Source organism: Vigna umbellata, chromosome 9 (assembly GCF_029865625.1).
Source record: "Vigna umbellata cultivar VRB3 chromosome 9, Vumbellata_1.0, whole genome shotgun sequence".
NCBI lineage: Eukaryota > Viridiplantae > Streptophyta > Magnoliopsida > Fabales > Fabaceae > Vigna > Vigna umbellata.
This window is the reverse complement of record NC_142173.1, coordinates 43,986,786-44,058,874: the sequence shown is the minus strand read 5'-3', so window position 1 is coordinate 44,058,874 and position 72,089 is coordinate 43,986,786. Positions and strand designations below refer to the sequence as shown.

Below are 72,089 nucleotides of genomic sequence, written 5' to 3'. Positions count from 1 at the left end.
GCAAGACTTTTCTGACATGGTTAAGATGTTCTTGAAGGCTTTGACTATAGATTAGGATATCATCAAAGTAGACCACTACAAACCTCCCTATGCATTCTCTAAGAACATGGTTCATTAACCTCATGAATGTACTTGGAGCATTGGTCAAGCCAAAGGGCATGACTAACCATTCATACAAACCAAACTTGGTCTTAAAAGCAGTTTTCCATTCATCTCCCTCTTGAATTCTTATTTGATGATATCCGCTTTTGAGATCAATTTTGGTAAAAATGTTTGCTCCATGTAATTCATCCAACATGTCATCTAATCTAGGAATGGGGTGCCTATATTTGACAGTTATATTGTTGATGGCCCTACAATCTGTACACATCCTCCAAGATCCATCCTTCTTAGGAACCAATAACATAGGCACAGCACAAGGACTTAAACTCTTTTGGATCCACCCTTTATTCAATAATTCATTGACTTGTTTCTCTATTTCTTTTGTTTCCGTGGGATTGGTCCTATAGGCTGGCCTATTAGGAAGGCTGGCCCCAGGTACTAAATCTATTTGATGTTCTATTCCTCTCAAAGGTGGTAATCCACTTGGTACCTCTTTAGGAAATACATCATCAAATTCTTTTAAAAGTTTCTGCAACCCCTTTGGTAGAGAACCAAGTTCATGATTTATTGAAACAAGTGCCTCTTTGCAATAGAGAAGAAAATGAGGTTGTCCAAGAAAAAGATTTTTAGAAATGTTCAAAGTTTGAGGTTGGACAACTTCCTTATTTGAGGCATGGTTTAGGGTTTTCTCCTTTCCTTCTTTCCTACTTTTCTTTTCTCCATCCAACTTCTTTTTAAGAATTATTTGATCCTCTCTTACTTGTGAAGGTGTAAGAGGACACAAGATAATTTTCTTTCCCTTGTGTTGAATGGTGATTTTATTGGTGACTCCATCATGTAAAGCTTGCTTATCATATTGCCAAGGTCTTCCAAGTAATATGTGCCCAGCTTCCATTGGTACTATATCACAAACAATTTGATCTTCATATTTGCCAATGGAAATGGGTACTCTTACTTGTTCTTTAACTACTATTCCATCATCCTCTTTGATCCATTGAAGTTTGTAAGGTTTAGGATGAGGAGTAATGGTTAAGCCAAGCTTCTCTACCATTCTAGAACTACAACAGTTACAACAAGAACCACTATCCACAATCATTGAACATGTCTTTTCCAAAACTTTGCATCTTGTGTGAAATAGGTTCTCTCTTTGTGACTATTCTAATTCTACATGTTTACTTTCCAGGAGTCTCCTTACCATAAGTAAGTCACCATCACAAGGTAAAGCTTCTTCTTCTTCAGAAGTGGATCTTTCAGACTCCCTATATGGAGAACCCTCACTTTCACTCTCATGCTCAAGGATGTAAGTTGACCTTCTATTGCGGCACTCAGATGCATGGTGCCCTTTTTCCCCACATCTAAAGCACTTTGTCTCCTTACTCTTATGATCTCTTGAATGTTCTTTGACTTTTTCTTTTCCTCTCTCTCTCTCTAACTTCTTCATATCTTGGCTTGGTTAGACTACCCTCCCTCTTATACTCTTTCTTATGGTTAGAACTATGAGGGTAATCTTTCTTGGTGAAGCTTTTCCTCTTGAGTTGTTGCTCTACCCTCACACAAAGTTGGACTAATTCATTGAGATCATTGTAGGGTATAAGTTCAACCCTATCTCTTATGTCATAGTTGAGTCCACTTTGGAACCTAGCAATTGTTATCCTTGGTTCCTCTCTTATTCCAGCTCTCAACATAAGCAACTCCATTTTCTGCCTATACTCTTCAACACTCATGTTTCTTTGTTGGAGTTTGTGGAGCTTATCCATTAATTCCCTATCATAATAGGCTGGTACATGTCTTCTTCTCAAGGCGGTTCTCAACTCATTCCAATATCTGATGGGAGGTAGGTGTCTTAGCCTATAATCCTTGACCAAGGCTGTCCACCAAATTAAGGCATAGCCTTGAAAGCTTAGAGAAGCCATGGTGACTCTCCTTTCATCATCTATTTGGTGGCACTCAAACATTTGTTCAACTTTCATTTCCCATTCTAGGTACTCTTCCACATCATCCTTTCCATGAAAGGAAGGAAGATCAATTTTGGGCTCTCTTGGATGGTGCTCTCTAACTCTATGATGTCTTCTAGGAGGCCTTTGGTAGTGGTCATCATTGTGGTGACTACTATATTGCTCAAGCTCATATGAGAAGATAATGATTCTTCTCTTCTCCTATGGGAAGATCTCTCTTTCTTTTTGTCTTGATTAGTCAAAAGTTGACTAATCATGTCTTTGAGCTCACTAATCTCTCTATCCTTTTGTTCAAATTTTTGCTCAAATTCCTCCCTTAAAGAACTCTCACTATGGGGTTTCAAACTTCCTTGCACACTTGATTGACTCATTCTTGTCAAAGGATAAGGTTTTCACAAAGTTTTCAAAATATTTGACAAGTAATGAGTGAAAAGATTTTCACAAGCTTTCTTTGTTTTTGGTGAAAAATTTCTAAAGAGATTCTAGAGGCAAAAGATGTTTCTAAGTAGCTCCCAGGAAGAAGAGGTGAGTCACAAATGGATAAGCTTAGAAACCAAGTTCTTCCTTAGCCAGAGTTTCCTTAGAGTTATCTTTTACCTTAGTTTCTAAGTAGAAATTCTTCAAATTCTTTTCAAATGTTATGAAATGAACCTAAAACCAAAGAAAGGTTGACTAAATGCTATGCAATCCTATATACCACGGAGACTTAAAAAAAAACAAACAAAAAGATTAAGCAAGAAATTAAAGAAAGCAATAAAGATGCAAGAATGTAAATGTTAGACGGCCCTAAGTGAAAGTGCAAGTGACACTTGGAGCCCCTTGACACACTTCCACACTAAGAAAACGAAATTGGACTATTACAATGTTCAATTGTGAACTTGGAATTGCTTCAAGAGCATTTTTCCAAGTCACTTGGCTCAAAAACAGCAAAGAAAAAAAATACAATTTCAAACAGCAAATTCCGTGATATTTGGTGTAAATAAACTTGAAATGAGGCCTAGAAGTAATGTGAGCTTTGTCTTCTTGCTGCTGCAGAAAGCTACTCAAAATGAAGGTGTGAGTTGCTCTTTTTCCAGGTTTGAAATGCTGCTGTAACAGAGTTTTTCAGCTGTTGGACAGTGGTGTTTGGGCTGCTGTTGAGTCTTCCTTCTTGCTCCACTTCCAATTCTCAAACTACTTCCTAAAAGGCTACCAAAGTAGGAGTAGGTCTCTGGTGCTGGATGCCCCAAACAGCTTGCACACACACTCCAAAACTCATTAGAAATCACACCAAACAGATTAAATATCTGCACCAAATTTCTGCACACTGCACCAGTATAGGCTGCTATATTGAACACTTTAAATGCGAAAAAATAGACACAAACAATTGGACAACACACAAATGAAAGTAGGTACACAAGATGAACTTATCAAAGGCACTAGAATGGATGAAGAAAGCAAGAAAAACACAAGCACAGCTCAGAAATTATTCCAAATGCAAACTGTTTGATAATTTTCAGAAGTGTTTCATAAAATGCCCCAATGAATTTCTGATTTTGTGTTTTTGATTTTTCAGGGCCTGTAATATGGATTGGTTGGTTCTAACAGCTTTTTAACACTTGATACTTCTTCTTTTGATCATGTATTTTCATTTTTAAACATTGAACCAGCTTTTCCACAATCCAGCAATGAATTTTACACTAAAATTACCAAAACAGTGGCTGGAAAAATGAAACTGCACTAGAAAAATGAACTAAAATGGTGGTTTTGGAACCCAAAATGAGTAGCAGTGTTTCAGCAGCTTGGATGAATGTTCAAACAACTTTTATTCATGATATTAAACATGTTTAAACTCTTAAACAGCTGAATTAATGCTTACTACTCAAATTCACTGGTCCACTTCCAATTTTAACTCAAAATTGATGGTTTAAGTATCCAATCTGCATATAACTTCAATTTTGACCAAATGAACAGTATTAGCAACTTTTAATCATCCATTTAGACTTGTTCAAACTGTCCAAACACACAGAAATAGCAGGATTCTAAAATCACCCTTGCTATGGCCAAATTATGCAGCAAAAACCATCAATGAACCAACCAAATTTAGCTTTTCATGGAATCAAAAACTGGACAGCAAAGGCAATGACTCTAAGAAGTGTATAAACACAGATCTAAGCTAGATTTAATATGCTTAGTGATAACAGTTGAAAAACTGTTATTTTCATGATTAAAATTGACACTAAAAGCAACCTTTACACTTAGAAACTAGCTTGAAATCATGCTTTTCTTCATATTTTTAGAAATAAGAGAGCTGGACAGGTTTACGCTTGATTTCAGTGTTTTTGTGCAGGTTTTAAGGTGAATTTGGTGAAAGAAGTGAAGAAGGAGAGAGATGAAATCAGAAAAGACAATAAAAAGTGCAAAAGGAGAAGCCGAAGTCACCGCTCAGCGGCAGTTTACCGCTGAGCGGCACTCAGGAGTTGCGGGAGGTCCGCTGAGGGGCAAAATGGCCGCTGAGGGGAGCAAACAAGTCACGCACTCACCGCTGAGCGGTAGTTTACCGCTGAGCGGCACTCTGGAAGTCACGGGAGATCCGCTGAGGGGCAAAATGGCCGTTGAGGGGAGAAAACAAGTCACGCACTCACCGCTGAGCGGCACTTTAATGGGCTTGGACTTGACTTTTTGTAATTTACGAATGATACATAAGCTTTAGGGTTTCCTAGGGTTAGGTATCTCTGGCTGGAACGAGGCAAACACTCTCTCTACCACCCCTTGGAAGGAGGATCTTGGATGCTAAGGCTTCCTCTTCACCTTTTGAGGGTTTATTCTTTCATTCTTTCATTGTAATTCATCTAGGTTCACCATGAATATGGTGAACTAAACTCTTTATGTTTGTTGGGGAATCAATGTAATCTTGTGAAACTCTCATATATGGAATCTGTTTTTACATCTTTTAATTAAGACTTATGCTTTCTTTCATCATTAGTTAGGGTTTTTCCTCTTTGCTTAATGCTTGCATTGTTTAACTCATTCGATGCATGATTATTGGTTTTGTCGATACGGGCACGTACGGGGAAGTCTAGATCCGGGGAATCTCTCCCAATTTTATATTGGTTGTCGTTAAGCTCCTGCACTTATGAACTGATCATTAGGAATGCTAGGAATTGTATGAACTCGTGATTAGGGAGAAGCCTTCTAGAAAGGTACATTAGAGAGTGGCATTAACAATGGTGATTTGATTGTTGAATTCCTAAAATATATGAGAGTGGATAAGATGAAATTGACCCCCAACAACATATCCATACATAAATTTCATTGAAAGTGTTTATCTTTTGCTTTTTGCCATTGATCACAATTCATGCATACATGTTTATTTTCTGTCTTGCATTTTAAACCCCAATTAATTCGTTTGTAAGTCTTAGTTAATTAAGAAATCACATAACTAAACTAGGCCGTGAGTCCTTTGGGAAGAACGTTACTTGGTCTTACCAAGTTTTATTACTTGAACGATTCGGTCATACTTGCCGATTGAAAACAAGTTTGTGACATCATAATTTGGTGTTCATAAATTTGTCCATCAGCACACCAAAACAAGCACTAAAATGCAATATGCATAGTGTGGTTGCTCAAAATCCTTAACCATTCACCATTTCAGCTTGAACTTCTAGCTTTTCACCGTGCTAATATACTTGATTTGGTCTAATCTGAGTTTGGTCATGCTAAGTGATGGACAAATTTATGAACACCAAATTATGATGTCACAAACTTGTTTTCAATCGGCAAGTATGACCGAATCGTTCAAGTAATAAAACTTGGTAAGACCAAGTATCGTTCTTCCCAAAGGACTCACGGCCTAGTTTAGTTATGTGATTTCTTAATTAACTAAGACTTACAAACGAATTAATTGGGGTTTAAAATGCAAGACAGAAAATAAACATGTATGCATGAATTGTGATCAATGGCAAAAAGCAAAAGATAAACACTTTCAATGAAATTTATGTATGGATATGTTGTTGGGGTTCAATTTCATCTTATCCACTCTCATTTATTTTAGGAATTCAACGATCAAATCACCATTGTTAATGCCACTCTCTAATGTACCTTTCCAGAAGGCTTCTCCCTAATCACGAGTTCATACAATTCCTAGCATTCCTAATGATTAGTTCATAAGTTCAGGAGCTTAACGACAACAAATATAAAATTGGGAGAAATTCCCCGGATCTAGACTTCCCCGTACGTTCCCGTATCGACAAAACCAATAATCATGCATCGAATGAGTTAAACCATGCAAGCATTAAACAAAGAGGAAAAACCCTAACTAATGATGAAAGAAAGCATAAGTCTTAAATAAAAGATGTAAACACAGATTCCATATATGAGAGTTTCACAAGACTACATTGATTCCCCAACAAACATAAAGAGGTTAGTTCACCATATTCATGGTGAACCTAGATGAATTACAATGAAAGAATGAAAGAATAAACCCTAAAAAGGTGAAGCGGAAGCCTCAGCATCCAAGATCCTCCTTCAAAGGGGTGGTAGAGAGAGTGTTTGCCTCGTTCCAGCCAGAGATACCTAACCCTAGGAAACCCTAAAGCTTATGTATCATTCGTAAATTACAAAAAGTCAAGTCCAAGCCCATTAAAATGCCGCTCAGCGGTAAACTACCGCTCAGCGGTGACTGCGTGTCTTGTTTTCTCCCCTCAGCGGCCATTTTGCCCCTCAGCGGATCTCCCGTGACTTCCAGAGTACCGCTCAGCGGTAAACTGCCGCTCAGCGGTGAGTGCGTGACTTGTTTTCTCCCCTCAGCGGCCATTTTGCCCCTCAGCGGACCTCACGTGAACTCTTGAGTGCCGCTGAGTGGTGACTTCGGCTTCTCCTTTTGCACTTTTTGTTGTCTTTTCTGATTTCATCTCTCTCCTTCTTCACTTCTTTCACCAAATTCACCTTAAAACCTGCACAAAAACAATGAAATCAAGCATAAACCTGTCCAGCTCTCTTATTTCCAAAAATATAAAGAAAAGCATGATTTCAAGCTAGTTTCTAAGTGTAAAGGTTGCTTGTAGTGTCAATTTTAATCATGAAAATAACAGTTTTTCAACTGTTATCACAACCCCAAACTTAAAACTTTGCTTGTCCTCAAGCAAATAAGATGTAACTCTATTCTTCAACCAATTCATATGATGATTCACTTCATTCAAAAATCTTCTTTTCAAGATAAGCAAAAACTTCACTCAAACTTATGACCAAGAGTTCAATCAAGATGTGCACATGCTTTAGTGTTCACAAAGTCATTCAAATTCCAACAAATGCTATTTTCATGAATGATCAATCAATTAAACATGGATGTTCATGTGTTCATGTGATATTTCCTCACTCAGTCAAGTGTTTCACTCACACTCAAGTGTATACGAGATGATCACTCATTCACTCTACTATCACCATGTTACATGAATTAGCTTTGCCTTTCATTTTACCACAATCAAAAATATTCACAAGCATGCATCATCACAAGGACTTTTCTATGGCTTATAATGTGGCTGGGCTAACAAGAAAATTGGTTTTTCTGGATCACAAAATCCTTGAGTTAAGAGAATCATAATAACACAATCATCTTATTCATTCCCAACTTTCTTTTGCCTTTGCATTGAGCTTTACTTCTTCTTTTTTTTTTTTCTTTTTCTTTGCATATTCTTACTTTTTAGCTCTTAGCTCAATGCTTTTCATGTTTTCCCAACAACCCCAAACTTGAACATTTAACAATACCACACAAGATCTTCTACTTAACTCAAGGTAAAGATTTTCAACTAAGGGTTTTCAGTGTATATTCAATGCTAAGGGTTCAAAAGGATTGAACACAAAGTGTTCTCTTTTAGTGGGCTAACTTTTACAAATTTGGCCAAGAAAAAGGTTTCCAAAACGGCCTTGATCATATGATGCAAAACAAGCAATTGATTCAATCATAGAAAACCTGGGCAAAACCATTCATGCTTTCAAAGTAATAGCATTCAACAATAACAACTCTGGAGCTCAAAACCTCACATATAAGCTCATTCACATTTGACATACACATCCTGCTTAATTTCACAATCACAATCATGATATCATGCATTTGTTCACAAAACTTGTGAATCACCTGTATAAGCATTTTAATGTGCACATCATCTCAACATCAGTTAATCATAAGCATCATTCAGAATTACTTATCACAATCATCACAGTTAATAGCAAACCATCACAAGAAACCAGGTTTCAAATAGAGTACATCAAACCCTGATCTAAAAACAGAAAATAAATAAGTTCAGAAAACTTAAACCACAAAGCATAAGCACATGATAGCATTCATCAGTAAATGTTATCTCAGCTCCTCATCAATCTGAGCTGTCCTCTGTATCTTTCTCTTCCTCCTCATCTTCATCATCTTCAAAGGCATCATCCTCATCAGCTTCATCTTCTTCCATATCTCTAGCTGAAGCTTCAGCTACTCCAGCTCCTCCTCCATGCACTGGCTCCTCTGGCCAAGCTACCACATTATGGAATTCATCCATAGTCCACCTGTGGGCTGGAGGTGTATCATACATCCCCACAATCATTTCAGCAGTGGCCACCTGCCCTCTGTGAATGGACTGCAACTGAGCCCCTATAAGAGACATATACATGTCCCTCATCTGGAATGGCTCTGCTTCATGTGTCTCAGCAGATGTCTGGCTCTGTGCTGGCCCTCTCTCTCTACGAGCACGGCGTGGTGGAACTGGCTGAGCTTCATTATCACCTCCACAGTACTGTCTATAGTAGGCCTCATCAATAGCTTTTCTTGGCCTCTCAAAAGGTGGAGCAGAAGTGTCCACCCCAGCTATCTTGCAAAGGTGCGTGATCAAAGAAGGATGTCCTAGTGGTGCTTTGTTGTTTGAAGTATTAGCGCACACACTAATCTCATCAGCTATCACCTGCCCAATATTAACATTCAAGTTTCTGATAGCACAGTAGATGAAGAATGCCCTGCTGAGAGTAATATCTGACACATGTGAACATGGCTGAATGTTGGCATGAGAAAACGCCATCCAATACTTTGCAAGAGGAGTCAAATCCGTCCTCCTAATGTTAACCACTGATCCAGATCGATTCCTTTGGAAGTGTCCTCCAGGTATACACAGTACTCTCTCCACATCCTCATAATCAGCACCTTCCTCCATGCAAAGAGCAAACTGGCACTGCTCACCAGCCCATACAGTGTCCAGAAAATTATTAATTGAATCAGGATCATACCTGATAGCATGGCCTCTAACATAGCCCAAATAATTCTCAGCTGGATAATCACCAATCTTCTTTGCATTGGTGTAAAATTCCTTAACCACAGCTATATTGGCAGGTGCAGGATAAGTGGCTAGCTTTCCCCAATCATTCCCTAACACTTGCTCTCCAAATTGAGGAGCAAAGTTAGGTATCATTCCAACCTTTCTTTCCATCAGAAGTCTCCTGTCCTGAACCACTTTAAAGTGCTTCTCATGTTTCCTAGAGAGGAACCTACTAGAGTGGGGTTGCTCTGGTTCCTTTTCCTTTCTCTTGTTTGCCATGGTTTTCAATCTTTTTCCGGATGAGGATGCCATTCCTACATTCAAAACACAAAACCAAACCACAGAACATGATGTTAATCATTAGTAAAACACAGAACACAACTCCTTTCGAAGCTAAACCACCGCTGAGGGCCAGAATTTCCCCTCAGCGCCACCAGTACCACATTCCAAATCACACAAAACCAGAAAAATCAAATCTGGCAGAGTGCCGCTCAGCGGCAATTTACCCCTCAGCGGTAACTCTGCAAATTTTTGAAAAACCTGTTTTAAAGCTTTCCTAACTCCACCCAAATGCAATTTTCAGTTTTCCAGTTCATAATCATGCAGTTTAATCGGTTCAAACATCCAATATATCATCAAATCATGCCAAGAAATCAAAACCCCTAAATCTTCATGCCTTGACAATCATATTCAAAATCAAAAACCCTAGAATGAACAAAATGCATTTACTTACTTGGGTGGAGATACTAGATGCAATGAGAATGCTTCCAAGCTAGAATGCTCTCTCCCAACCCCAAACTTTGATGGCACACTAGTGAAAAAGTGAGTGGAAGAGAAATTTTCTTAAGAGGGAAGAGTGAAAAGATGTGGAAAACCTTGGAGAAGGTATGTGGGAGTGTTTGTGCAAAGAAAAGTCTGAAAGTGTGAGAAAATGCGCAGCTTAGGGTTTAAAAATACCCTAATGGGCTCGGGTCCCGCTAAGGGGAACTAAAACCCCATTCTGCGAGAGTACCGCTCAGCGGTAAGTTACCGCTCAGCGGCACTTTCGTGAAGTGCTCTTCTCCTTCTTTTCTTAACCTACGTGCCTCCTAGACATGCCCCTCACTGGCTCCCTGCAATTCAATGTTCAAAATGCTTATGCAAACCCTAACTAAAACAAACAAACAGAAATATTCAATCAACTGGGTTGCCTCTCAGGTAGCGCTTGTTTAACGTCACGAGCCTGACCCAAAATCCACCAACACCCATCAGTAGGTGTTACAGCCATTTGTATCCTTCAGTAGATACTTAACCACCTAGCACCCTTCAGTAGATGCTATATCCAACAAAATAAATACAGAAATAATGTTCAAAAATTACAAATTACAAAACCAAATCAAAAATTTTTAAATTCACTAGGTTGTCTCCCAGCAAGCGCTCTTTTAATGTCAATAGCTTGACCCAATAAAGTTCAAGTTCCATCTTCTTTGTAATTGATGTTGTTATTCCACCAATTCCTCAGCTGTTTCCTTTGAACTATTTTGGTTCTTCTAGAACATGGAGACTCTATCTCTATCATCTCCTTCTCTTTAAAGCCCTTCACAACCCACAACTTGTTCTTGATTCTAACAGGTGTGCCAAGTTGGAGTCTTCTTTTCTTCTAGTCTCTAGGAATTTCTTCTCCTCTTCCAATCTCTTCTACCTTGGGTACCTGAAACAACAAACAATGGTTACCTGAAACCTCAAGATTTTCATCTTTACGGCTAGTCATGGGTGCATCTCGAAATGCAGCTTTATAACTAGCTTCTTCCTCCTTTGCTTGCATCTCATCTTTGAAAACATCTACCACCACCCTCTCCTCTCTATCCTGGAGCACCACTATACCTTCATTTACATCTATGATAGCCCTGGCCGTTTTCATAAACGGTCTTCCAAGTATGATAGGTATCTTTTCAGTCTCCATCTTCATCACCACAAAGTCTGCCAAGAACTGAAGTTTGCCAACACAAACTATAATGTCCTCTACAATCCCACATGGTTCCTTTGAAGATCCATCGGCCATTACTATTTTAATCTTTGCATGTTTCATTTTAACATTGCCGATTTGCTCCAGTAAAGAATAAGGTATCAAGTTAACACTTGAACCTAAATCAAGGAGAGCTTTCTTTACCTTTTTCTTCCCTATAGTACAAGGGATAGAAAAACTACCTGGATCTGGCGCTTTAGGAGGGAATGACTCTTTCTTAACAGTTATACACTCTTTTGCCTCATCATCTCTACGTCTCTTCTTTGTAGAAATTTCTTCATCAGATTTTGTGTAAACTGCAATTTTCTGTAAAATCTGTTCCCAAGGTGCTTTATTATCCACCATTCTGAATAATTCTGTGAAATCCATTTGTTTCTCTTGATTTATTGGAAAAGGAAAATTGTTTTTGCTCTCTGTTTCTCCTTCTTCTAACTCAATTATCTCTTCATTCACACTCTTTACCACTTTGCACTCTTCTCTAGGGTTAACCTCAATATTAGCCCCAAAATTTCTATTTGGCCTTTCTTCCAATTGCTTGGTAATCTGACCCATTTGAATCTCCAAATTCTTTATAGCAGCTTCAGTGCTCTTTTGAGAAGATTCGGTTTTCTGTATGAATTGCTGAAGAGTTTCTTCCAACCTTGTTGATTTTTCATTAAGCATAGATAACTGTTGCCAAAAGGTTGGTTGCTGCTGCTTATTATATTGATTTGCTTGCCCAGTTTGTCCTTGACCAATGCTTGGATGTGGTTTCCACCCTTGATTGTAATTCCCTTGACGGTATGGAAATTGATTAGCCATGAAATTAACATCCTCCAAAGCCTCTACTAGAAAAGCACATTGACCATTGATATGATCACCTCCACATAATTCGCACAACTGAGTTTGCACCTGTGCAGCAGTTTTCAACTCTTTAGGTAATTGTGCAAGAGTTTTAGTCAGAGTCTCCAGCTGTTGAGTTAGAATTTTATTTTGAGCTAGCAAGGCATCATGTGTCTGTAATTGGAGAACCCCTTTTTGTTGCATAGGAACTCCTCTTTCGCTGTTGAGCTCATTATCACTAGTAGCCATGTTGTCAATAATTTCTATAGCTTCCTCTGGAGTTTTCCATTTAATATTTCCTCCTGCTGAGGCATCAAGCATCATCTTGGTTTGTGAACCAAGCCCTCCAAGGAAAGTTAAGACTACTTCCTGTTCTTCAAAGCCATGCGTGGGTGTTTTTCTTAGCAGACTTTTGTATCTATCCCATGCATGCCCCAGTGATTCTTCCATGCCCTGCTTAAATGAAGATATCTCTTGCTTGCCTTTTGTCACTTTTTATTGTGGAAAGTACTTGTTCAAAAACTTTGTTACCACTGCTTCCCACTCTGTGAAACTTCCTTCTGGAAAAGAGTTCAACCAAAGCTTAGCATTGCCTCCCAATGAGAAAGGAAACAAACTAAGTTTGATTGCTTCGTCTGGCACCCCTTTGATTTTCACTGTGTTGCAAATTTCATTAAATGTAGTCAGGTGCTCATATGGGCTTTCATGAGATAACCCATTGAATTGATTACTCTTCACCAGTTGGATCAATGCTGGTTTGACCTCCATATTGGCTGCATTGACCCTAGGTCTCGCTATGCTGTTAAAATGTTGAGGTCCAGCTACATTGGTGTAATCAGCAAGAGTTCTTCTGATATGATTATTCTCCATATTTTCTGTGCTATTGTCAAAACCTTGTGGTGATGGTTGCAACAGAGTTTCCGTAGGAGGGAAAAGTTCTCTAGATGTTCTGATTCTTCTCCTCCGTCTACTGTCTTCTAATCCTTCAAGCAACGGTTCTGTGGTTTTCTTGCTCCTAGTTCGAATTGCCTCCTGCATACACAAGAACACAAAACCCTAGAAGATTTGGTTAGCACAAAAAGATATAAAAGAAAATATAAGATTCAGAAAATAAAGACAGAAAACAGAAAAAATAAAATAAAATAAAAATTCGAAATTTAAAAAAAATAAAAAATAAAAAAAATAAGTCAAAGATAATTAATAATCACACAAATTAACCAGTTAAACCACGAGTCCCCGGCAACGCGCCAAAAACTTGATGGACAAATTTATGAACACCAAATTATGATGTCACAAACTTGTTTTCAATCGGCAAGTATGACCGAATCGTTCAAGTAATAAATCTTGGTAAGACCAAGTATCGTTCTTCCCAAAGGACTCACGGCCTAGTTTAGTTATGTGATTTCTTAATTAACTAAGACTTACAAACGAATTAATTGGGGTTTAAAATGCAAGACAGAAAATAAACATGTATGCATGAATTGTGATCAATGGCAAAAAGCAAAAGATAAACACTTTCAATGAAATTTATGTATGGATATGTTGTTGGGGTTCAATTTCATCTTATCCACTCTCATATATTTTAGGAATTCAACGATCAAATCACCATTGTTAATGCCACTCTCTAATGTACCTTTCCAGAAGGCTTCTCCCTAATCACGAGTTCATACAATTCCTAGCATTCCTAATGATTAGTTCAAAAGTTCAGGAGCTTAACGACAACCAATATAAAATTGGGAGAAATTCCCCGGATCTAGACTTCCCTGTACGTTCCCGTATCGACAAAACCAATAATCATGCATCGAATGAGTTAAACCATGCAAGCATTAAACAAAGAGGAAAAACCCTAACTAATGATGAAAGAAAGCATAAGTCTTAAATAAAAGATGTAAACACAGATTCCATATATGAGAGTTTCACAAGACTACATTGATTCCCCAACAAACATAAAGAGGTTAGTTCACCATATTCATGGTGAACCTAGATGAATTACAATGAAAGAATGAAAGAATAAACCCTAAAAAGGTGAAGCGGAAGCCTCAGCATCCAAGATCCTCCTTCAAAGGGGTGGTAGAGAGAGTGTTTGCCTCGTTCCAGCCAGAGATACCTAACCCTAGGAAACCCTAAAGCTTATGTATCATTCGTAAATTACAAAAAGTCAAGTCCAAGCCCATTAAAATGCCGCTCAGCGGCAAACTACCGCTCAGCGGTGACTGCGTGTCTTGTTTTCTCCCCTCAGCGGCCATTTTGCCCCTCAGCGGATCTCCCGTGACTTCCAGAGTACCGCTCAGCGGTAAACTGCCGCTCAGCGGTGAGTGCGTGACTTGTTTTCTCCCCTCAGCGGCCATTTTGCCCCTCAGCGGACCTCACGTGAACTCCTGAGTGCCGCTCAGCGGTAAACTGCCGCTGAGCGGTGACTTCGGCTTCTCCTTTTGCACTTTTTGTTGTCTTTTCTGATTTCATCTCTCTCCTTCTTCACTTCTTTCACCAAATTCACCTTAAAACCTGCACAAAAACACTGAAATCAAGCATAAACCTGTCCAGCTCTCTTATTTCCAAAAATATAAAGAAAAGCATGATTTCAAGCTAGTTTCTAAGTGTAAAGGTTGCTTGTAGTGTCAATTTTAATCATGAAAATAACAGTTTTTCAACTGTTATCTATACCTTAAGACACATTCAACAACATTACACAATGTTGTACCACGCTCCAGAATCAAAAGAAAACCACTGAAACAGTTTTAGAATTTTAGCACCAGATTTAAATTCTGTATCAGAATTCACAATGGAAAACAAAACAGAATTGCATTTTGATGCTTCAGCTTGTATAACCCAGGCTAGATCAAGTCCTCGTTGCCTTATTTGGTATATATACAGCTTGTTTAGCACTTGCAAATATATTAAAACGAAATAATTCAGTAGAAAAGAAAACTGAACAGAGACAAAAAAATACTGCAACAGTAAATTGCACAAGACTTAAAACAATACAGAATTGAAATGTAAAGCTGGAAATGACCCAAACAAGAAGGTTTCACCGATTAAAATGAAAGGACAATATAAGCACACAAAGGAAACTAAAATTGAATGACTAGAAAAGCAATACAGAATTGAAAACAACAGCAAAACAGAAACAGAAACAGCACAAACTAGACTAAAAACAGAAACAGAAATAGCACAAATTGGACTGAAATTAAACAGCAGAATGGAAAGGCACTTAGCTATGGTTTGCGTGGACAACCAGAGCTCTAGATACCACTTGATGGACGCTTGCTATGGGTGAGACGCATTGAACCAGAAAGCCAAACAGCAAGTGTTCCAGTGAGCAATGAAGGCAGCGGAATTCTGAAATAGATGCAGAGAATGGTATGGTTTCAGTGAAGAATGGAATGGGTTAGAACCTCTCAGCTCAGAGGGCCTTCTACTTTGGAAGGAAGCTAGAGGTAAGGAGAAAGAAAGTGAAGAATTGGGTTGACTCAAGAGCAAAGATAAGTTGGAATTTCATTTCTGCAGCAATTAGACTAAGCTCAAAAGTGTCTACAAAAGGAAGAGGTCTTCTATTTATAGGAAGATAAGAGCCTCAAATCTGAAATGAAATTCAATCCAAAAGCAAATGAAAAAGGCGCCAATTTGCTTCAGCTACAAACATGGCTCATTCCAACTCAGCAACACACGTGAAACAACACCAATTCTGAATTCTTATTCCAACTCAGCAGCACACGTGAAAGCTGGGCTAGCTAGGTTATGAGCTTTTTTTTTGATAGCTTTGGCAGCAAGCTTCTCCCTCCAAGTCTCTCTTTTCATGTGCTCAAAGGCTATGTTGGCAGCTGCTCCCTCCAATTTTATTAATCCTACAAAGCAAAGAAAGAAAATGTGCTTTTAATTTTGGAAAGAAGAATTAATGTAAATTACCTTCCATAGAAGCAAAATGGTAGGTGATCCTTCTTCCTCTTGAATCTTCTTTGCCATGGCTCTAGTAAGAGGTCCAATGTGTGTCTTAGATGGTCTTCCATCACAATCTTAGATGGAAACTAGTTAGAAAGTAAGTGGAAGGGAGATTTTCTCAAGAGGAATGAAGGGAAAAATGTAGAGAACCTTTGGAAAAGTGTTTAGGAGTGTATGTGCAGAGAAGAATCTGAAAATAGAGGCCAAGGCGTGAATTCGAGTATAAAATTACCCTAATGGGCTCGGGTTCCGCTAAGGAGCAACCTAAGCCTATTCTGCGACACTACCGCTCATCGGTACTTTCGTGTTGTGCTTTTCTTCTTTCTAGCTTAACCTAGGTGCCTTCTACTCATGCTCCTCACTTGCTCCCTACAATTAAGTTCTCAGATCACTCATGCATCCAATTCCCTATCATGCAACTAAAGCAGAACAAACAACAAAAATACAATCAATCAACTCGGTTGCCTCCCAGGTAGCGCTTGTTTAACGTCACGAGCCTGACCTAAACATCCACCAACACCCATCAGTAGGTGTCAAACCTAGTATCTTTCAGTAGATACTTAACCACCTAGCATCCTTCAGTAGATGCTATACCCAGAAATTTACAGAAGTAATGTCCTAGTTTATAAAAAATTACAAAACCAAAATAAAATCAAAAGAAAAATTGTCCTCAAATCACTGGAATGCCTTCCAGCAAGCGCTCTTTTAACGTCACTAGCTTGACCCAATAGGGCTCATGTTCCTTCTTCATGGTTGATGTTCATATCATACCAACTCATCAACTGCTTCCAGTCCACTTTTCTGACTCTTCTGGAATGTGGAGGCTCTATCTCTATCACCTCATTTTCTTTGTAGTCTTTCACAACCCACAACTTGTTTTTTGAATTTCACAGATTTACCAAGTTGGAGTCATTCTTGCATCCAGCCATCATGGACCTTTCTTCCTTTCCCAATCTTTTCTTCTTCCTGTACCTGAAACAAAAAATAATGTTTACCTTTAACATTTGGCTTTTCATCCTCAGGGCTAGTCATGAGTACATCTTGATATGTAGCTTTATGATTAGCTTCTTCCTCCTGCATCTGCCTCTCTTCTTTGAAGACATCTACAACAACTCTTTCTTCTCGGTCTTGGAACACCACTATGCCTTCACCCACATCAATGATGGCTTTGGCCGTTTTCGTAAATGGTCTTCCGAGAATAATAGGTATCCTCTCATCCTCCATCTCCATCACCACAAAGTCCACCAAGAACTGTAGTTTGCCTACACAAACTATAACATCCTCTGCTATACCATAGGGATTCTTTGAGGATCCATCTACCATATATAAATTCATCTTTATAGGCTTCACATCAAGGTCACCAATCTGCTCAAGTAAGGAATAAGGCATCAAGTTAACACTTGATCCTAAATCAAGTAAAGCCTTCTTTATCCTTTTCTTCCCTATTGCACATGGAATGGAGAAACCTCCTGGATCTTTTGCTTTTGGAGGGAATGACTTCTTTTCAACAGTTTTATACTCCTTTGTCTCATCATCTCTACGTCTTTTCTTTGTAGAGACTTCTTCCTCAGGCTTTGTATAAACTGCAATGTGTTGTAATATCTCCTTCCAAGGTACAGCATTACCCAACATCTTGAATATTTCTGTAAAATCAAATTGTTTCTCATGATCTGTTGGAAAAGGAATAATTTCTTCACTCTTTATCTCTCTTATCTCTTCTTTCTTTTTGCTCTCTTCTTTTTCTTTTTCTCTTTTTTTCCTCTCTTCTTTTTCTTTCTCTCTTTCTAACTCAATGATGACAAATTTATGAACACCGAAAAACGGCGCCAAAAACTTGTTTAACCCTCGGCAAGTGTGACCGAATCGTATCAAGTAATAAACTCGGTAAGACCAAGTATCGTTCTCCCAAAGCACTCACGGCCTAGTTAGTTATATGATTTGTTGATTATTTAAGACTTGCGAATAAATTCTTGAGGTTTCAAATGCAAAAGACAATAAGTAAACATGTATGCATGAGTTTTGATCAATGGAAAAGAGGAACACAAACACTTGAGCGAATTAGATGGATGAATATGTTGTTGGGGTAATGATGGACGAGCGTCCAAGGAGATGATGAGTATGCGTGTCGCGAGCTCCTTTGAAGCTTCCTCTAGAGATGAACGCAGCGAAAAATGACAAAAACTCGAAGAATAACACGAAATAGAGGGTTAAACTCGATAGAAACCCTAGAAATGGAAGGAAACCCAATATGAACCAATTAATCAGTTTAAAATGAAGATTGAACGGTGAAAAAGGTTTGGAACGGATCAAGAGTGATTTTAATCGACTAAAATCAGAGAAAATGATGAAGGATAAAGGAAACCCTAGCGGAGGCCATAGATCGAAGAACTATTCGGTGAAGATGAGGTTCTATGGCCGAAAAGGATGAAGCGAGGGAGAAGAAGAGGTAGAATATGGCTTACAATCGGTGAAAATGGCGGAAAACGACAGATCTGAGGTGTGAGGATGGTTGGAGACGAGGAAGAACTCTTGCGGAAGAAGAAGCTCTTTCTGATTCGTGAGAGAATAATGAATGAGATGTGAGTCGTGCGCGATGCAATGAAGACATGGTTGATGTGTTGGAGCAGAGATGTAACAAGCAGTAGACGCGTGCACGAGAGTGGCAGTGGAGAGTCAGCGTGGAGGATGAGTGAGAAGCACAATGGTTAATGTGGAGAAATGAGAGAATGAGGAAGGTGCTTGGAAGGTGGCTAGAGGGAGTCTCTAGACTCTCTAGCCTCTGACTTTCAAGAGAGAATAGTTTCTGATTCAGAAAACTCAATTGTCATTAATCTCAAAAGTGCCAATACAAGAGAGGAGCTGGGTATTTATAGTAACCCATGCTCCTTACAAGCTAAAATACGTGCACAATAAAATGTGAAAACTACAAAAAAAGAACATTGAGAAAACACATCAGGCAGGATTCCATCATACCCTCCCTCTTAAAAAAAAGATTTGTCCTCAAATCTGGCAATCGCCTTATGAAGAAACTCCACACAATCTTTGGGAGCATGGCCATCTTGGAGTGGCCTTATTCTTTTATATTCACTTTTTCTTCCTCCTGGATCGAACACAAATCTGCAATAAACATCAAATATATTTTCAATTAATATCAATCCAAGAAAGAATTTTTCTATAAAAACAAGGAAATAAGGACTTCTAATATTTTGTTTTATCACATTTGGAAATTCTAGAAGTCCAAATTCACTTTTGTTTTGAGTTATTTCTTTCCTAAAAGATAAGAATAATTCAAGATTTGAATTGTCATATTTTGAAAAAGTTTGCATAGAATATGAGATGACAATTTGTTTGAAAGAGAAGTTAAAAATTGAAAAATAATCAATTATTGGAAAAGAAGTAAAGATTTGGAAACCTTCCCTTTTAGGTTCCATGGTCTTTGAAAGAATAGGATTTGTCATCTGTAACAATTTCTCCTTTTCTTTCTTCTCTCTTTCTTGCCTTTCTCTCTTTTCTTCTTCTTTTCTCTCTTTTTATTTTCTCTCTTTTTATTTTCTCTCTTCTTCTTTTCTTTTATCTTCTTCTCTTTCTTCCTTTTCTTCTTCTCTTCTTCTTCTCTCTTCTTCTCTTCTTAACTCCTCTCTTCTTCTATCTTCTCTTTTCTCGTTTTCTTCTCTCTCTATCTTCTCTTCTTCTTTCCTTTCTTCCTTTTCTTTTCTCTCAATCTCTCTTTCTCTTTTCTTATCCTTGATCTCTTTAAGTCTTGCCCCAAATTCTAGTTCTCTACGAAGAAACCCATGATCATTTAAACTCTCAAAAAATAATTTTCCATCATCAATGCAATCCCTAATTAGTTCCAGGTTTCTTTTAATACTTGAAGGCACAAACTTTCTTCTTATGCAAGCTTTTAAATCATGCCAATCACGTATGGAAGAATTTCTACCTTTCCTAACATGATATTGTCTTTCATCCCACCACTCACTTGCATGTTCTTCTAAGTTAGAGAGATATATGCTAAGGACATAATATTCACTCTTTCCATAAAACCAAGGATTTATTTTATCAATTTCTTTTTCCCAAGCTAGGTATATTAATGCACCTATGTCTTTACCAAAGGATGGAAGATGCCTAGCTTGTTTAAACATTTCATCAACATTATCTAACCTAGAAGACCTATATGAACTATAAGACATCTTTGTTTTTAAGAGTTTTCTTAATTTAAAGGGTTAAAAACTTTCACTTAGACAAGTCCCAAGTAAGAGAGGTGAGCTAAAGAGTTGCTTAAGTACCAAGTCTTGCCTTGCCAGAAATGTCTTAGGCTACTAACTAATTACCCCTTAAACTAAAATCACCTTTAAAATCAAAGGACACGACTCAAAAAAACAAACACATTCAAGGACTAGACTCCTAATTACGGACTTTAATGTGGTAAGGCTTAGAGTTTAATCTCTTTTAGCCTATCCATCCCTAAAATGTGAACATATCAAAAATTCAAACAATCAAAACAATATTTAAAGCCTACTCCTATGGTGAGGCTTGTAGCTTTGGCTAATCAAGACACACTCACCTGTCTAGCTGTGCTAAAATTAAAGCAAGTAAAGTTGCCAAGAGTTTGAAAGAGCACCAAGGACCCTTCCAAAGCACTTGGACTTTATAAAAGGCCTTTTTACAAAACAAGCTAAAGCTAACAGTAGGCTAACACAAGCCTATTACAAACAATTTAAACAAATCAAATACAAAGAAAACAACTATGCTAGGCTGCTACGGTCCTGGTTCACTTCATTCAGCTTTGTTGCTCAACTTTGGTTACTTCTAGAATCAATTTGTCTTGAATTTTCCAGGCCAGTTCAATCCTACAAAAGTAAATGCACGGAGCTGCAATCAAAATTTCCTTAGCTAGAACAAATTGCACAATGAAAACACATAACAGTAAGAACTTCCCTTTTATTCTCTGGCCTTCACGTGTGCACTTGTTGATCCTGGCAGCTAATAGAATTGCTTTTGCTCTCAAATTGCAAGACGCTGCACTAGCTATATATATTTCTCATCAGCTGAAATCTGCACAGACAGTTCATTCCAAAATCAATAGATCATAAATTGCAAGCAACTACAACCCATAACAAGAGCAGTTCAATCACAACAAAAGTAAGTGAAGGTAGAAGAAACTCCCTTCAAAACTGCACATCAAGATGCAAATGCTACTTGTCTCACGGATTTAGCTCACAATTTATAATATGCTACAGTACAAGCAGTATGGCCTTTCCCAAACTATTCGAAAGACTGCTTCTAACTGTGTGTAATTCCAACTAAACTCCCAACACATCAACTCTGCACACTAAAAATTCACACCAAATTCCAGCAAGGTACAAATGGAAAATGGATATTAAACCAGATTAATCAAGAAACATTAAAGATAATGCAATCGGCTCAGACTTAATTCTCTAACAACACAAAATATAACTGTTTAAGACTTCCCAAACACAATGACTATGATTCAGCAAACAATTTATAAGCCAAAATGAATGCAATGTTAGTTTAAGCAAATCACAACTGCTCCAATCTAATTGATCCAATTTCTTTTCCTGCACAATGCACAATCACAAAAAAGTTATATTAGCAATGAATTCTCTATTTCAAAGTGCCAAGGAATTAGGCCAAGTCAGCCTTACAAAGCTCACAACACTCAGGCTTCTCCTTTGAAATTTAAAGCACATAAATGAAAATGTTTGGAAAGGAGATTCTCCCTTGGCAGTTCAAAGCTGGAGAATCTTTCAGACCACCACCACCTAAGATGCTACCAAGCACACAAACCTTCTTTCAAATTCCAGAAATTAGAGTGTAACAACTTCTCAAACAAGAATGGCTAGGCTAAGGCAAAGTGATGGACAATACAAGATAGCCACCAATAATGTAAGCACCAGATAATGAAACTGACAGCACAACAGAGAAACTGACTCAAGATCAACTTTAGACCAGATTACAAAAGCAAACAAAAACTTCAATTAGGAACAAGGCTAGTTAATAAAGGTACGCACAGCAAATAGATCCTAAGGAATAGAACTAGAAACAGATTAGTAAAGCAAGAAAAGGAACTTAAGTTGAACCAATACTAAACATATTTGATTTATAAATTGGCATACCAAACTGTTTGACATTGTGCCTCAGAGAAACTTGTTTTATTTTTCATATTTGATGTTCTAAATTAGAGGCAACTATTGTGAATTGCACTAAGTCCTTCAGCTCTTTTTTTTTTAACTTGTAACACTAGGATTAATCCTTAATTGCTTCAAATGTTATTGACTTACAGCTCTTACTACAATCCACAATAGACTAAGATCAATGCAGTTTACAAATCAGCACTTTACTTGCATCAGATTAACGGTTCAACTTAATAAAAAAAACACACATAATTGGTTTCATTGATAACTTTTGACTCTACCATCAAATTTCACTCTTAACCAAAACTATAGAAATTGAACTTGAATAAAAAAACATCAAACACAAATGACTCTTGAATATGATTGAACTAGAAGCTTAGCAATGAACTAATACCAACCAGAACAGACACACACTCAAAACATTAACACAGACTTCAAAGAAAAACTAGTTCGGTGTAGTTGGCCAAATCACAAATCTTTTGATTAATCAATGTGCAACCGAGCTAGGCTGAGCCTTTCATTGCTCACTTGGTATGCACGTGTTACTGATTAGGCAGAAACCAAACAAAGCTATCATTAAACATTAATAGATTCAAAAAACATGAGATTCATTATCTCTACCACTGAAATCTGCCACCAAGCTCATTAATCCAATGTCATAGCTTACATATGGTGAGTAGAACTTACTCAGTTCAGGCAACTCAAATGAATCACAAAACATAAGCAACAACTAGTTAAGCTCGAATTCAAATGACAATTAAAACAAACCACAAGACTAGAACATGACAGAATAAGATTCAGAAAATAAAAGACTCAAACAAATTGGATTCACCGAATAAAATGAAAATAAAACTCAAAGTAATGACTCAAGGCACAGAACAAGTCAGAACACTCAAGACAATGAAGGAAAATGATGAACAACTTAGAAATGAAAAGAAACAGCACAAAATGCTCAAAATCAAAATCAAACCGAGACAAAACAAGATGAATAAACACAAGAAAAGTTGAAACAATGCAAGAACATAATAAAACTTGAAACAAATAACGTGATATTAATCGAAACAACACGGAAATGGAAGAACAAACTCAGAATCAAGATAGAATAAAAACAAAAAACAAGAAACAAAGACAGAGACTCGAATCAAACTGAAACAAGAATTGAAACAGAGATACTTACCTTTGATGCGTGAATCGTGGACAAAACCGAAGCTCTGGTGCCAACTGATGAACGAGCGTCCAAGGAGATGACGAGTGTGTGTGTCGCGAGCTCCTTCGAAGCTTCCTCTAGAGATGAACGCAGCGGAAAATGACAAAAACTCGAAGAATAACAAGAAACAAAGGGTTAAACTCGATAGAAACCCTAGAAATGGAAGGAAACCCAATATGAACCGATTAATCGGTTTAAAATGAAGATTGAACGGTGAAAAAGGTTTGGAACGGATCAAGAGTGATTTTAATCGACTAAAATCAGAGACAATGATGAAGGATAAAGGAAACCCTAGCGGAGGCCATAGATTGAAGAACTGTTCGGTGAAGATGAGGTTCTAGGGCAGAAAAGGATGAAGCGAGGGAGAAGACGAGGTAGAATGTGGCTTACAATCGGTGAAAATGGCGGAAAACGACATACCTGAGGTTGGAGGATGGTTGGAGACGAGGAAGAGCTCTTGCGGAAGAAGAAGTTCTTTCTGATTCGTGAGAGAATAATGAATGAGATGCGAGTCGTGCGCAATGCAATGAAGACGTGGTTGATGTGTTGGAGCGGAGATGTAACAAGGAGCTGACGAGTGCACGAGAGTGACAGTGGAGAGTCAGCGTGGAGGATGAGTGAGAAGCACAATGGTTAATGTGGAGAAATGAGACAATGAGGAAGGTGCTTGGAAGGTGGATAGAGGGAGTCTCTAGACTCTCTAGCCTCTGACTTTCAAGAGAGAATAGTTTCTGATTCAGAAAACTCAATTCTCATTAATCTTTAAAGTGCCAATACAAGAGAGGAGTTGGGTATTTATAGTAACCCATGCTCCTTACAAGCTAAAATACGTGCACAATAAAATGTGAAAACTACAAAAAAAGAACACTGAGAAAACACATCAGGCAGGATTCCATCAGGTAATCAATTTCATCTTATCCACTCTCATATACTTTTAGGAATTCATCATTTTTTTCATCAATGTTAATGCCACTCTCTAAATCACCTTGCAAGAAAGCCTATCCTTAATTACGAGTTCATACAATTCCTAGCATCCCTAATAATTAATTCTGAAGCACAGAGGCTTAAAGGCAACCAACCCTCATATCCCTATGTCTAGGCAATATGCTATTAGGAGAATTTCCCCGGATCCAGATTTCCCCATACGTTCCCATATCGACAAAATCAATAATCATGACATCGAATGAGTTAAACAATGCATGATTTGAGCAAAGAGGAAAAACCCTAACTAATGATGAAAGAAAGCATGTATCTCAAATAAGATATTTAAACACAAATTCCATATATGAGAGCTTCAAAAGATTACATTGATTCCCCAACAACAATAGAAAGTTTAGTTCACCATATTCATGGTGAAACTCGATGAACAATAATGAAAGAATGAAAAATAGAACCCTAGAAAGATGAGTAGGTAGCCTAAGCATCCAAGATCTTCCTCCAAGGGGTGGAAAAGTGAGTGTTTGCTTCGTCTCCAGCCAAAGATACCAACCCTAGGAAGTCCTAAAGCTTATATACTATTCGAAATATTACAGAAAAGTGGGCTTAAGTGATGAGTTGATATTTTCTTGACTTCACCTAGTTTATTGTACTAGATTTAATTAGGGAATTATGCTTAAATGTCCAGTATTTCCCCATTTTTGCTAATTGTGCATAATTTGACCAGAAATTCTTATTTTAATTAATTTGAATTATCTGAGACTAATTGTTTGCATTATTAATTGTAGAGAAATTGTTGGATAATATTTTGGGACTTAAAGAGAAATTTCACATCAATTATATCTTAAGCTAAAAAAAAGAGATGTGAATTTCTGGGAGGACATCACGGCCAAACAAAATTATTTTTTGGGAGTCCAGCAGCACACACAAAATGGTCAGGGCCTAGGAGCATTGTTCACATTTGTTTTTATTGCTGGAAAAGACAGACACTTGGCTGCAAAGGGTAATTAATATTTGAAGGAGCTACACGCTGCAGTGTGAAAATTTTGGAGGGAGCAGCACTTCATCTTTGTTGGGCTTTTAGAGAGTCACGACCCGACCCAAAAGAAAAATGAGTTGTTGCTAGTTAAGGAGAGGAGTCACCTTGCTTCAAAAAGAAAGTCCAGCTTGCACACCAAAGGAAGCAACATCTGCCACCTAAGGAGGAAGGCATCTTTTATTTAAAGAAATCACGCGTCCAGCACAACAGCAGAGAAAAGGAGAAGCAGCACACGCGTCTAAGGGGCTTCATTCAAGCATCCAACAAAGGGAGCTGGGACGTGTTAGTAGCCGCCACAGAGGGAGAGACACATGGGGATTCTTGTGGGAAGCGCTGATTAAAGTGAGCTCACGTTTAGCAAGGGCAGAGGTTACGCCCAGCATAGGGGATTTCATTTTTTTTATTTGGAATATGCATTCAGTTGTAGCGTCCAACTTAGGAGAAGATGCATTTTCAATTCTAGAAGCACTACTACGTCCAGCACGGGAGAGCGCGAAGAGGTTTAGCTTATTTTGTCTTCACGCTTGAATGAGAATCTTTTATATTATATACATTGAAATGTATTTAGCTTGGAAGCAGCGTATCCATTTATTTTAGCTCACTATTCACGTTTTGTTTTAGATTATTCTTTTCAGTGATGGAGGCGTATGGCAAGTTGCTGCAATAGCTTAAGCATAGCTTCTTTTATTCCAGCATGCGTTTTGTTATATATTTCTTGCATTTCAATTTGTCACGCATCTTGAGCATTTAATTTTAAATTCTAAGTTGTGTTGGGTATTTAATGTTTTAGCTTAAGTATTGCATTTGAATAGCACACCACATGTTTCTTTATTGTCTGTTGCATTTTAATTAGTTCACATATCTTGCTTTAGGAATGTCGGTTCACTACTTTCATTCACTTTAATTCAATTTACTGTTTTTGTTCATTATGTGGGCTATTCTGTTCGGCTCTTTAGGACCATTCAATTTACTGTTTTCATGTTGTTTGTTCTGTTCAGCCTTTTTTACCTGCATTTCAATTTCCACCTTTGGCTTAGAGACCGTTCGGTCTCAATGTAGAACCGTTCGAACATCTGTAGGACCGTTCGGTCTTCATGCTTTGTCCATTTAATTCAATGTTTTCAATTATGTTTGGTGGTATTTGATTTCCAGTTTTAATTTAGTTCATTTCGAATCACAAAAACACCTTCAAAACCTCCCACTTCGTGTTTGACCTAAGCCATAAACCACATTTGGTCCTTCAAAGACGACCTAGGAGTCACTTCCTAGCACTATACTGCATTTTTAATGCACATCAAATTTGATAGGCCGCGACAGCCGCATCACACCCCCACATAGTTCACACATCTATGGTTGAACCTATGCAACAGTCTTTAACTCTTTTGGCAGTTGTGCAAGTATCTTTGTGAGATTCTCCAATTGTTGAGTTAATGTCTTGTTCTGAGCTAACAAGGCATCATTGGGTTGCAACTGTAGAACTCCTTTTTGTTGAACAGGAGCTCCTCTTTCACTGTTCACCTCATTATCATTAGTATCCATGTTTTCAATTATTTCTGTGGCTTCCTCTGGAGTCTTCCATTTGATATTGCCTCCAGCTGAGGCATCTAACATCAGCTTGGTTTGTGAACCAAGACCTCGAAGGAAGATTAGGACTGCTTCTACTTTGTCAAATCCATGCGTGGGAGTCTTTCTTAGTAGGCTTTTGTATCTGTCCCATGCATGACCTAGTGATTCCTCCATGCCTTGCCTGAAAGATGATATCTCTTACTTCCCTTTGTTTACCTTGGATTGTGGGAAGTATTTGTTCAAGAACTTTGTCACCACAGCTTCCTAGTCTGTAAAGCTCCCTTCTGGAAAAGAGTTCAACTAAAGCTTAGCGTTGCCTTCTAATGAGAATGGAAACAGGCTAAGTTTGATTGCTTCGTCAAGCACCCCATTTATCTTCATTGTATTGCAAATTTCATTAAAGGTTGTGAGATGCTCATATGGGCTTTCATGAGACAGACCATTAAATTGGTTACTCTTAACTAGTTGGATTAACGCCGGTTTCACCTCCATATTAGCTGCATTGACCCTCTGTCTTGCTATGCTATTGAAATGTTGAGGGCCAACTACATTATTATTCTCCATCTCCTCAATGCTATGGTAAGAACCTTGTGGTGAAGGTTGTAAGAGATCTTCCGGAGGAGGGAAAAGTTCTCTAGATGTATGGATTCTTCTCCTCCGTCTACTCTCATCTAAGCCTTCAAGAAGAGGTTCCGAGGTTTTCTTGCTTCTATAGTTCGAATTGCTTCCTGCATACACAAGAAAACAAATCCCTAGAAAAATTTGTTAGCACAAAAAGATATAGAAGAAGATATAAAATAAGAGATAAGAAGATAAAATAAAAACAAAAAAAATAAAAAAAGAAAAATAAAATAATAACCGAAAAAAATAAAAACAGAAAATAAAATAAAATAAAATAAAAACAGAAATTCAAATTTCAAAATTAAAAATTCAAGTCAAAGATAATCAATAATCACATAAATAAACTAGTTAAACCACGAGTCCCCGGCAATGGCGCCAAAAACTTGATGACAAATTTATGAACACCGAAAAACGGCGCCAAAAACTTGTTTAACCCTCGGCAAGTGTGACTGAATCATATCAAGTAATAAACTCGGTACGACCAAGTATCGTTCTCCCAAAGCACTCACAGCCTAGTTAGTTATATGATTTCTTGATTATTTAAGACTTGTGAACAAATTCTTCAGGTTTCAAATGCAAAAGACAATAAGTAAACATGTATGCATGAGTTTGATCAATGGAGAAGAGGAACACAAACACTGAACGAATTAGATGGATGAGTATGTTGTTGGGGTAATCAATTTCATCTTATCCACTCTCATATTTTAGGAATTCATCATTCTTTTCATCAATGTTAATGTCACTCTCTAAATCACCTTGCAAGAAAGTCTTTCCTTAATTACGAGTTCATACAATTCCTAGCATCCCTAATAATTAATTCTGAAGCACAGAAGCTTAAAGGCAACCAACCCTCATATCCCTATGTCTAGGCAATATGCTATTGGGAGAATTTCCCCGGACCTAGATTTCCCCGTATGTGTCCATATCGACAAAATCAATAATCATGACATCGAATGAGTTAAACAATGCATGCTTTGATCTAAGAGGAAAAACCTTAACTAATGATGAAAGAAAGCATGTATCATAAATATGATGTTTAAACACAAAATTCCATATATGAGAGCTTCAAAAGATTACATTGATTCCCCAACAACAATACAAAGTTTAGTTCACCATATTCATGGTGAAAATAGATGAACAATAATGAAAGAATGGAAGGTAGACCCCTAGAAAGTTGAGTAGGTAGCCTTAGCATCCAAGATCTTCCTCCAAGGGGTGGAAAGGTGAGTGTTTGCTTCGTACTCTACCAAAGATACAAACCCTAGGAAGTCCTGAAGCTTATATACTATTCGAAATATTACAGAAAAATGGGCCTAAGCCCAAAATAGTGCCACTCAACGGTAAGTGCGTGTGTTGATTCTTCCCCTTAGCGGCATTTTCACCCCTCAGCGGAGCCAATGGAAGTTCATTAGTGCCGCTCAACAGTAAACTGGCGCTGAGCGGTACTTGCGGCTTCTCTTCTTTTGTACTTTTTGAGTTCTTTTCTGATTCCATCTCTATCCTTTTCACTTCTTTCATCAAATTCACCTTAAAACCTGCATAAAACATTGAAATCAAGCATAAACCTGTCCAACTCTCTTATTTCCAAAAATATAAACAAAAGCATGATTTCAAGCTAGTTTCTAAGTGTTAAAGTTTGCTTTTAGTATCAATTTTAAGCATGAAAATAATAGTTTTTCAACTGTTATCAACCTCACCCACAAAATAAGAAAAAAAAACAAAAAGGAAGATGAAAAGTTGGAGTTTTAAAAAGAAAAAAAAAGCAAAAAGGAAGATGAAAAGTTGGAGTTTTAACAAGAAAAAAAAGAAAAGAAGAAGAAAGAAAATAAAAATCTTCCTTGAAAGAAGCAAGAAATAAATTCGTTTTTGAAATCAAGTATCATTACTCTTTCTATATCAATTTCAAAAACTCAGAAATTCCAAGAAAATTCCCTACCTTTGCCTTGGCCTCAATAAAACCTTAAAAAGTCCTCATGATCAATAATTGCATGTTTTCTGAAGTATGTGAATGTTAGAATCTTGCTAAATAGATATATGTTGACTTGAGTGTTATCTTTCATATTTGATTTTCTTGGGAATTCAAAAAGGTCAACTCATGTGTGAAGAATAGAGTAATTTCATTTGCATGTCCATGACAAAGTGATCTCTAGATGATTTATCTATATTTGGTGTTGTTCATTCTTTTCACCCAAATGCAAATATGGAATAAAATGACCCAGAACAAAGTCTTGGAATTAATTAATTTTGCCTAGGAGTGCAAAAGGATAAGTGTGGGAGTTTGATGAGTGCATATTTATGCCCACATTTATGCTTTAAAATTAAATTTTTGATGAAATTCATGTGCTTGAATGATTGATTTAAAGAGGATTTGTGATTATTGGAATTGTTGGGTTTGGGAATTAAAGAGACGTAAAAAGTGAGTTTTAGCGCATAAAATATTCTTGGATGTTCTTACGTTTATTTGTGCAGCTGAAATTATAAGTTTTATTGGTACAAATGGCAATTCAAGGCCCAAAATCAGGTTTTATTTGGAAAATAATGTACAGATGGGCCAAATAGACAACTTTTACCCTTGCACCTCCCAATTTCCCTACATACACCCCTCTTCTCTTAACCAGGCCCAATACTAAGCCAAACAGTAACCCTATTCTAAATACACCTCCTAAATTTCCCTACCCATACCCCTCCTAAGGCAAACTTCACCAGATCATGCCATGTGGCAAGCTTCCATTGGCCACGACCATATGAGTCAAAGCTGGTCAAACAGTCAAAGTCTGGTCAATTAAGGGGTTCTGTTGCAATTTTAGGAAATTCAGTTAGGGCTAAAGTGCAGATACAGGAAATTTCAAGGCTTATGTGTAATTTTGAAAATTCAGAAAATGTAAAAGATAAAATACAGTTGTTGAATTAATTTAATTTGGGAATATCAACAGAAAATATCTTCCAAATAATGTTATAATTATCTAAATCTTTTAGTTATTTGGAAGATATAAGATAAAAGATTCTGTCATCTGAATATTCAGAGTTCATGCCCAATCAAGCCCTATATAAAGAAACCCATAGGAGACATAAAAGAAACTCCACTTCATTCATTCATGCACCACTTCTCTCTCTTATTTCATCTTGTTATCAACTCCATTCATGGAGAGCTAAGCATCTAGGGTTATTTTGCTGTAATCCCATTATGGATTCTGAGGTTAGATTGAGTTAATGCAATTGTTTATTTTGATTATTGTTTTAAGTTGTTCTCTCTCTATGTCTTTCATTTCTCTATCAAATTAAAAGCAAAGATTCTTGCATCATAATGTGTTTGAATCTACATGCATATTGATTATATGAGTTCTAGGGTTTCTAGGTTTAATTGAGAATCTACTTTGATTTAATTTAGGAACTTTCATATGATTAATTGGTTTTTACTTGAGAATGTACTTTGATTGGTAGTAATAATTTCAACTATAATCAATTGAGAATTTACTTTGATTGATTAGTTTTTAATTTGGTTAGGCGATTTAAGAATAGACATGATTAAACATAATAGGATTTGATTGAGAATGTACTTTGGTTGAATTCATTGTGAATAATCTAGAAACGTTTTGCGTTTGATTGAGAATTTACTTTGGTTAAGTGCATGATCGCCCTCAAATTAATTAAGAATGTACTTTAATTAATTTGAAACTTAAATAATAATCAATTGAACAATTATCTGTGAATAACCGATGATGAATCTATCTTGGAAAAGCAGTGGAATTAGCCTATTTCATTATAATCGTTTTTAAGTTTCTTATTTGTTCTTTAAACCTTCTCCAAACATCATTTTTATTCTTGAACATTGCATTGCATTCATAAAATTCAAATATTAAAAGGAAATTCCATATTCGTTGGGAGACGGCTCAGGGTTACTTTATTCCTATCTACTTTCTTGAATACTACTTGGCAATACTGAACTTGCCTTGAAAAGTAGTATTAATTTGATAGCTTCAACGACAGCCTATCACAAATCCACTGTCACTTACCTTCACACTCGTGCAGAAAGGGCTTTAGACGTCTGTTATTTTGGGCTTTTAACGTCAGATCTCGATCCGACGTCTTTACGGGTGACGTTAATAAAAGACGTCGAATTACACCAAAACCGACGTCTAAGGGCACTATAGACGTCGCACAAGGCATTAACCGATGTCTACTACAGCTTGTGTCTTTGTGTAGCGTAGTAGCACCTTCTTCCTTTGCTAGTTTCGTCACAGAAAAGGTTGCGTCTTTTGGACCTCTTATGGCATTTCAACCAAAAACTGAATTTAGGTCCTTGCCTAGTTCCATTCCAACCAGCAATGAAAACGAATATGGTGACTTGAGAACTAGGCAAGGACCAAGGTTCTGTTTTGGGTTGAAACGCTATAAGACGCAAGCTTTTCTTACAAGGAAACTAGCAAAGGGAGAATGTGCTACTACTCTACCCAAAGACACGAGAAAAATTGCACCAAAACACAACAAAAACTCATTTTAATCGGTTCAAATGGAAGATAATCAATCAAAGACTAATTTAATCGGAGTAAAAGTAAGTTTAAACGGTTCAAAGGAGATAAAACGCAGTTGGAATTGCAATCCCGCAGAGAGAAAAGGCGACGAGAAAGACGAAGAAGTGTGCGTAACCGTGGGTTCACAATTTCTGATTTAACAGGAATCTAGACGTCGGTGCCCTAGTGCCCGACGTCTATTCTCGACTAGAAGTCGAGGACCTCACTAATATGACGTCCATTAGATTTAAAAATTAATATTCATAGTGTATATAGACGTCGGATGTGGCGGGATCCGACGTCTATATGCCCAACTTATTATGCCACCGGTCAATAATTTACGTTCGTTATTTTGTGGTCCGACATCTACGAGGTGACGTTAAAAGCCAATTCTGCACTAGTGTCAAATCCACTCAAATAAAGAACAAAAAATTTACCCTTAAATCCTCTCAAATTCATCCACTCACTCCCTCCAAATCATCTCCTCCAAGAGAACAAAGCCTATAAGATCATAGACTAAAACCCTTGAAGATAAACAACATGTGTCACCTTGACTAAAATAGGACATTCGAAAGTTTGTCCAGCTACCAATCCACCTGCATATAAAAGTCAATTTCATTTCGACCTAACGAGTTGGTCAACATTACAACATAGTCTATCACTCCTTTTCAATAACCCATGAAACTTGGCTCCAAAAATCATTTTGGTACACATGACAAAATTTACAAGCTAGGAAGGGTATGTGTACATACCTAACCTATATTCATATTTGAAAAAAAAAAAGTGCTTTTAATTTCTAATTAAAACTCTTGAAAACTTAGTTTGGATGACTGTAATTTGTTTGAGATAATGATTCTTGATTATATGATAACTATCGATTTTTCTGAAAAAAAAAATGTAATTTATTTAACAGATTGGTCGCTCAATTATTAACAAAAGTATCCTTAAAATTGTTCAGAACTTTTGGTAAAAATCAAATAAATATCTACTTGTACTTTTTGATTAAAAAAATTAATACTCTGATGACTAAGTAATATTAGTTAAGATTTATAGATAAAAAACAAATCTGACTGTAACTTACAAAATACATCTCTAAGAAAAAACTCACTCAAATATAAATGTTGTAATAATACTAATAATAATAATAATAATAATAATAATAATAATAATAATAATAATAATAATAATGATTGTAACATCCCAAAAATACAGTATAAAACCATATACGAGAATTATCACATGTTAACAATACTACAGACCAGCTCTATGCTGAACGAGATACGATTATGGTCGAACGGCCTTACACAATAATAGGGAATTTAAAACCACTACTCTAGCTACTACTAGACCGAACGGTGTACAAAATAAATTATATCGAACGGTCTTACAAAAGGTAAAGCTAACACTAGATCGAACGCTCTCAAGGTTTGGCCTTCACTTCCGTTGCATCTTCCAACACTTCTTCCAGCAGCTCTTCTCCTTCTACTCACATCCACACGGATGATCATTGCAACAGGACAACGACAGGACGCATAATACAGACAAAAATGATAAATAGGGTAAGCTTATGTAATTTAATTTATTCAATCACAACATACAACATTCATAACAAAGCCAACAACGACCACATCATAATTCATACATCCATGCATGCAAATAACGACCACATGACTCTGACTGTCCGGACTGTATGAATCTTGTGTAGCTACAGCGTTCGTGCACCCGGGTGATGTAGTAACTGGGATACCCTCAACAACTGCCACCCGAGGTTGATCCATTCCGTTAACCTTATGGACTAGGACCTCTTGCCATTCCCACACGTGACTTACTCCTCTCTACATGAGAACGAGTAATCATGGAATATCAAGATGAACGCCCGCTAAGCTTTGCCCACATTCATACTTTACCAATCAATAACCACTTTCTGAGATATTCCTCCCTGGAATACTCATTCATAATCAACTATTTAATACAGATCACATCTCAATTCTTCTCACACTTAATCATCCATACATTCAAATGAAAAGAGATCATACGCTTTTATCATAGCCCAAGTACAACTAGAATAACGCTTCTTAGAAACTAACAAGACTGAGCGCTACTCATCTACTTCAATAAACAGACTCCTAAAAGTTCAAACCAGACGCCACGAAGCCTAGGTCGAGTACTAAGACTCTAGGCCGAACAACTTTTAAAGACCAACACTAATTTACACTAAATACTAAAACGGATGAGAAACTATGGAGTAACGAACGTTATCTAGTTTGAATGAAGACTCTGATTCGAAGCACAGTAATAATATATTAAAGAAAACAAGACCCAGCGCTTGGTTTAAGACCGAGCCCTGTAGAAACCGAAGACTATTGGACGAACGTTGGTCCAAGACCAAGTGCTTATCAGGAACGAGCGCTATTGAGACTGAATGATTGGTCCAAGACCGATCGCTAATAAACTCACAGAAAACGAATGAATATATATATACAATTTAGCCACCACTTATTCTGAATGAAAAGAGCGTGTTATAATAGTATATAACCCATTAACTAAATTGTTTAGGAAGTCTAAAGAAGAACTACACTTAGGCTGAACACTCATATATACATATATACTATTATAACACGCTCTTCATTAACGAAATCCTTTTTAGAAGAAGAACTTAATATGAACGGACGCTCAATGAAAATTGAACGATGAATACAAACTCTCGATCACAGATTATCTATTCCTATATAATACAGAAAGACTCTTAAACACTATCCCTAACTCATGATAATTCAAGTAAGACCATGCACTTACAAGAAGAAGCGAACGCTCGCTAATGACGCTCAACCATGCTAATCACCTTTGCTCAAAATACTACGGTTTGAAGATTAAACTCTATCCCAACTCAGTCACAACGTATATCATACGTCCATCCATACATCCAAACCAGTAGTACAATCATATTTCATACTCATCAAATAATCACAGGTATCATGCAAGCATACAAACATTCAACACAACAAGCTAAATTAAATTATATAAGCTTCCCTTACCTCTAAGTGTGACCGAACGTTCACAATTTGAACAGAATAGCTCACCACCAATCTCTTAGAAGACTACGATCACGATTTACGAAACTAACCAAATGAAAGACCATAAAGGCGTTCAAAAATGGGTTAAGGAACTCATGCAATCGAAAACTGAGTTTGCATGTACAGAAAACCACTCGGCTGAGAGAGAGATGAACTTACCAGTCCAGAATCCAAAACTGATCAGTTCAAACGAACGCCCTCGACGTCGGGAGTGTTCAAGCAATGCTTGAGAGGTGATTGGAAGAAGAAATGGTTAAGATTTCTTAGAGAGAAGGAGGAGATTTTAGAAAGAAGAAGGAGAAAATGGATTCATCAAGGTGGGGAAGAAGAAGGCATGCAGAGAAGTGGCACGACATTTGAAATTTGGCCTTAAATACTGTCGTCGCCCAACCCAAACGACCACTCTCCTGCAGCCACCTGTTCTGCACTAACTAAGACGCTTACTCACTTCTTGACACATGGATCCCACTACTTGGGTTTTTGGGTGCATGGGGTCTGACAATAATAATAATAAAGCGCAAGTTATGCCTTTTTATCTCTATATTAAACTTTTATACCATTCGCTAAAATAGCAATAACTAGTTTATATTCTAAATTAAATTAGACGATTCAAATTAAAATTATGTCCAATATTTTGCTATTATTTTTAATTTTTAATTTTTTCATATTATTTCTCCCCTTTTTTAGTGATTTTTTTGTAAAAGAAAAAAAAGGAAAAAAGTGTAATTTATTATTCTAAAACGGAATTTCAACAGAGAACCACTATTTAACGTTAGGAATTCAATTCTCCCAAGATTGAATTTTCAAGCTAAAGAGCAAATTGGTTTATTTATCTACAATGACTCTTATCTGTTCTTTTTAAAATTTCGATCCTGAAAAAAACTGTGAGCAATTATCCATTAATTACTCTTCATAGATATTTACAACAGTACCATGAGATTTATCTGAGTACAGTAGTGAAAATGTAAAAAAAAAAAAAGACACTGAAGTGGGCGCAACAGCAAAACAGCCCGGTCGCCAACACGCCGCAACACATGCGTAAACCCACCGTTGATGACGTCACCCACACGTGAACCATTATTACTTTTCCCCTACCTTTACTTTACCATGCCACCCCTGCCCCACCTTCTCACGTGCGCCTTCTTATTATACATAAAATATATAAGATAATTTTAATAATATATTGTTTTTATTTTTCTCTGGGGAGTCAAAGAGGAATGTGTCCTTCTCAGCTTTCCACCACCTCTTTCGTTTTTTCTTGTTACCATAATCTTGTTTTTCGCTAACAAATATTTTATGGGTGTCACGCTCCCAATCTAGCACATTATTGACTTTCTCTTTGACAACCATGTTTTTGCAATCCCAATAACCCTTTACTTATTACATATAATAACATCAATTAATTGTACTATTAATTATCCCACACTTTCCGCCATCAGCATGGGACCTATGTTTCGTTGAATTTTTCATTTTTATATTTGCATTATCAAAGTTCCATCTTCCTCATTTTTTCCTTCTTGTTTCATGCCATTGTACTCCATGTGGCACTTTTTTACTACCTTCAAATCATACCTCCTAATCTTTCTACACCTGTTTTTTCCCAAGTGCTGATTAAGTCAACTCCACCTATGTTTCTATCCCGTGATTAGACTTCCAACCAACTTCATTAATCTTGTTTTTCTTTTCTATTTTTCTTTGCTTCTCATTCTACCCTTCCATTTTCCGGGTCAAGCAAGAAAACTTTAATCGGGAACATCAAAGCTGCTTCCACAAACATGATGTGTCTCTAGATTGGAAACTTGTTCACATTTTTCTACCTCTTTCTCATTGCTAATGTCATGCAAAGCCAAAGTTTTCCACGACCAAACTAGAACAACTCAGACCCCGTCTGTTTGAGTTTCAGGCTCAAACCAAATTTCGACTTTTTAACGCGTTTTTCACACGAGAAATCGTACAGACGCAGTTAGCAATTTTGTTTGGTATGAGTTATGTCTTTATTAAAAGTGATGATGGTACATACATTTTTCAGCCCTGGTGTTGCATTTAATGCTAGATTAAGTTGTAATGGTAAATAGTTTATAAGGGCGCGGCAAGAAGAGAAAGGTACAATCTCTGAACAGGTGAATACATGAAAGCAAGAATGTTTCACTTGAATACTGGTTTTTTACTGCATACAAAACAAACCAAACCAAACCAATATATTTATATGATCTCTAACTTCTCTCTCTGTCATTCCACCCTTTTCCACCACCAAAATTTGAAGAGAGAAAAGGAAAACACGAGGTGTGATCATTGCAATCAAAATTCCAAAAAACTCAAAATCCAAGCATCTCCTTTGAGATGAGAAACATTTAGGGGGGGGGGGGGGGATTTGGCGAGTTTGATATTAAAAAATTAGATGAGTGGCTCCTTCCATTGCAGCAGCAGGAAGGGGTAAAGGGTCAGAAAATGGGAAATAGAGGACTTGATGAACCGTCTGTACAATTGAAAGAATGGTTTATTTTGCCACACTACACTCCTACATTGTTGCTGCCAGAATCCGTTAGAATAGTCAACCTCCTGGCTGATTTTATGAAGTCACTGCAACAAAATGAAAGAGAAAAACATGTAAGCCTCTAGAATGAACTACATTTTCCAATTCAATATGGCAGTGATTGTGATTGTTCCTACCTCAATGGTTCATCACCAATGTGTTTGACAGCTCCATTAGAATCGCGATAGAGCACCTGACTTAACATCTCAGATTTTTCTATGCCAAACATGTCTGCCAACCTTCTGTACAGTTCATCATAGGACCGAAGCAACGAGAGGTCCATAGTCCTGCCTACATCTTCTGACTCCATGAAAACTTTGCAATGACCAGCCTCCAGACCGGCCTCAGTTTCTTGGGGGTTATCTTTGTACCATTGAAACCTCTCACAAGAGGAACGTTGTTCCTGTAGGCCTTGCTGCTGATGAAGAGCCGATCCAGAACAATCAGAAATATTAGGTACTTTATCTGCATGTCCATCGGAGCAACAATTTTTGGTAAGAACTGGGGAGAATGTGTCAACGGAGCTGCTGAGAGATATCTGCTGCTCGGTGAGAATTCTCTGGCCGAAAAGCACGAGCTGGGGTGTCTTCCCCTCGGCCGTCTTCTTTGAAGATGGAGTAGAATTTGCCATAGACAATAAGCAAGAGACGTTCTCACTGATGCTGGGCTTTTGCAATGGCTGGTTATTAGAGATTCTCATTGGCGTAGCAGCGTGATCAATAGGCGGGAAACCAGCAGGAAAGAGACCTGAATGTAGTTTGCTGAAGTGGAGATCCGATATGGGAAGACCATAGTGACCATGCCTGGCTCCCTGCATGCCAGCAGGAGTACTTTCGGGTAGACAACCAAACTGATTGGTGTTGCTGGGACCAAGAAGATTTCCTGAAAATGTTGGCAAAGGAATCTGCCCTTCAAGGGGGAAATCTGGGTGTTGAGGCAATCTCAATTTCTTCCTTGGTGGTGAGAATGGAGAAAGATGAATGGCAGGCATGTTTGACACCAACTCAACCAGCCATGGACTCACCCTTCTCACGTTTTGAAGTAAATCCGGCTCATCCCATGTCACCTAAACATTTAACTTCACCTAATTAGTCAGAGTTCACACACAACACACAAATGCAACTAGTTACAAAACAAGACACAAATGTGAATGTACAACCAACATGGCACTATAACTGTTTCTAAACTCTAATCTTCTGAATGCATTGGTGCCAACATAAATTAACTTTGGATGAATGTATGTGTCCATTGACTGTGACCAAATTGCCTTAGAAGCTGAGCATATTGCAGAAATTGAAGAAACAAATCAGCAGCAATACAATTCATCATATTCACGTATGATGTTACCTGGAGAAGTCTCCAAGGTGAGTTAGGCCAGTTAAGGGGATCGGCAACCTGAACTGACGATATGGTTCCCATGAACCAACTTATCCGTGAGGAGTCCTCCGTTTCGAAGGCCATCTTGAACCTTATACCAGAGCACCACCTAATCTGCAGTGCTGCTTCTACCAGTGGAGCCTTCACACAAAATTCAGGAGTACATGCCCGAGGGTAGTAAACAACCTCAAATGGTTGCTTATTGGCCGCGAGATTTGCAGCTTCAACTACAGCTTCTGGTCTCACTTTGCCCCTGCCCGTCATGCTCACACTTGGGTTCAACCCATTGCCGTTACCATTTCTCAGGATTCTGTTGTCATCCTCCCTCAGAAAAGGTGAAAATCCACCATAGGGCATAGGACAGCTTCCTCCCGCAGGGTTCCAGCCAGAGGAGCCCTCAAGTCCCCCGCCAATCCCCTTCTTCGCTCGCCGAATCCCGACGCAGAGATCTCCGTTTTCTGCCCTCAAAAACACAATCGAGTCTCCAGCAACAAGCTTCTTGTGATTCACAAAAGTACTCCATCCAGTTGTCAACAGATGCCGCCTCGGCGTGCCCCTGTAGATGTGCCTGAATTTCCATGTTTCCCCGTGAACATCCTTGGCAAGGATGTTCTGAACAGGAGGATCAGCCGAGTAATCTAGTCTTGGGAAAATTGTCTCAGCACAGTACCTCGGAACAGAAAACCCCCCACCATTGTTGGCATCAGATTGGGTCAAGGTTTTTGCAAATGAAGCAGGCTTGTCCTGAGTTTCAGGGCCAACAACTTCTCGGTCATAATCAGCTTCGTTGACGCTCAAAGGAGCAAGCCTGAGTTTTGCATACACCTCGTCGGTGTCGGGATCAGCCATGTACTTGATGGCAGTCACTCTGCATGGAACTAAAGGCCGAACCTTGGGGCAGGTCCTGAAGTGAACCGGTCCGCATGCATGTTCAGCATGGCCCTGGGGGAAGTAATAGACCTTGCTGTTCACTGCTGGCATCTGCACCATGCCACCTGCACACGCATGCCATAGCTGAGGATCCAAACACTTTTCTGCCTCCTTCGATTTCTCTTTCGAGTCCATGAATGTAATCATCTCTCTCATAAATTCTCACTGTAAGTGTAATTTTTCCCAAATTGAGCGTACCTTTTTATCACAAAAAATCGTAAGAGGATGCAGATAAAAAAAAAAGTTCATTTCTGAATTCAAACATCACCTCGGTTGCATTTTTATGAGCCTCTTTCTTACCTTAAAAAGCATATATATGATCACTCCTGTTCACAGTAATTCTGAGAAAACTCAGAGTGGTAGTTGCAAATTTTATTTCCACTGAGAAAGAGAATCCCAGTCGCCCACAGTTTCTGATTTCGAGTCCCAATTTTGCTGACTGACCAATTCAAATACCTTTAAATTGTTGTCAATAAATAGCTCTGTCTCCACAAGTTTGACACAATAAATTAAAAAAAGAAAAACCAAATGTCATGGACAATTGAAGGGGTCAAAGGGTGGCTTCCATGGAAGCAAGAGTGGCGTGTTATATAGAATTAGAAATCTGAAGAAAGAAGTTGAAGGTGTGAAGTTGGAAGAGAAAGATTGATATAGAGTGATAAGTTTATAAGTGGATCATTGCAGAAACACGAAGATGTTGCAGAAGAGAGTTCAAGATCTAGGACACAACAGAACAGAAAGAACAGAACAGAACGGAACAGTCTGAGTCGCTGTCTTGTCTCTGAGGGTGGTAAAAGGAAGATAATAAAAAGGGCAAGAGGATAGAAGAAACAAAGGAAAAGAGAAAAATCTGTAACTGCCCGCACAAGAATCTCTGCAGGAAGATCTCCAAAATTGAAGCAGGAAATTCTGAGGCAACAAAGACCCGGGAAAAGGAAGAGAAGAAAAAAAAACGGAATTCACAAAAGCGAATCTTTGGGGTTCAAATATTGGAAAGCCACGAAGTGTGTGGCCGACATGGATGCACAGATAAAAGGGGAGGAACAGACCCACACTCTTTGCAGAGCAGAGAAGGCTTTTGTTTTTTGGGCTATGGATGATGCAATGCAATGCAAGACTCCAAAACCACACACGCACCATGACACAACACACCAAACAAACTAACACTAAATTAAATATTAATTAATTAACTAATTAATAAATCAATAAATAAACAAAAACCCCTTTTCTTTAGCAACAAATATCAGACTCTGCTCCTTCCCTGCTGTTTGTTGGACTCCCTTAGTAATAATAATAATCCCACTCTCTCTCTCTCTTTCTTTCACTCTCTGTCTCTGCAACTGTTTCCTATTTTCCCTTTCAGAAAAACATTATTCACTGTTACATTTTTAACCTTTATGTTCAAAATGTTTTCTAATTAATTCATAATCTAAAGATATTTAGACTTAATCATCACACTATAAATTTTCTTTTAGCCAGATCCTCGTAAATGAAATTTGTTTTCTCCTTTTTCGTCGGATCTGAAAAAGTAAACCCTTATCTTCAGAAGCCAGCAAAACAACAAAGACATATTAAAGGAAGCTGAGTTGTATCGCTGTTTTAAAAACAATATATGCACATTTTTAGCTGATAGATTTTTCTAAAATCTAGTGAACAAACTCAAAATAATAATAATAATAATAATAATAATAACAATAATAATAATAATAATAATATTATTATTATTATTATTATAGTCTTTAAAAAATATAATAACATGTTTTGCTTTTATAGTGCCAAAAATAAACACCAAAGTTTTCTGTCACTATTTTAATATGATTAATATGTGCTTGCTTCTTTCTTTGTCTACTAATATGCAAAAGTTATCTAAAAGCTTCCTTAATCATTTTATGCATCGAGGATCATAAGCTGACAGAAAAGAGTAAAAATTAAAGTAAGAACAAAAATGGGTTTATCTTATCGAAAGCATAAATTTATTTATTGCGTAAACTATTTTATTTTTTATTCATCAATGTAACTACCTAATAATAGAGGAGAAGAATATCGATTGATCAAATTATTAAAAATAAAAATAATACTTCGTCAATTTATCTAACAGAAGGGTTTAATTTATTTCAAGAAAAGTATTACGCGTTCATACTCATAAAGTAAGCACTTTTACAAAAATATAATATTTGGAAAAGTCTATAGAGAAGAAAACAAAATGGTTTATAAAAGAATGATAATGAAATGAAAGTGATTGTATATGAATTAAATTGGTGACAGAAATGATCCGTGATAAAGTTAAGTTGAGGTTTTATTTTTGGTCGAAGGAAGTGGTTAGTGTATGTGGGTGTGGGACTGTGCAATAGGTAATAGATTCAACCCCACGGTTTAGTTTTTAACATTTTCTTCATAGCTTAGCTTACAAAAAGGAGTTTTAGCACACACAAACATGGTTTATTGGATGCACATTACCATAATTCAAAGCATGTGAATGTGTTTTTTGGCCAAAATTATTTAAATTACCGACCTAATTTATCTGTGTTAAATGAATTGATTATTTACTAAATCTCTAATTAAGATGTGATATTTTGAAAACAGAAGAAGATAACATCGTATAGTGAACATGCAATACTTATCCGATATAAAAAAAAATGATATTGATTCACGTATGATTAAGTGTATTTAAAATTCAGGTAGTATCGTACCAAACATTATATTTTTTGTGAAGTTTAATGGTGGGTCCGCGGTTCCATGGTCTTTGAAGCCAACGTAGTCAAGACTCGATTATGACCCCACTTTTTACTCTCTTCTCGGTAGATATGGTTTTAGACACATTTGTGTTTTAAAAATTCAACTCACAATTTAACCCATAAAAGAAATATTATTAGTTAATAACTTATGAGCTGCTTTTAAAAAAAACCGTGTTACATATTTTAAAATTTTAAAAATGGTGAAAATGTTTAGTATTTTACAATGTAAATAACCCCTACATTTACCGCATTGGATATCATTTAAACGACGGTATTAATTAGCCGTAAAATTTAAATGTTTTAGAACTAATCCTTTAAGACTTAGTTGCTTTGTGATTTGGTAACTACATTATTAACTCTAATCTCTACATGTGTGCATAACATGGGGATTATATTAAGAAATTGAAATTGAATTGTGAGAGAAAATAATAGTAAAGAAAAATCGGGGTTCTTGAAGATAGTTTTCCCCCATAAACATGATCGTAACTTGAAGAAAGTCGAAATGTAAATAGTATAGGTTAAAGTGAACGTAATAGTGGTATTTTGAAAAGTTGTAGTTGCAATTTAAGTGAAATTGTATAGTTGGAGCAACCTACTTACCCAACCTGGTTAAAGGGTAAAGGCAGAGCATCACTGATTTGTTTTCTTGGATCTGTTTTATTTCTGGAAAATTGATTTCAAAATTAAACCGGAAAAGAAGCAAAGCATATGCGAATAATAATTTACGGCACACTATAGGTGGGATATATAGTATTAATTGTAGAATAGGATGGTCCAATTGTACCTCTTTAGGTTAAAAACTAGCAAAACTGCCAAATGTGGCGGCACTAATTTTTCCCTCTTTTTTAGGCCAGATTGCATAATAAAGAGAAGAGGCTCTTCTAATGCCCATACCCATGTAATTTTAATTTTCTTTTAAATTTTTTTCAGATTTCTTATCACGACTTTTGTCTTTATATTTAAAAGAAAAATTATATATTTAAATTATTCTTGATTTTTTATAATTCTTTTATTAATTAAAAATAAGATAAATTTATAATATATAAATAAATATAATTTTTTTGTTATAAATTGATTTTAATGAATTGAGTTAGACTATTATGGTGTAATAAAATTTGTTGTATTATTGAGTTTATCATCTTATTTTTGTTTTCTATCTAATGAAATCAACTCAAAATATTGTTTGTATGAATTTGTTTTATACAATAAAAAATATGAATTGAAAATTTGAGTAATTAGTTAAAAGAATAGGATGCTTATTGGAAGCGGAGATTTGAGATTTAAGATTGATGAAATGAACGAGAAAGGAAGAGAAATAGTTGGTAAAAAACCAAAGAGGAAGAAGAAGAAGTATAATAAGATGATAATTATAGGGAAGAAAGAGACATGGTAACCACCAAAAAAAAAAGAAAATAAAGACAGAAAAGAAGCTTGGTAAGGAGGTGGTGGTGGTGGGGAAGAGAGAAGAAGAAGAGATTAGTTAGGTGATAAAAGTATGTGCACCATATAGATGGATAGATAGATAAATAGATATGTGTGGGATCATTGAAGAGGAACATTGAAAACACATGGAGCAGACGTCAAATGTAGGAAGTTGTCGTTCCTCTTCCGATGGAAACTCGCGACACCAATTACAGGCACCCAGCCCACCAACACTAAATACACCCTTCATCACTTGTCTCACGCTCGATGTTAACACTTTTTTTCTTTTCCATTTTTTATCTTCTTTGCGGATGTGTCTTCTCCTCACCCATGCAAAACCATTTCCTCATTTTTTTTTTCTTTTTCTTTTTTTCAGCTTTTGGAGGTGTTGTGCATTGAGTCCTCGTCAATCTGCACAACTGTCTTACCTCATAATTATGATGTGTTTTGTTCAACGTAATTATATCATTAGTTTTATTTTAATCTTTTAATATAATGAATACTAAGAATTCAAATTCAAATTTATTTTTCACAAAAATATTACAATATTCATTCAAACTCTCGAGATATTTTTCCGATTTCATTTTAAAATATACTTTCTTACCTCCAGTTTAAGTGAATTTTCTAGATGGATTGATTTTCATCAATTTTTTCCCGGTTCTGAAAAGGTGGATTTTGTTCACACTAATATTTTTATCCCATTAATAAAATAATCTAATCTGATTTTAAGAACCATGATTAGAACTTTATTCACTACTTCTAAGGAAATAATATCTTCCTCTAAATTCAACATTCTGATAAAGATTTCTACTTATTTATTTATCTTTTATTATTATTATTATTATTAGTATTATATATATATATATATATATATATATATATTTATATTTATATTGTTAGCAATCATGTTCCTTGACATATCTGGAGTGTGACTACTATTTCATTAAACTGTCCCGGTATGTCTTTTGCAGTGTTTTTTATTAAATTACTGTCTACGTGTAGAGCTGTCAAAACGGATAACCTGGTCTGATCTAACCCGATCCACTACGGGTTGACCACTTAGTGAGCTAACCCAACCCGGCTCAATTATTAGCGAGTCAAAAAAAATTGAACCCGACTCGACCCACCACAGGTTGGTGGGTTAAACGGATTGACTCATTGGCTCACTTAACTTTTTTTCACCCTCTTCTTTTGAGATTCTTATAACATGTTACTTTGATCGATTAAATTGGAACACTAATAATTGGACCAATTGATATAAAAGAAAATTAAACAAAAGAACTCTATTGTTATATATTCTATGCTATCAAACATAAAATTTTGTCAATTTAGTTTAATGTGATATACAAACCGTTTGACCAAGAAACTACATATAACCCGTTAACAAAAATATATAGCACAAGGGAACTTTTGGATAGACAACAGCACAGCGCATCACCAAAAGCTCTACTACGAAGTAAAGGTTGTGAGTTTTGAATAATTAATTTAATTAATTTGATTTCAATAAAAAAATAGGATTTGAATAATTAATTTAATTAATTTGATTTCAATAAAAAAAATAGGTGGGTTGGTGAGTCAAACCGGCTCACCACAGGTTCAACCCGGGTAAGCCGGATTCTTAGCGAGCTGGGTTAAAATTGGCTCGTATCAAAATTTTCACATTTTTTTTCAACTCAACCTGGCTCAAACTCGTGGTGAGCCGGGTTAGCTCACGGATTTCAACCCATTTTGACGGCACTATTTACGTGTTTACTTGCACATAAACAGATATACAAAACTAATATTAAAGTTTATGAATATGAATTTAAGTTTTAAAATCCACTTACACGATTTTTCTTTCGCCACACATATAATAATTTTAGAACTCAAAACTAGTTATTAATCAAGTTTCCATTAATATTTATGAACTATAAATTATACCGCTATGCATTAGTACATTTTAAATTTTAAATATTTAATTAGTAATAAAAACATTTGAAATATAAATTCGTGTCTTAAATTAAATCATACATATCATATAGATAATATGCACATATGGGTAACTTCCTACCATATTTACAAACTAATAAAGAAATTTATTAGTAAAGTTACATTTACAAAGAATTATAATATCACTAGTAAAAAAATAGTATTTTAACGCGCTTAATACGCTTCGGTTTTCACAAAACCGAAGCTTATTAAAAACTGAAACTTATTAAAACACGGTGACATTTTTGTAATTAAGGTGAATTTATGTGTCGGTTTAGTTTGAACCGAAGCCTATACACTCTACTGCCTCGGTTATTTACGAAACCAAAGCATAAAACCTTCTGCAAATCCACTCACTCCTCTACAAGTCAGACTGACAACTTTTTGACAAAGTCCTACTGCTTCGGTCTTCTTTGAACCGATGTCATTGGGCATTTATGTTTCGGTTTGCCTTCTAACCAAGGCATATAAGTTAGTTTGTTTTTTAGGTCTTTAGGCATCGGTTAGCGGAAAACCGAGTTAGTAGCTCTGGTTCAAATGACTGAAACCTGAAAAGAGTTTACACAGTTTTCTTCTTCTCCTGGCGCGCCTCCTCGTTCTTCTTCTTCCCTGCGACCTCCACCACCACTACTGGACGAACCTCCACTACCAAACGCATAGTCCTCGCGTCCTCCATTTCTTTTTCTCGCGCAAAGAAATATCCACTTCGCGGTCTGGTTTCTCTCACGATTGCTCGCTGCGTCCACTACCGTGCCGTCGTAGTTCGTCCACCACCGTCACCTCCATTGTCTCCGGCGCCTCTAGGAGCCCAGGAGAAACAATTCCTTTGGGGTTAGGGATTCCAATCGCGAGCTTCCCCCTTCTCGCGTTGACGAGACTGAGTTTTGTGTTGTCAGAGCGACGATACGCATCCAACGGTGGAGGGTTTGAGAGAGAGAGGAAGGTTATTGGGTTTGGCTCCAGCGATGGCGATGATTCAAATGACTGGAACAATAAGGGCAAATCCAACAATGAGAGTGTTGGTGTTGGTGGAGGGAGACCAAGGCTTGAGTCTTGTATCTCTATCAAGGCTTTAGGACCTGGGAAACAACTTCACGCCCGATTTTATCAACTGGGTATTGCTTACCATCAAGACTTGGCCACCAAACTGGTAAGTTTTTACAGCGTTTGTAACTCTATTCGGAATGCCCATCAACTGTTCGATCAAATTCTCAAAGGGAATTTGTTTCTTTGGAACGTCTTGCTCTACCATTTGTTGTCAAAGCGTGCACTGCACACTCCACAATTGAAGAGGGAAGGATCATTCACGAGCTTGTGATACGAACTGGGCGGGAGAGGGATGTGTTTGTTGGTGCAGCTCTTGTTGACATGTATGCCAAATGTGGTTGTGTGGTTGATGCCCGTCACATGTTTGATAAAGGTTTTGAGAGAAATGTTGTGTTATGGAACTCCATGCTCGCAGCTTATGCTCAAAATGGACACCTTTTGATGAATCGCTTTCTCTATGCCGCGAGATGGCGGCAACGAGTGTAAGACACACCAAGGCAACTTTAGTCACTGTGATTTCATCTTCAGCTGATATTGCTGTCCCATGGGGGTTTCAGTCTGCTTTGTTTTGCTATGCGCAGGATATTGGAGTAGAAATTGAACCTTTTGGTGACTTGAATACTGAAGCGGAAAGGAAATTGGATTAACTAGTCTTAGAGAAGTAAGTCCTTTTCTTACATTTTTTTACCACCAAATATTATACTTTATACTTTATATATATATATATATATATGGCTGTGGTTTTTGTTCCTGTTCTGATTTGAATTAACGTGCCTTCCTTGTTTCTTAGGTGAGGAGATAATTTTAGGAGCTCAGCGTGTTAATGTACCAAAATTTTTGGAACAACGTGCAGCAGCTTGCGGCATAGATGTCAAGACAATATATCTACATACATTGATTCTTTCAGGTATTATTTTTCTCCTCTTACTCTTTTTCTCATATTATGTGTTTGTGCCTCCTACTACTTACCACTAGTAATTAAAAAATTGTTTATCAAAAACCAATTTCTTGATTTTGATAATTTCCAGATATGGCGCACCGCCATATGGTGGCTTCGGAGTAGGGTTGGAACGTGCTGTGATGCCAATATGATTTTGAAGCATATAGTAGTGTTGTTTCTCCTGGATTAGATAAATGGGGCTTTGAGTCATTTAGCTGGCTTAATTTTTGATTGTTGAAAGATCTGCAAGGAGAAATTGTTCCATGTTATTAATTTGTATCGGGTAGATATTGTCTCGGTTCAATAGGAACTGAGATAAAAAGTCCTTCAAGAAAAAAAAATATAAAAAGGAAAAATTGTACTGCTTCGATTACCTGTGAACTGAGGCAAAATCTTATTTCTTTTTGTCTCGGTTCACAACCGAGGCAAAAAGTCTATCCTGTTTACCTCATCTGTATATGTCTTGGTTGCAGAACCGATGCTTATAGTCGAAAATAACCGATGTCGTTTCCCTCGACTGCAGTAGTGTATTGATTTCTTTTTCCCAAAATCCTTATGTAAAATTATATATGTATTCCCTACTTTCATTCTAACAATCAAACTATTGTAAATCTAAAATGTAAATTCAACAAGCATAAGTTAAAAAGAAATTCATATAAACTAATGAAATAAAGTAGTAATCAACATAAAACACAAATTATACTTCATAAACTAATGTATAATACCCAAAAAATTTCTTTAATATAAACTAATATATCTATTAGACAAATTATGTTGCTGATGGCAGTTTTGTTGATTACTTTTATATTGTTATTGACAACTATTTTATTCTTATGTTGAAAAATAGATTATGTAGTACTTATTATGTGTTGACAAATACAGGAGGACTTCGCAAATAAATGTTTTGGCTAGATTGAAATTTGGATATTTATTGACAAAAATACTTCTCACTGTTTCATAGTCAATTCACAGTAGTTATATCTTGCTTAATCATCTTGAATTATATAACTAACTAAAATATATTTTTGTCTGTTATGAGAAAACTACGAGCACAGTTGTGATGATGATCAATATAAATTTTTGTCTTATGTTTATGTAATCTTGTATGTTTGTCTAGTCCAATCAATCTCAAAGGTCAATCATCAACGAAACATTCTAAACTCTAAGAGTCATGACTACTTTAGCTAAGCTCTTCTTATTCAAGCTCTCCTAGATGAAGTTCTCCTAGGTCGAGCTCTCCTAGATCGAGCTCTTTTTGGCCGATCACTCTAGATCGACCTCTTAAACATATCATTCTTGGCCGACCACCTTGACCAAATGATATGGTCAACTGATTATAGAATGGTCAAATTAACAATGCTAATGGCGAATCAACCTGTTAATTTTGATTAAAGTATGTTTAGACAGTGACTAGGCCAATAAAAAGGTAAAAGCCCATAACAACTACTATAAATAAATTATATAAACCTCATTTACACAAAGGATTGATTTAGGATCTTTAAGGTTAGAACCTTGTAGAAAATTTGAAAACTTAGTAAGGTTGACAAGATTTTAGAAACGTCAATATCTCGAGTTATAAAACTCTAATTGGAGTTATTCCAAAACATGGTGAAAGTTCACGTTCTGAATTTAGGCTTAAGAATCACTTAATTTGGACAAGTAGAACGAAAGTTATGACTACAAGATAAACCTGGACATAATTATGAATGGTGAAAGAAAATAGTCACTCTTTTTAAGAGAGGCAACATATAAAGGATGGGCACACAAGTTATAACTCTCACTAAGATAAAAGAGTTAAAACTCTAATATTTCTACATAAAAATTTACTCTTTTTTTTTTATGAAAATGGTTCAGCTTATTAAAAGCTTTGTTAAGAAGTGGACTTTAAGCCTAACTCAACCCTACAAAACCGGCTTGTATGGTGAGGTTTGCACCCCACTTATATATTATAATTTGGCCTTATCTCTAATCGATGTGGGACTTCCAATACACCCCTTCACACCGAGGTATAGACATCTCGAGTGTGAGAGTATAATTAATGGGTGGTCCGATAGTGGCCCGACAACGGGTGGAACAAAATGCCCACATAGATACCATGTTAAGAAGTGGACTTTAAGCCTAACTCAACCCCACAAAACTGGCTTGTAAGGTGAGGTTTGCACCCACTTATATATTATAAATTGGCCATATCTCTAGTCGATGTGGAACTTCTAACATTGTGATGTGGTCAGATAACGGTATATTCAACCGTTATCACAACCCCAAACTTGAAACTTTGCTTGTCCTCAAGCAAAATTTAACTTTGCTTTAAACAAAATAATCATACTACAATGGTCAAGCACATCAAAAAGAATTTTCCTCTAGGACAAGTAAATCACTCATGTCTGCTCATCATAAAAAGATTAGTCAAGATATAATGATGCTTTTGTCAATCAAGCTTCAACTATGGTGCTCACATAATGAAGACATACACAACAGATGCAAACCTCATGAATAATCAGCAACCAAGCAAGAATGTTATCATAAAGTGCATGGAAAAATTCCTCACCCAGGATAGTGTTTCACTCAAACTCAAAGGTGTATAGTGAGGTGTCGCTCTTACACTCTACCATCACAATGTCACATGAATCAACTTTGCCTTTCATTTAAATACCATCAAACACACTCACAAGCAAGTTATCATCACAAGGGCTTTTCAAGGCTTGTAACATGGTCGGGCTAAGAAGAAAATTAGTTTTTCTAGACAACAAAATTCCTTGAGTTAAGAGAGTGCATAATTCCTTTATTTACATTAATAATAATCTCTCTTTCTCCTTTTATGTGAGAAACCAATCTTCAACTTATTCCCAACTTTCCTTTCATTGAGCTTAACCTTTTCTTTTCTTTCTTTTCTTCTCTTTTCTTTTTCTTTTGCTATTTCTTTTGCTCAATGCTCTTTCAAGATTGTCACAAAGTTCTTTTTGGTTTCCCACAACCCTAAACTTGAACCTTTCTCCATTACCATGTAAACATACTCTACTCAACTCAAGGCAAGGATTTCAAAAAGGTTTTTTCTAATTTCAAATTTAGGCTCAAGGTTCAAAGGATAGAAAAAACATTGTTCTTTGTTGGGTTCACATAATGGCACTGGCTTATATGGGAGAAGAACAAATGGCCTTGATCATGTGTAACAAGCAAGCAAGAGGTTTAATCATAGAAACTTAGGCAAAATCAATCATGCTTCCAAAGCAATAACATTCAATCAATCAAATTTCCCAAAGGACTCACGACCTAAACAATTATGTGATTTGTTGATTAAATTAGACTTGTGAACAAATTCTTGTAGATTTAAATGCAAATACTAAAGAGTAAATATGAATGCATGTATTGATCAATTAGACAAAAGAAGCAAAACGTGATTGAAATATATGGAATGATGATGTTGTTGGGGTTTTCAATTCATCCTATCCACTCTCATGTATTCAAGAATTCATCTTTGTTTATTAATGTTAATGTCACTTTCTAATTTACCTTAAACCCGATGTCTCAGTGAAGAAAGCCTACTTCTAATCACTAGTTTACAATGTCTTGTCTCCCTAGCAATTATTCATGCATTATATTCGCATAGAAGCTTAAAGTCAACCAATCCTCCTATCCCTATGTCTAGGCAATATTACTATTGGAAGAATTTCTTCATGTCTAGATTTATCTATATGTGTCCATACAAATAAAATCAATGATCATGCAATTGAATGAGTTAAATAAAGCAAGCATAGAGTATAGAAGAAAAACCCTAACAATTAATGAAAGAAACCATATAGATTAAAGAACCAATTCAATACATGAGAGTTTCAAAGGATTACATTGATTCCCCAACAACAATAAAGGTTTAGTTCACCATAATCATGGTGAAACTAAATGAAAAATAATGAAAGAATGAAAGATAGAACCCTAGAATTTGAAGAGTGGAGCTTGAGCATCCAAAATCCTCCTCCACGGGGTGAAGAAAGTGTGATTTTGCTTCGTTCTGCCAAAAGATACTAACCCTAGGTCGACTAAAACCTTATATAGCTTCCTAAAGATTACAGAAAAGTGGCCCAAGGCCCATTAAAATGGCACTCAACGGTAATTATCGCTCAGAGGTAAGTGTGGTTCTTCTATTTGACGCTCAACTGCAGTTTTGCCCCTCAGTGTTGACTGCGGGACTTCAAAGTGCCGCTCAGCGGTAAAAGTGGCGCTGAGCGGTACTTGCGACTCTTCTTTTATGCATTTTTTCTTCCTTTTCTGAGTCCAACTTCTAACTACTTCACTTCTTCCATTCAATTCATCTTAAAACCTGCAAAAACAAGGAAAACCAAGCATAAAACCCATCCAACTCTCTTATTTCCAAAACATAAGCAAAAGCATGATTACAAGCTAGTTTCTAAGTCATAAAGGTTGTCTTTAAGGTCAAAATTAAGTCTAAAAATAACAGTTTTTCAACTATTATCAATATTCAACTATTATCAGTCAACCTATTGGATGTAGCACCTGTGGTTAACCACTCTAACCCAACGACACGACTGATTGATTGTAGAATGGTCAGATTAACAATGGTAATGAGGAATCAACCTATTAATTTCGATTAAGGTATGTTTAGATCATGATTAGACCGATAAAAAGGTAAAAGTCTATAACAACCAGCGTAAATATCTAAGATATGACTTTCATATACATGCATCACTATGTTAATACCAATCGATCATCTACTTACTTTAACATCAGAGTATCTTCTACAGATGATACACGGGGCCCAAGGCCAATTAGTTTAGTATAGTATTTCTTTTACTTTTATTAAAAACATGTGTAAAAGGTGTTAGGCATGTGCTAGATAGGAGGGACTTTTAGTCCTATATATAGACATGGCACCACCTCTTGTAAGGTACTTTTGAGAATAATGAATTAAACTTTCTGTAGAGAGAACTCCAGAAATTAATTCCCTTGAAAGTCAAAGCTAGAGAATTCCAAAGGATCTCCTCTAGCCACCTTCCATTCACACTTCATCTTTCATTTTCCATTTACATTCTAGAACTCTCTTACCTCCACGTAATCATTGGTTTCTCCACTCTGCTCCAGCCGCGTGGATTGACTACTCCATCGCTGCCACGCGAGCTTAGTCATCGCGAGTTTCCATCAGCACAACACTGCATCTTCATTTCGCGAATCTTCATCTACTTCACTCTCGAGAGAGAGCTCTTCCACCACGAACCACACTGTCATCGTAGAACCTCACCTTTCTCGCCGATTAAATCACTTCTCCACCGTTCAAAGCCACTTCCGCCTCAAACCCTAGGTTTTCACCGATTAATCATCCAAACCTAGGGTTCTTAGTTCTTCTGCTGTTTCCGCTGCTTCTTTTGCTTCTTCTGCTTCTTTTCGCTGCGCATCGATGTCAAGGAGGCCTCGAGGAGTCCAGATCTCTCAAGTTTCGTTTTCTCCTCGGAGCGTCACCTATCAAGTGGTAATCAGAGCTCAGGTTCTCCGCGCTTCGAAAGCTAAGTATCTCTCCATTGATTCGCGTCTCTGATCTGAGTTTAAGTTTCTTGCGTTGTTATGAAATTCACGAGTTGTTTCGATTCTGTCTTGATCTTATTCATTCGTGTTGAATCTCTTCAATATTCGTGTTGTTCATTATGATTCCTTCTCTGTCTTGTGTTGATTCATGTGTTTTTGGTCTTGATCTGTTCATTAGGTTTCTACTTGAGTCATTTCTTGTATGCTAACCTTGTTTTGGTTGTGTCTTTCATCATCTTAATCGGTCCAAATTTTTGTTGAGTCATTTTCATTGATGAATCATATTCTGTCATGTTTACAGTCATGTTTAATTGCTTAAAATGTCATAAATTTTGTGTTCAAAGCTGTGTTGAGTTTTTTCTGAGATTCTGGAATATATGATCAGTGGCTATACACCATATGAGCTATGATACCTTCATTGTGAGCTCGGGTGCATGCAAAAGTGACCGTAATCTCAGATTTAACGTACTGTTGATGTGTATTTTGATTTGCGTTTATTGTCATGGCCAATACATATTATTTTGGTGATAAAATTATTGAATGAGTTAGTATCAGGTGCACACCACTTAAGCCATTAATTGCTGAAGCAAATAGCTTGGTGGCATCTTGTGAACACTCCAATAGTATCAAAGTTGCAGTTGACCGATCTGCATTATCTTGTTTGAGTCTAGTTTTTTGTTTTAAAATCTGTTCTGGCATATAGATCATGCTGGAAATCTTGCATTAACTTCCTTGTGTCGTGTTTAAGCTTCAAATTGCTGTTTTAAAGTCATTTTCATCAATAATTTGTCAATTGACTCCATAAAACTTAAAACTGGTGGTGTAGTTGAGCTGTTTGATTGCATAATTGGCTATTGCAAGTTCAATTTTCGAATTACTACTTTCTGCATCCAACTTCAGAGCAAAACAAGTTGTTTTGATATTTCAAACATGATGCAATAGCTTAATTCGAGTTATATCAGCCTTTGTGCAATTTCACCTTTGAAACCCCAAATTTTAAGTTCAAATTTTTTGTACAAGTTGGAACTGCAGTGCTGAATTTTCTTGTGAATTAGATCATTTCAAGAGGACTGGATTGTAGCAATAGCAAGGATCTGTGATAAAAAAAAAAAATATACAGAAAGATGAATATGATATATTCAATGTAAAAAGCTTTTCAGACCTGTACAATCCAGTTGAAACCAATTTCAAAACAGATTTCAGATTTAAACATATACACTGGTTTCTTTGTGGCATTCCATTTAACAGTTTTGAAAATTCAGTTCTGTACGCTGCATGTGAATTCAGTTTCAACTTGCTGTGGGTTTTGATTTTCTTGCTTTAAAAATCTGTTCTAGCTCTATTCATTAAGTTCCATTTGAGTGCTCACTTTGATCAAAAGCTTTGTTTCTTGCTTGTCATTTGTTGGTTATCTAGTTTTGTCTCTCACATGTTAATCATGTTCTGCTGAATCATAATTGGATCTTTTATTTGCTTTATTAATCTGATCTCAAGTCAGTTGCTCTGCTGTTTTTGTCATTCCATTACCTTGTTTATCTTAGCCATTTTCCTGATTGAGAAATCTGATTCCATTCTGGTTTTTGGGATTTGAAAGAAGGTAAGTGTGAATGGTAGCATATTAGGTGGTAGTGATCCACAGGATTCTCTGGCTTAGACTGAAAATTTCATTTGAGTGCCTTAAAATGTTTTAAAGAGAAATTTGGGTGCTGTGAGATTAGTGGCTATTGGCATTTACAAGAGTTCAGTTTCAACTAACCATTTGTTGATTGTTCATTGTGCAGGAAACGAAAATGAGATGATCAGAGTGGAGAGTTGTGACTGTTTAAGAAGTTATTGAAATCAATTTCGTTCATAAACTGTTTGATGAAGTCAGTGAGATATTAAATGCTTGAATGTTTAAACTGTGCTTGTGATGTTATTTGTGCTTGTGAGTGTTTAAACTGTCATTGCACTCATTTTAGTTTCAAACATTGCTTGCTGAATTCATTGATATACTCACTGTTTTGAAAGTGAATTGTTGATTTTATGGTTTAATTGGGCATGTTGAATGTTGCTTCTGATTTGATAAAGACCTATGGGACTTGGTAGATGCATAGGAATTGCAAATAATGTGCTGATTGTTTTATGAGCATTTCTGGAATTGCAAGAACACTGTTTTAAAACTGCCAATTTCTGATTTGCCTCACAATACTCTGTCCATTAATTTGATTAGCATGGTCCACTGATTTCTGAATTAGTTTAGGACATTATTCTTGACTGGTTTGGTCCATTGTTTCTGTCCAGTGTAATTCATTGAATTGTTGAAAAGGCTGCTCTAGTCATAATCAGTTGTGCATCAATCTGTTTTAATTACCAATGTATCAACCAGTTTTCACAAGTGATTAAAGCACCTAAATTCCAGTTCTGACTTGGTGGTTGAATTAATTAGGTGGTTATTTTCTGCATTGAATTACATCCAATCTGAATTTAATTCACTGTGCTGGATTCTGTTGCTGGATTCTGTTAAGATTTAGGTGTGCAGAGCTGATGTGAATGAATCATTAGTTGAGCAGAATATTATTGAAGAAACAGTAGCAGGAACACTTCAGTGTGGATCTTGACACAGGCTAGAAACAACCATTCAAATAGGGAAGTTGTCTAACTTACCTTTGTTGTGAATTGCTATTCTGTTTTAGCTTGTAAGTGATGTAAGTGATAATATTGAATGAATATCCTGCTGATTTTGGTTGAAATTTAACTGTGCAGAATACTTGGAACAGTTTGAGAGTTTAGTTTAAGCACTTCATGTGGAAGCTTTGAACTAAAGTGAGTTTAATTGAACAGCAGCATAATTCTGAGTGGAAAGCTTGGAAAGCTTGTGCAGCCAAGAGAAAGGGAAGTTCTTACTGCCCTATATCTTCTTTTACAATCTGTTTTAACCAAGTGAATACTCACAACAGTTTTTGTGCATTTGTGATTATAGGATTGACCAGAAGCTAGATTGCCCAAGTTATCCCGCAACAAGAAATTGAAGCAATAGGAGTGTACGTATTTTTGGCACAAGGACTGGCATCCAAAAGTGGATTGTAGCTGAACCAGACCAGACCGTGACAGTTGTTTGAATCTTTTGTAAATTGTTTTCTTCATTTTATGTGTAATAGGTTTTTGTGTTAGCTTTCTTTTAATATCAGTGTAAAAGGCCATTCAAAGTCCAAGTGTCTTGGAAGAGTCCTTGGTGCTCTTTCAACTCTTGGCAAAACTTTTCTTGTTTGTGTTTAATTTTTAGTGTCTTACGTTTAGGGTGATTTTAGGCTAAAAGGGATTAAACTCTAAGCCTTGTTACATTAGAGTCCGCAAAGTCTCATTTATTAGTGTTTAATTGTTGTGATTGTTTGTGAGTTGTGTCCTTTGATTTTAAAAGTGATTTTAGTTTAAAGGTTAACTAGTAGTAACCTAAGACATTTCTGGCAAGGCAAGACTTGGTACTTAAGCAGTCTTCATGACTCACCTCTCTTACCTGGGACTTGTCTAAGTGTGAATCTTGTATATCTTTTACACTAGAAAACTTTTAGAAACAAAGATGTCTTGTTATCCATATAGGTCTTCTAGGAATTTTAATTTTGATAAGCAACTTAGTTACAAAGGAATCAAAAGAGAACATGATAAAGCTAGAAGGAAGTCTTGTTCATCTTATGAATTTGATAGGATTGAACATGATTTGTATAAAAAAGCTAGTGAAAATATTCCATTCTTTGGTGATGATATTGGTGCATTAACATACCTAGCTTGGGAAAAGGAAATTAATGACATGCATTCATTCATGGTGAGAAAAAGTAAATATGAATCCTTCTATTCTAAAGATGATGAATCTTATATTCTTAATCTTTACACTTCTAGTTTTAAAAAGCATGCAAGAGAGTGGTGGGATGATAGGCAATATCATGTTAAGATAGGTAGAAAATATCCCATTTATGATTGGAATGAATTGAAAGCTTGTATGAGAAGAAAGTTTGTGCCTCGAGAAATTGAAAGAAACTTAGAACTTATGAGAGAGCTTATTAGAGAAGGTGAGTCATTCATTCAAAATTTAAGTGGGTTCTCTCGTAGGGAAAGTGAGTTTCTAGAAAAACTTAAGAGGCTATGGGAAGAGACAAGCAAATATAGGATTGAGAGATTAAAAACAGAAAAACAAAAACAAGAAGTAAGAGAGAAAAGAGAAAAAGAAAGAAGAGAAGAGGAAGAACGAAATAGAAGAGAAGAGGAAGAAAAAGAGAGAAGAGAGAGAAGAGAAGAAGAGAAAAGAAGAGAGCAAGAGAGAAGGGACGAAGAAGAAAGAGAAAGAAGAGAAAGAAGCGAAGAAGAGAAAAGAAGAGAGAAAGAGAGAAAAGAAGCACAAAGAAGAGAAAAGGAAGAAGTTGAAAGAATAGAAATGGAAGAAAAGAAAAAGCAACTAAGGGTCACATCTCCTCCTATCCTAGAAGCTAGACTCTTAAGGGGAGGTTTTCTATCCTATCACTTTTCTCCATTTATATTTGAAATTTCAAAATTTCACTTTTCTTTCAAAGAATTGACCACTCCATCTTTAAAAATGTTATCACTTTCAACACATGCAAAGTTCCAACGTGGGTTATGGTTACCTTTATGGTTACCAATAACTCAAGATACAAATAAAATTTCAAATGAAGAAAGGTTTCTTTGTTATAATAAAATTAAAAATTTCAAAATTTGGAACCCTTCTTCTACACATATTATTTTATATATTTTATTGGGTCAAAGAAAACTAATTAGAGATATGTTTGATGCTTATTGCAGATGGATATTTGACCCAGGAGGAACCCTTATGAAGCTAACAAAAATAAGTCTTCAAAAGCACCATCAGATTTGAGGACAAATCCTTTCCAAGGGGGAGGGGATGATACACGGGGCCCAAGGCCAATTAGTTTAGTATAGTATTTCTTTTACTTTTATTAAAAACATGTGTAAAAGGTGTTAGGCATGTGCTAGATAGGAGGGACTTTTAGTCCTATATATAGACATGGCACCACCTCTTGTAAGGTACTTTTGAGAATAATGAATTAAACTTTCTGTAGAGAGAACTCCAGAAATTAATTCCCTTGAAAGTCAAAGCTAGAGAATTCCAAAGGATCTCCTCTAGCCACCTTCCATTCACACTTCATCTTTCATTTTCCATTTACATTCTAGAACTCTCTTACCTCCACGTAATCATTGGTTTCTCCACTCTGCTCCAGCCGCGTGGATTGACTACTCCATCGCTGCCACGCGAGCTTAGTCATCGCGAGTTTCCATCAGCACAACACTGCATCTTCATTTCGCGAATCTTCATCTACTTCACTCTCGAGAGAGAGCTCTTCCACCACGAACCACACTGTCATCGTAGAACCTCACCTTTCTCGCCGATTAAATCACTTCTCCACCGTTCAAAGCCGCTTCCGCCTCAAACCCTAGGTTTTCACCGATTAATCATCCAAACCTAGGGTTCTTAGTTCTTCTGCTGTTTCCGCTGCTTCTTTTGCTTCTTCTGCTTCTTTTCGCTGCGCATCGATGTCAAGGAGGCCTCGAGGAGTCCAGATCTCTCAAGTTTCGTTTTCTCCTCGGAGCGTCACCTATCAACAAGTATCATTGAAACGATTTTAGAAGAACAAGAGTCCTTGGATACGTAAAGGATAAGAGAGAGGAGTGGAACCAACACACATTAGAGTGTTCAAGTAATAAACAATTATAAAAGTAACTTAGGCTTAATGTTTGTTATAATAAAAACTCATAAAAGGTTTATAAGGATTATATATCATATAGATGGGCTACATGGGTAAAACCATACATGGTCTCAATAATCTCCTTATTTTGTATGATGACAAAAACTTTAGCAAATAAGTAAGTATTCATAAATGATGCATATCAAAATAGCTTGAATATTGCTTTCACTTTCATAGAAAGGCAAACACAAGCCCTTCAAATATTGAATATAGTTGGTGAGTTTTGGGCGAAAAAATATAAGGTTGAGTTATATTGTTTTCATGTTACTTGTTTGTTAGATGATCTAGTATAGTCATTCACAAAAAAAGTTGAAGGGATTTATTCAGCCCTTCTTTTAAAGCTAATTTTTCTAACACATCCTTCAATGTGCATAGTTTCTTGCAAATAAGGATGTGCACTATGATGTTATATATGTAGTTATATCCTTTTATTGGAATAACAAACGTTGAGAGGGTCGCACCTCACACAAAAGTTGTTTGCAAAATTAATGCAGTATAGACTAGGAAGTGACTCCTAGGTCGTCTCTCAAGGACCAATATGTGGTTCGAGAATCAGGTCAAACACGAAGTGGGGGGGGGGGGTTTGTGATTGTTTTTGGTTGCGAGAATATTAAAATGAACTGGAATTTAAATAATGCCAAATTAAATACGGTGAAGTAAAATGCAGTAAAGTAAAACGAAATTAAACAGTAAAAAAACGAAATTGGTACAATAAAAACGAAATTAGAGCAACATGAAACAGTAAAAATAGATCTGGAACAGAAAATCAAAATATAGAAATTGCAAATACAGTAAACAGTAAAAACAGAAAACAGTAAATTTCAAATATGAAAACAGAATCAACATTACAGCAGCAAAATACAGAGAACAAAATTACAGTGAATGATTTAAAGTGAAATAATCAACAACATAGTGCAAACAACAGTAAAAATTAAATTGCAGACAAACAACAACAGAAATTAAATTGCAACAGAATTTAAATGACATCAGTGAATAAAACAGTAAAACAGGATTGAAGTTTCAGTACAGGAAATTAAATTAAATTGTGCATTGAAATTTAATTCATTACAACAAGGAAAATAAAATTGGAACCGTACACCACAGCTCTCAACCGTATCCTTCCATTCTACACTGTGCCAAGCTCCTACTGTTCCAGCTCCTACTACCGTGAATTTTCCAGCACTGTTCTCTCTGCTGGATAGAGAATTCCAGCCCCTTCTCACTCACGACATTCTACTACCAAGCTCCCTATTCTCTCTACTCTCCACTACACTACATTACATTTTTTGGAACTACACTACTGGGCTCTCTGGAAGAGAGGTTCTCTCCCAGGCCGTAAAAAACCCCCTTGAAGGCTGCTCTCACTCCCCCATTTATTTCTGCTGTGAGGTGCTTTTCCAAGAAAGACAAAAATAAAATTGTGCTTTTTCCAGCAGCTTTTCCGTGTGTTTGTCTCCCTGGCACTTTTGTTTTTTTCTTCAATCTATGCTAAAAGTAAACAAAGGTGGGCCCTCCATGTCTTGCTTTCTTTTTCTCCAGAATAGTCACCGTGTTTTCCTCTCTGCTTCCGAAAGTAAATCAGTGCAGCTTGCTGGACGCTATTGTGAAGTGTGCGTGTGGTGGGCCGTGATGTGCTGCACCTGCTGGACGTGCGTATTGCTCCTGGACGTGCGTTCTTCTCCAAGCTGCTGGCCACTTCTCTCAAAAGCTGCTGCCCGCGTGCGTTACATGTGCGGACGTAGCACTTCATCCTTGCTGGACGTGCGTATTCTCTCTGCTGGGCTTGCTACTGCTCAAAAGATGGACGCGTGGTGCCTTCCGTGCTTGCTAGACGCTCCCCATGGGCCGTCTCTGTGTGAACCCCGCGTGGACGTCCGTTGCTGCCCCAGCTGGACGCTGCTATCCGCGTGAAGCCAAACCAGGCCGTGCGTTCTCTTCATATGAGTGTGCTTGACGTGCGTTGTCTTCTTCAGAGTTGTTGGACGTGCGCGAAGCCCGCGTGGACGTCCGTGTGTTTCTTTGCTGGAGAAGCGGTGCACAGGGGTCTTTTTGATTTTGCTGGAATGAGTTGAGATGATATGATGGCTCGCTTGGGAGAATGGTAGCTGGAAGCACACACCGTGTGATGTTCACGTGAAGACACACACCACCACGGCTGGAAGCAAAGAGCGAGTGGAGAGAACGCTCGGTCACGTGGAGAGAGCGCTCGGTCACGTCACAATAAAGGAGCGCTCGGTTCCTTTTATTTGTTTCAGCTGCTGTTGGGCCTGCTACCCCTTCTTCGTGCACCTCCTTCTGCTTTTGTGGACGTGCAGCCCTCTGTTTCCCACCGTCACACCACTTCAATGTTTCTCCAACCAAGCTCATGAAAATCCTTCGCTTGCTGGACCGTGTGCATGAATCCCAGCCAGCTGGACTGTCCTTCTTTTCTGGACGTGCACCCCCTGTTGCTGCTTCCCGAAAACTCAAAAATATCAGTGCCCTTGTGCCAAGCTGGACCGTGGAGTGATTCTGGACCAGGTTTTTCTCCCAGGCTGCTGGACGCGTCACTTTATCATAGGCTGTGGTGTGCACTTCTCAAAAATGAAGGTCCTCCTTCTCACAGCTAGCTGGACGCGCCTCACATTCATGAAAGTTGGACCGCTTGCTGGACACACCCCTGTGCTTCCCAGTCTACGCGTGAAGGCCCCCATCCGTAGCTGCTTTTGCTGGACCGAAAGCCTCCCTAAAATCCAAGTTGGACGTGGCAGCCAAAGAAATTGCTGAACGCCCTCCTCATTCCAGCACCACTCCTATTAATTTCCATGGGCTGGGTGTGTTGTTGCCTTTTTCTTTGTGCACACCTCCTTTTCCATTTGAAGCACCCCAAAAATGAAATTCACACCTCCTCTCATTTTAGTTTAAAGTATATTTGATGTGGCATTTTCTTTGGACCTCCAAAATGTCCCAAATTATATTTTCAAAATTTTCCTACAATCCAAAATGAAAATAATAAGCTCAAATAATCCATATTAATTAAAATAACATTTTTTGGTCAAATTAAGCACAATTAGCAAAAATAGGAAAATACTGGACATTCAAGCACAATTCCTTGATTAATTCTAGCACAATAGATTAAGTGAAGTGAAGAAAATATTGACTCATCAGGTTGCATTTAATATTTCATGGCTTTTTATAAAGAGGAAGGTTTAATAAGAAATTTGTGTTCTAAATGTAACATTTAGCTAACTGATAAACAAAATTTTTGATCCCCGGCAATGGCGCCAAAAACTTGTTAAGATATCGACAAGTGTACCGAATCGTATCAAGTAATATAAAATGGTAAGACCAAGTATCATATCCCAAAGGACTCACGACACTAAACAATTATGTAATTGCTTAACCAATTAAGACTTAAGAACAACTTTTTTGGGGTTTTGAATGCAAATGTAATAAAAATAAACATGAATGCAATTTGATCAATTGAGGCTAAACACAAAGATGAATGGATGAAGTTGAAAATATGAGATGTGTATGTTGTTAGGGTCTAGATTTCACCAAGTTTCCTCTCATGCATGTATGAATTCATCTTCTTCATTGATGTTAATATCACTTTCTAAATTACTTAAAACCCGATGTCTCGGCGAAGAAAGCCTATCCTTAATTACTAGTTTACAATGTCTTGTCACCCTAGTAATTAATTTTGCATTACATACGCACAGAAGCTTAAGATAACCAAAACTCATATTCCTATTCTAAGCAATACTGCTTTTGGGAGCAATTCTCCAAATCTAGGTTTCCTTGTATGTGTCCATATCACGAAAACCAATAATCATGCCATGAATGAGTTAACATAACAATGCATAGAGCGAAGAAGAATAACCCTAACAATTAATGAAAGAGACATAAATAAATCATAATCAATTCAAAATACATGAGAGTTTAAGAGGTTACATCTTTCCCAACAACAAATAAGGTTTAGTTCTCCATTATCATGGAAAAACTAGATGAACAATGGAATGAAAGAATGAAAGAGATAGAAAAACCCTAGAAAGAGAAGAGGAGAGTTGTCACATCCACAAATCTACCCCCAAGGGGTGAAAAATGTGTTTCTATGCTCAAGCCATCAAAAGATTCCATCCCTAAAATGTGCAAGTCCTTAAATAGAACATAAAAATAACAGAAAACGGGTCCAAGCCCACGAAACTAGCACTCAGGCATGAAACAGCGAGTACTGGAGTAAGGGCCCCTCAAAGGGCGCCCGAGCGAGCATTGCGGCACTTAACTGGCGCTCAGCGCCCAAAACTAGCGCTCAACGCTACTTTTTCTACACACTGCTTGACTTTTCTGCATTCTGGTTGACTTTTTTGCACTCTGGTTGACTTTTCTCCATTCCAACTATTTGGTATTTTAACTCTTCTTTCAACTCATTCCAATAGCCTACAAAATCAAGGGAATTTAGTGATAAAATCATCAAGTATAACCTCAACTCTCTTATTCACAAAACTAAAGCAAAAACATGAGTTAAAGCAAGTTTCTAAGTCAAAAAGGGTGCGTTTAGTATCAAAATTATATCACAGATAATGGTATTTTAAACAGTTATCAGTAACCTCAACATAACATATTATAATTAATTTGGAATATTCTCAAGTATCAAGTCAAATTTTTTACATAAAAAGTTTTAACCTGAACACCTTATTCGCTTAAGTGAGAGGTTGTGCACTTTGAAAAAGTTTTCGAGACACAAAGACTGATAATAATTTATCGATAATATGATAAATGTATTGTACATGGCATGATGCTATCCGACCACAAGCTAGCCTAATAGTACCCGGCCACGAGCCGACCAGTTCCTACGTTGCCACAAGCCAACTGCTTCTACCTGGCCTCACATACACTAATGGCGTATTATTTTTTAAAATAACACATTATGAATCAAACAACTTACTCATAAGTTAAATGGGTCATGACCCACCTAGGCCAATATAGGTGAGGGCCCATAAATTCAATATTATCCTATAAATAGTAGACACATCGAGGTAAATAATTTACGTTCATATTTACAACATCTACAACATTTACTGCTATGTAATGCACTCGACTAATTTGGGTGTTAGAGTGTCTTTTGTAGGCACACCACCATCCATCCATGGAAGATGAGTATCGGGAGTGATGAATCATTATTTTGTACTATTCACTTAGCTTTTCGCACCGAATCTTATTAGTGAATTGGGTTTAATTCTCCATTATTGTCTCATTTTCACGAATTGAGCTTAATTTGATCAGTAATTCACATTTTTATATAATTTGGATTATCTGGATCTAATCAATCTCATTATTAATTGCAGAACAATTTTAGAATTATGATTAGGACTTCAAAAGGCAGCCAATTGATGAGTCATTATTTTCTACTACTAACTTAGCTTTTCGCACCATATTGTGTTAGTGAATTGTGTTTAATTCTCCATTTTTATCTCATTTTCACTATTTGGGCTTAATTTCAAGACTAATTCTTATTTTAATTAATTTGAATTATTTGGGCTTAATTATTTCAATCATTATGTGTAAGATAGTCACTGTTTGAGAGGTTGAGAAAGGGATTGAACGTTATGCTCAGAACCGAACGGTATGTTGAAGCCTAGACCGAACAGTCTGCTGAATCATGCACCGAACGGTCTGTTGAAGTATTGACCGAACAGTCTGATGAAGCATTGCACTGAACGACTGAGCACAACCACAGAATCGAACGGTCAGTTGAAGACTTGACCGAACGAACTGGAGAACCCTACACAGAACAGTTTATGGAATCCTATACCAAACGGTCTGAGTAGTGTTGTACCAAATGGTCAGAGAACGAATGGGAGACCATTGTTGTCTGAGAATGCAAGACCGAACGGTCTGGGAGTGCATGACCGAACGGTCTTGTAAAGACTGCAACTCACCAGTTCCTAAGCTTGTAGAGCATTGCTGAAACGAACGGTCAGATGAAGAGACCAGAGAAACTCAGCAGTAGTGTTGGAAGCACATTCTGAGACTTCAAGAGGGTGTCCACTGTTAACACTCGGCAAGTGTACTGAATCGTATCAAGTAATAATAAAATGGTAAGACCAAGTATCATTTACCAAAGGACTCACAGCCTAAACAGTTATGTGATTTGTTGATTAAATTAGACTTGTAAACAAAATAATTGTGTTTGAATTGCGGAAAATAAACATGAATGAAAGTTTTGATCAATTGGATTGAAAGAAGAAAAAGAGATTGATGTAAAATATGGAATGCTGATGTTGTTGGGGTTTCCGATTCATCCTATCCTCTCTCATGTATTCATGAATTCATCTTTCTTCATTAATGTTAATGCCACTTTCTAATTTACCTTAAACCCGATGTTTGGGTGAAGAAAGCCTACTACTCCTAATCACTAGTTTACAATGTCTTGTCTTCCTAGCAATTATTCATGCATTACATTCGCACAGAAGCTTAAAGGCAACCAATCCTCCTATTCCTATGTCTAGGTAATATTGCTCTTGGGAGAATTTCCTCAGTTCTAGATTTACCTATATGTGTCCATATAGATCACATCAATGATCATGCAATTGAATGAGTTAAACAAAGCATGCATAAAGTAAAGAGGAAAAACCCTAACCATTAATGATGTAAAGCATATAAAATCAAGAATCAATTCAATACATGAGAGTTTCAAAGGATTACATCGGTTCCTCAACAACAATGGCGGTTTAGTTCGCCATAAACATGGTGAAACTAGATGAAAAACAATGAAAGAATGAAAGATAGAACCGTAGAATTTGAAGAAAGGATCTTCCGCATCCAAAATCCGCCTCCAAGGGGTGAAGAAAGTGTGATTTTGCCTCTTTCTGTCCAAAGATGCTAACCCTAGGTCGACTAAACCCTTTTATAGTTTATTAAGAATTACAGAAAATAGGCCCAAGCCCAATTAAATGGCGCTCAGCGACACTGTTGTCGCTCAGCGGTAAGTGCGGCTCTTCAAGATTACGCTTAGCTGTAGTTTTATCCCTCAACGGTGACTACGGTGCTTCAGAACGCCGCTCATTGGTAAAAGTTGCACTGAGCGGTGAATGCGTCTCTTCTTTTATGCACTTTTACTTCCTTTCTTGAGTCAATCTCCTACTACTTCAAATTCTTTCATCTAATTCATCTTAATTCCAGCCAAAACAAGGAAAACCAAGCATAAAACCCATCCAACTCTCTTATTTCCAAAACTTAAGTAAAAACATGATTCCACTAGTTTCTAAGTCTTAAAGGTTGTTTTTAATATCAAAATTAAGTATAAAAACAACGGTTTTCCAACCCTTATTAGCCACAACAGTGTTAGAGTTTAATTTCGTTTAAGGTCATTTTGTAGGACAAGCCCATTAGAAGGGCAGTTTGGTCTTTTGGGATCTATATACCTGATGGACAAATTTATGAACACCAAAATATGATGTCACAAACTTGTTTTCAATCGGCAAGTATGACCGAATCGTTCAAGTAATAAACTTAGTTAGACCAAGTATCGTTCTTCCCAAAGGACTCACGGCCTAGTTTAGTTATGTGATTTCTTAATTAACTAAGACTTACAAACGAATTAATTGGGGTTTAAAATGCAAGACAGAAAATAAATATGTATGCATGAATTTTGATCAATGGCAAAAAACAAAAGATAAACACTTTCAATGAAATTTATGTATGGATATGTTGTTGGGGGTCAATTTCATCTTATCCACTCTCATATATTTTAGGAATTCAACAATCAAATCACCATTGTTAATGCCACTCTCTAATGTACCTTTCCAGAAGGCTTCTCCCTAATCACGAGTTCATACAATTCCTAGCATTCCTAATGATCAGTTCATAAGTGCAGGAGCTTAACGACAACCAATATAAAATTGGGAGAAATTCCCCGGATCTAGACTTCCCCGTACGTGCCCGTATCGACAAAACCAATAATCATGCATCGAATGAGTTAAACAATGCAAGCATTAAGCAAAGAGGAAAAACCCTAACTAATGATGAAAGAAAGCATAAGTCTTAATTAAAAGATGTAAAAACAGATTCCATATATGAGAGTTTCACAAGATTACATTGATTCCCCAACAAACATAAAGAGTTTAGTTCACCATATTCATGGTGAACCTAGATGAATTACAATGAAAGAATGAAAGAATAAACCCTAAAAAGGTGAAGAGGAAGCCTCAGCATCCAAGATCCTCCTTCAAAGGGGTGGTAGAGAGAGTGTTTACTTCGTTCCAGCCAGAGATACCTAACCCTAGGAAACCCTAAAGCTTATGTATCATTCGTAAATTACAAAAAGTCAAGTCCAAGCCCATTAAAGTGCCGCTCAGCGGTGAGTGCGTGACTTGTTTTCTCCCCTCAGTGGCCATTTTGCCCCTCAGCGGACCTTACGTGACTTCCAGAGTGCCGCTCAGCGGTAAACTACCGCTCAGCGGTGAGTGCGTGACTTGTTTTCTCCCCTCAGCGGCCATTTTGCCCCTCAGCGGACCTCCCGCAAGCTCCTGAGTGCCGCTCAGCGGTAAACTGCCGCTGAGCGGTGACTTCGGCTTCTCCTTTTGCACTTTTTATTGTCTTTTCTGACTTCATCTCTCTCCTTCTTCACTTCTTTCACCAAATTCACCTTAAAACCTGCACAAAAACACTGAAATCAAGCATAAACCTGTCCAGCTCTCTTATTTCTAAAAACATGAGGAAAAACATGATTTCAAGCTAGTTTCTAAGTGTAAAGGTTGCTTTTAGTGTAACTTTTAATCATGAAAATAACAGTTTTTCAACTGTTATCAATACCCCAAAATCATTTTCACTTGACCTATGTCTCCCAATCGCCACTCACATTTTTCTTGGGAGTGTCTTCTTCTTCCTCCCGCTTGGGGGAGGTTTGGGTTTTGGCTTTCTTTACATTTCATGTATTGAACTCATTCTCTTTACAATTCCATGGTTGAATTTGTTGTCGCACTCAAGTTTCTTGTTCATTTACGTTCTCTGCATTTTACTGTTCATCTTCTTCGTTTTTACTGTTCTGCATTCTAGTTTCGTGTTTATTGTTCATGCTTGTTTTCAATCGCTGTTTCCATTCACGTTTTGCATTTCTGTTTCTAGATTTGCATTCTACGCTTAAGTTCAATTGGTGCATTTTAATTCATTGCAATTTCGTTTCAGCCAACACGTTTATTGTTCCAACGTTTTGTTTCTGCAACTTTGTACCTGCTACGTTTTTGTTTCTGCACGTTTACTTTCACCACAACTGCATTGATTCCGATCGGTCACTGCATTTAGACCGATCGGTTCTTAGCTTCTTTACTTAATATCGTTCGGCTGCATTTAGTTTTTCATTTTCATTTCCATTCGCTTACTGCTTTAACACCGATCGGTCTCCTCTCTAGGACCGCTCGGTCTGTGACCAGAACCGATCGGTCTCCAACACCCTTGTTGTTAGAGCCGATCGACCTAGTTAATAGAACCGTTCGGCCTTGTGAAGAACCGTTCGGTCTTCACATTTTCCAAATTTAATTCAATGCTTTCAATTTTGTTTAGTTATATTTAATTTCATGCTTTAAGTTCAAGTTCAATTGCATTCAAAAACGCTTTAAACCCCCCCCCCCACTTCGTATTTAACCTAAGTTTCGAACCACGTTTTGTCCTTGAGAGACAACCTAGGAGTCACTTCGTAGTCTATACTGCATTCTTATTTACACATCAAATTTGTATGGGGTGCGACTCCCATCACCAGCATCATTTAATTTCGTTTTGTAATTTTAATTATTTTAGTTTTGGACAGATTTCACCTTTGGGCCTAATATTAGGTCATATTGTGTAAGAAGCCCATATAGAGAATATTTTCATCTTTTGGCCTTTTAAAACCCCAAATCAGATTTGGTAAAGCCTCTTCTCCCTCATTCTACATTTTTCCTTTAGGTCTTAAAGCTTGGGACATTTTCTATTCCCTCCTTTTTGGGGGTTTTAGATTATGTTTTGTTTTCCCTCTTTTTGTATTGAATCTCGTTTTTATTGCAAATTAATTTCGTTTTCTGTTGTGCTCTTCATTCTGCGTTTTTGATTTCATTCTCGCAATAGCATTTCAATTTAGTGCAGATTTATAGGTTCCACTTCCATTCCAGCGTTTTGAATTCATGTTTTGTTTCATTTTCCATTTGATTTTTGCATTCTAGCTTTGATTTCGTTGTGCATTTCGTATAGTTGCTGCAATGGTATTTTCGTTTCCACTTTGCTGTTATAAATACGTTTTTATGGTAGCTTAAGTGTACTTGGTTGGTCATTAGTGAAATTGCATCGTTTATATGAGATCTTTGAACCATAATTATGTTTCTACTGCTCTGACTTGGCATAATGTTGAATCTGTTTTGCGCTTGCAATTGGGTATATGCTTAGTTGCCTAATTGGTGTTTAATATTTGCTTAGTTGATGGAACTGTGTAGTGCATAATTGATTGAATATGAGGAAAGCGTTTGCTTAATTCGCTTTTATGAAAGCATGAGTGGTCTTCGCTTTGTTGGTTAATTCATGTTGGATTAGGGGTTAGAGGAGTGAGTATTTGTTGCTAATCTATTGGGTATACGTTTAGTTGCCTAATTGGTGTTTAATCTTCGCTTAGTTGATGGAACTGTGTAGTGCAGAATTGATTGAATATGAGCAAAGCATTTGCTTAATTCGCTTTTATGAAAGCATGATTGGTCTTCGCTTTGTTGGTTAATTCATGTTGGATTAGGGGTTAGAGGAGTGAGTATTTGTTGCTAATCTGTGATTGGAAGCATTATAATTGAGTTAGTGACCAATCATTTCTAATTTGTGTTGAATTCATGTTTTAATTTAGTTCGTTTGAAGTCATAAAATTGTCTAAAAACACTTCCCACCAAGTGTTTGATTTAATGACTGAACCAATATTTGGTCCTTGAGAGATGACCTAGGAGTCATTTCCTAGTCTATATTGCACTCTATTGCATATTAATTTGATTCGGGTATGGCCGCGATCAAGGAGGCGAGAGGAAGAAAAACTAGTTGACAATGATTGAGGAAGTTCGTAGACCTCATCTTCTCAGGACATACTCAGCTCTGTAAGTACAATTGGTGCCCATTGTGAGCCTATGAGTGATGTGAAGAAACAGTTTCGTGATGTGTAGACCAAGTAAGATAACAAACAATGACAAGTAGGAAATCCCTTAGCACATAACCCTGTCACATTGATGCACAAATTTATGATCACCAAAATATGATGTCACAAACTTGTTTAACAATCGGCAAGTATGACCGAATCGTTTCAAGTAATAAACTCGGTAAGACCAAGTATCGTTCTCCCAAAGGACTCACGACCTAGTTTAGTTATGTGATTTGTTGATTAGCTAAGACTTAAGAACGAAATAATTGGATTTTACTATGCAAAAGACGAAAATAAACATGTATGCATGAGGTTGATCAATGGCTAAAACAAAAGACAGACACTTTCAATGAAATATATTGATGAATATGTTGTTGGGGGTCAATTTCATCTTATCCACTCTCATATATTTTAGGAATTCAACATTCAAGTCATCATTGTTAATGCCACTCTCTAAATTACCTTTCAAGAAGGCTTCTCCCTAATTACGAGTTCATACGATTCCTAGCATTCCTAATAATTAGTTTTTTTAGCACAGGAGCTTAAGGCAACCAATATACTATTGGGAGAAATTCCCCGGATCTAGACTTCCCCGTACGTTCCCGTATCGACAAAACCAATAATCATGCATTGAATGAGTTAAACAAAGCAAGCATTGAGCAAAGAGGAAAAACCCTAACTAATGATGAAAGAAAGCATAAGTCTTAGATTAAGATGCAAGCACAAATTCCATATATGAGAGCTTCAAAAGATTACATTGATTCCCCAACAAACATACAAGGTTTAGTTCACCATATTCATGGTGAACCTAGATGAACAATAATGAAATAATGCAAGATAAAACCCTAGAAAGGTGAAGAGGTAGCCTGAGCATCCAAGATCCTCCTTCAAAGGGGTGGAAGAGAGAGTGTTTGCTTCGTTTCTGCCAAAGATACAAACCCTAGGACGTCCTAAAGCTTATATACTATTCTAAAATTACAGAAAATCTAGGTCCAAGCCCATAAGTGTGCCGCTCAGCGGTAAAGTGCCGCTCAGCGGTAAAGTGCCGCTCAGCGGTAAAGTGCCGCTCAGCGGTAAGTGCGTGAGTAGTTTCTTCCCCTCAGCGGCCATTTTGCCCCTTAGCGGTTCCAACGTGAACTCTTGAGTGCTGCTGAGCGGTAAACTTCCGCTGAGCGGCAGTTGCGGCTTCTCCTTTTGCACTTTTTGATGTCTTTTCTGATTCCATCTCTCTCCTTCTTCACTTCTTTCACCAAATTCACCTTAAAACCTGCACAAAAACACTGAAATCAAGCATAAACCTGTCCAGCTCTCTTATTTCTGAAAATATGACTAAAAGCATGATTTCAAGCTAGTTTCTAAGTGTTAAAGGTTGCTTTTAGTATCAATTTAAGCATGAAAATAACAGTTTTTCAACTGTTATCACACATAACCATAATGCAACGACACTCAACCACCCACATTGGCACATCACATAAGTGTTAACTCTTTGGCAAGAGTACCAAATCGTTTAAATACTAAACCGGT

The 72,089-nt window shown here is 37.0% G+C and overlaps 1 protein-coding gene and 1 long non-coding RNA gene across 7 annotated transcripts; one reads left to right on the top strand and one right to left on the bottom strand.

Moving 5' to 3' along the window:
- Positions 1 to 37,331: 37,331 nt before the first annotated feature.
- On the bottom strand, positions 37,332 to 41,301 carry LOC124846618 (auxin response factor 18-like). Of its 3 annotated transcripts, none has more exons than XM_047323901.2 (4): positions 40,347 to 41,301; positions 39,087 to 40,211; positions 37,877 to 38,805; positions 37,332 to 37,786 (listed from the first exon to the last, which is right to left on the bottom strand). In XM_047323901.2, the coding sequence occupies exons 2-4, from the start codon at positions 40,200 to 40,202 to the stop codon at positions 37,717 to 37,719; spliced, it is 2,115 nt and encodes a 704-aa protein (XP_047179857.1). In that variant the 5' UTR covers positions 40,203 to 40,211; positions 40,347 to 41,301; the 3' UTR covers positions 37,332 to 37,716. The 3 variants fall into 3 exon arrangements, with proteins under 3 accessions (XP_047179857.1, XP_047179858.1, XP_087954594.1); XM_047323902.2 differs by having other exon boundaries at positions 39,087 to 40,244; positions 40,347 to 41,300; XM_088098468.1 differs by having other exon boundaries at positions 39,087 to 41,300.
- Positions 41,302 to 46,591: 5,290 nt separating this feature from the next.
- Positions 46,592 to 48,675, top strand: LOC148193649 (uncharacterized). Of its 4 annotated transcripts, none has more exons than XR_015782100.1 (4): positions 46,592 to 47,321; positions 47,436 to 47,879; positions 48,009 to 48,125; positions 48,247 to 48,675. It is a non-coding gene; the product is annotated as an uncharacterized LOC148193649 (long non-coding RNA). The 4 variants fall into 4 exon arrangements; XR_015782101.1 differs by having other exon boundaries at positions 46,617 to 47,700; positions 47,776 to 47,879; XR_015782099.1 differs by having other exon boundaries at positions 46,624 to 47,700; positions 47,800 to 47,879.
- Positions 48,676 to 72,089: the final 23,414 nt, after the last annotated feature.

Bases quoted from the DNA above. Each gene is read 5' to 3' on its own strand.
- LOC124846618 (XM_047323901.2), bottom strand. From the start codon at position 40,202: ATGAGAGAGATGATTACATTCATGGACTCGAAAGAGAAATCGAAGGAG. The intron at 38,806-39,086 runs GTAACATCATAC...TTAAATGTTTAG, and splicing joins CACCTTGGAGACTTCTCCAG to GTGACATGGGATGAGCCGGA. The intron at 37,787-37,876 runs GTAGGAACAATC...ATTTTGTTGCAG, and splicing joins ATTGGTGATGAACCATTGAG to TGACTTCATAAAATCAGCCA.